Genomic DNA, 72,089 nt, shown 5'->3' on the forward strand with positions numbered 1-72,089 from the left:
TTTTAGATTTCTAATTTCCTCTTCTTTTCTTTGGTCTGACTGTATCCTTTCCTGTTCTCTGTCTTCTAAGTCCGATATTCTCTCTTCTGCTTCACCCATTCTGTTTGTAAGGCTCTCTATTGTGTTTTTCATTTGATCTATTGAATTCTTCACTTCATTATGATTTCTCGTCACTATCACAGTTTCCTGTTGTACTAGTTGTTTCGTTTCATTTTGATTCCTTCTTAACATTTCATTTTCACGAGAGAGATTTTCTATGGGTGTTATGACTGTGTGAGGAACGCCATAGATCTGCAGTAAGAACATGGTTGATAAAAGGGTCATTGTCCACATTAGTCATGACCTTGTGGCCCCAGTGAAGCTTAATCCCATGGATCTACATGAATGTATTCTGGAAAGTAAATAAACACCAGGTAATCTCATTTACTAATAAATACCAGTCTCTTCTGTAAAATTGCAAACAAAAGCCCCTGAGAAATAATTATTTCAGTCGAGAAACCTGTAGGAATTTCTACTTAAGTAAAGAGGGAGTAAATGTAGCCTAGGATCAGGTTTAAAAATTTGTTCTATAAAGAGAAGCAATATTTATATATGAATAAATGTAGGCAGGGGAAACTATCTATACACATATATACACGTCTGATTTTAGGAGAAGATGCTTCTTTTTTAAATGATCAAACACTATTTTTATTTGCAAATCTGAAATTTACTGGAAAATGAAACTTTATTGAAAAAATTAATATTTTGGCCTGATCTCATTTTATTAGGCCACATGGAAAATATACAAGTGAAAGCCAAAAACAGGAAGTAAAAGTACATTTCTCTATGTTCAGAAAATGAAAATCATTTCTGTATGATATAAATGCCATGCACAGCCAGAATGCCTTCAGAGAACCTAGAGTCCAAGGTTCACCCAGACCCCAGCCCAGCCAGGACAGCAGCAGCCTCATTTCCCCATGGCCCAGCTACTCCCTCTGCTGACGGCCCTGGTGCTGTGCAGCTATGGCCCTGTTGGATCTCTGGGCTGTGACCTGCCTCACAACTCTGTCCCGCTGAGCAGGACGACCTTGGTGCTTCTGGACCAGATGAGGAGGGTCTCCCCTGTCTTGTGTCTCAAGGACAGAAGAGACTTCCAGTTCCCGCGGGAGGTGGTGAACGGCAGCCAGTTCCAGAAGAACCAGACCGTGTCTGTCCTGCACGAGATGCTGCAGCAGATCTTCAACCTGCTCCACACAGCGCGCTCCTCTGCTGCCTGGAACAACACCCTCCTGGAGGAACTGCACACTGCCCTTCATCAGCAGCTGCAAGGCCTGGAGACCTGCTTGGTACAGGCCATGGGAGAGGAAGACTCTGTCCTGACGGCTGACAGCCCAACGCTGATGCTGAAGAGGTACTTCCAGAGAATCCGTCTCTACCTGGACGAGAAGAAACACAGTGGCTGTGCCTGGGAACTCGTCAGAATGGAGATCAGGAGAGCCTTCTCGTCAACAGCAGACTTGCAGGAAAGCTTAAGAAGCAAGGATGGAGACCTGGCGTCATCCTGAGGTGGTTCTCGTTGACTGATTGCCCCATCACACTTGTACATGTGTATTTGGTCATTTCTAAAGGCTCTTCGTTCTGCTTTAGTCACATCAGGGAACTTGTTGAATTAATTCAGCAAATTACTTTCTTCATATATTAAGGAAGTATATGTGAAACGCATTCCGCTCCGGGGTATTGATTCCTAGGGGATGACAGCTCTGATATTATTTATTTACTGAATGTATTTATTTATTTATTTACTTATTTATTTATTATTGTATCCTATTTTTATAAGACATACTTTTCACATAGCAGATGTTCACTTTTACATTGTATTAAGATTGGAAATCAGGCTCACATTTCCATTTCAAGAAATATTGTATTTATTATCTATTAAATTTTTTAAAGTTATGTACATTTATCATAATAAAGTCTACTTCTTTACTATTTTTTGCTGTTTAAATGCCTTATTTTTACCTATAGACCTTTTATTAAGATGTGCATTAAATAAAAGTTTTTTTTTTTCTACCCTATATTCAGACACTGGCTTTCTGAACCAAGTTGAAGAATGGACAGTAATACTATTTACTTTATTATTCCACTCACATGACATGTGTAAAGAGAAAAATAACAGTATCAGATTTTGGAATTGCTTTGAAAAAATACACAGTCCCTGCTGCCTTGAAACATCATCATATATATAAGAAAAGAAACAAACACTGTACTAATTTCCCTTAATTGAAACAGTATAAAAAGGAGTAAAGCACAGAGATGTTTTCATACTGGAAGCTTTGGTACAGCTGATACTACAAAGGACAAAAGGGGGTAGATCTCTTTTTTAAAGGTACCTGGGAGAATTAAGTACAGAAGTTATGTGGGCTGTTGGGTACATGGTCCTAGAATGAACAACAAATGCCATGGGTGAAGGGAATAATTTGAGATTCCTTATTGCACGTCTAATAACGAGGACATTGGGATGGATTTTGTGAGTTACAAATGGAGAAGACCCTCAATATATAAAGGGAGAACAGGGAAGCAAAATGTGCAAAGGTTACTGAAATGAGTGGCCAGTGAAGAAAGAAGGGCAAATAGGTAAGAACAGTGTTCAAAAGACAGAATCGCGTTCAGGGGAAGTCAGAGTGAATTGTCCCCATAAACCTAAAAACATCTGTCTGTAGTGGCTTTTTTTTTTTTTTTTTTTTTTGACAGGCAGAGTGGACAGTGAGAGAGAGAGACAGAGAGAAAGGTCTTCCTTTTGCCGTTGGTTCACCCTCCAATGGCCGCCGCGGCCAGCGCGCTGCGGCCGGCGCACCGCGCTGATCTGGTGGCAGGAGCCAGGAGCCAGGTGCTTTTCCTGGTCTCCCATGGGGTGCAGGGCCCAAGCACCTGGGCCATCCTCCACTGCACTCCCTGGCCACAGCAGAGGGCTGGCCTGGAAGAGGGGCAACTGGGACAGAATCCGGCGCCCCGACCGGGACTAGAACCCGGTGTGCCGGCGCCGCTAGGCGGAGGATTAGCCTAGTGAGCCGCGGCGCCGGCCTTGTCTGTAGTGGCTTTAACAGATCTGGTTTAATGGAGTTACGGTACAGGAAAACTTATGAGGATAGACTGAAGAGGAAACACAAGCAAGAGAACTAGAACCATGAGCTCATAAAATTATTTGGGGAAGCTTGTTAGTTGAGTGGTAGAATTTAATAATACAGGACCTAGAGGAGACTGTGGGTTCATGTTGTTCCTGATTTCACTGAATATTTTCTGGGAATTATTTCTAGACAATGGATGTTTTGGCACAAGATTTAGAAACATTTAAATATTTGATGTAAGCAATTGATTTGTTAAAAATGTTCAGTGTTTGGATAAATATTACTTTGTAGTAAGCACAATGGTAATTCATTTGGTCACTAATGTCAATTAACTTCTCAGCCAAATTTTGAAAAATTTCTCTAGTTTATGTTGATCATTTACCTGGTGATTTTTAAATTTCTAGTCTTTGACATGTATATTTTCTGAAAACTCTAGGCATATACTCCTGATGGATACTTGTTTTCAACCTCACCTATATAGAAAGGGCTGGGGCTAGGTGGTTTCTTTTCATTAATACAAAATGTCTAGCGCAGAATAGCCATGCCTCTCAGTAATCTTATTTCTCTTTTTATTTGACATATCTTTGACTCTTGTATGAATCTGTTTTTACATTCACCTCTGTATCCCATAAAAATCATAGAATCTATGAGATGATCTAAATAACTTTCTGTTAGGAAATCATCCTAGAATCTTTTATTAAATTTTGTTTTTTTCTTTTCATCGCTATTCTTTACCATAAATCGAATTACTGCTGATTATCATCAAAGTAGTTTTCTTTGTTAATATGATAGTACAGTTTCCTTGTTGCTAAACTTTTTTTCCTTACTGTTGACAGTGTAAAATTTGCATTTCAAAGGCTGCAAATTCCATTTCCATTTCTCATTTGCAATATGATTTGCTATATTATTTATTAATCATCTTCATATTGCACTACAATGGACTTTTGTTTTTGTTTCATGACACTCATACACACTTATCTGTATATTCCTTATTGGCTAATTATAATGTATATTAAAGAACTCAAACAATATATTTCACTTTGTGTTTCTATGGGGGTGCAAACTGTTGAAATCTTTACTTAATGTATACTAAACTGATCCTCTGTAAAAAAAAAAAAAAAAAAAAAAAAAAAAAAAAAAAAAAAGAAAAAGAAATTATCAACTCCCAACTTGACTCTCACTGGGATTAAACATGACAATAGGTCTTCTCTGATTTCATCATCATTTAAAAAACATCATCTATTATTTTTCACTTTATGTTTCTGTGTGAGAGCAAACTGTTGAAATCCTTACTTAATGTATACTAAGCTGATCTTCTGTATATTAAGATAATCAAAAATGAATCTTGATGTGAATGGAAGGGGAGAGGGAGTGGGAAAGGGGAGGGTAGTGGGTGGGAGGGACGGTATGTGGGGGAAGCCATTGTAATGCATAAATCGTACTTTGGAAATTTATATTCATTAAATAAAAGTTAAAAAAAAGAATAAGACACATAATAAAAATAAACAAGAACCGGATAAAAATCTTTCTGCTAACAACTAGAACAAAGAACACATTATTAATGCAAAGTAATAAATTTTAACTATAAATTTGTGTTGTACAAGATGTGCAACTGTAGTCACCATTATAAGAAAGAACTGGGATAGAGAGCTTCTGGAGTCTGTGAATTTAAATTTTAAAAGAATGAACAGAAGCAGGCATTTAGCCCAGCTGTTAAGATGCCAGCTGGGATGCCCACATCCCACATTGGAGTACCTGGGTTTGATGTTAGGGAGTACAGTCCCAGGTTTCTGATTCCAGTTTCCTGCTGACACAAATCCCGTGAGATAGCAGTGATGAGTTAAGACCCAGGACAGATGATCTCTCTCTCTCTCTCTCTCTCTCTCTCTCTTCATCTCCATTTCCAGCTCCAGCTCCAGCTCCAGCTCCAGCTCCATCTCAAATTAATTATTTTTTAAACATTAACAGAAATCATAATATGAAACATAGGATGCATCCTTGGCTCCAATATAGGATTTTGCATTAATCATTCTATCTGTTTGTATATATGATCCTAGGTAACACACCAACTCACCTGACCTCTGTAATGTTTGGTTCCCCAAGTGTAAACTACTGTTGAAAAGTTATAGGGCTGTTATGTTAAACCAAAGTACATGTTTTATAAAATCTTGTAATGTACCTTCAAATGAATGAACTATCTTTATTCAAGAGGCAGAGAGGCAGACACACAGACAGAGTGACCGAGAAAGCCCAACACTGTTGCTGAAGAGGTACTTCCAGAGAATCCGCTCTACCTGGAGGAGAAGAAACACAATGACTGTGCCTGGGAGATTGTTAGAACAGAAATCATGAGAGCCTTCTCTTCAACAGGAGACTTGCAAGAGTGATTAAGAAGCAAGGAAGGAGACCTGGATTCATCAGCAGTTGATTCTCATTGACTGTCTGCCACATCCCACTTGCAAATGTGTCTTTCAATATTTCCACAGTCTCTTATTTCGTTTTTAGTTGTTGAATTTTTGAGTTAATTCTATAAATATTTTATCAGTATTTTAAGGAAATCCGTGTTTAAAATATTCAGTCTTTAAGAGATGACAGCCCTGAACTTATTTGTGTCTGTTTATTTATCTATTTATTGTTGCATGTTGTCATGTTTATATTATTTGAATATTTCAGAGCAGATATTCACTTTCAATTATGTTAAAATTTATTAAACATTTATATTTTATTAAATTGTAAGTTGCTTTATTTAATACATTGATATGAATGAAAATTTCTGAAATTTTTTCTTCAAGAGACAAATTTCAAACCCTGGTATTTTAAACCAACAGATTATTTATTTTCTTATTCATTCATTGCATTTGTATGATATCTATAAGTTGATGATGAAAGTGACAGTATGTGGATTTGCCATCCGTAAATGCAGGTGAATGAAGCAAACACAGTTTTGGCTGAATTGAAATGGTCAGACTTAATGGGAAAGAAGCAAAAGATATTATAGAATTTACTTACATGAAATGTTACAGAAGGAAAATTGAAAATGCTAAATTATTCCATACATTTTAGATCCAAATAGTGTTGGGGGGGTCAAAAACTAGTAGATATATAGGAGGGCTTTCTAGCACACCATAGCAAGCATTCCCAGAGACAGAGTGTGGGGCTGGAAGGAAGACAGTCTGATCTCTCTGTGGCTACATTTTTGGGAGTTGCCTAAAGTGATGCAGAGGGATACTGTCCAGGTCTTCACACGGTTGAAACGTTTTTCAATAAGGAGTTACACAAACAACTATTGTTGAATGAGGGAATGCCCCTGTCACAGTGATGTAACTAAAAGGAAAGAAAAAGCAGGATCCATCATACCCGGGGAACTACTAGAAGATTTTCAAGGGAAGGCCACCACCTACTGGCAAAGACAGACAGTGCCAAGTTTGGCAAGAAGGTCCATTCTGTTGTTGCAGAAGGCTGTCTCCTTCCACTGGCGTGTTCTACACAGGAAAAAAAAAAAAAGCGCTTTCCTGGAAGGAACTGAGATAACTATGGAAATAATTTTTTTTATCTTTTTGTTTCTTTGAGAAGAGAAGTAACCCAGTTTCACAGACATGTCTGCAATGGACAGCAGGATGAGGGGAGAAAGGGTCTCTTGCCTCTAGCCTTCCAGAGCCTTCTGAGCAATCACTGACTTTAGGACCTGTGGGGCACATGGAGGCAGGAGAATATGCACACTTGATGTGAAACTTCATGGGAAACCAGGAAAACCTTCCTGTTTGAGGGCATGCTAACTCTTCCTAAAGAGTACGTTGCATCCCTAGCCATCAGGGAAACGCAATTCAAAACCACAATGAGATATCACCTCACCCCTGTAAGAATGGCTAAAATCCAAAACACAGAGAGTGGCAGATGCTGACAAGGATGTGGACAAAGAGGAACACTTTCACATTGTTGGTGGGAATATGAATTAGTGCCCCCACTGTGGAAAACAGTGTGGCAAGTTCTTTACAAACTAGAAATAGACTTGCCAAACGATCCACCAATCCCACTACTAGGTATATACCCAAAAGACTTGAACACAGTGTGTCAAAGAGATACGTGCACCACACCATATTCATAGCAGCACTGTTCACAATAGCCAAAATTTGGAACCAACCAAGGTGTCCATTATTAGATGAATGGATAAAGAAATGTTGCATATATACACAATGGAATATTATTCAACTATAAAACAATGAAATTCTACCATTTGCAGCAAAGACATCATGTTGAGTGAAATAAGCCAGATCCAGAAAGACAAGTACCACATGTTCTCCTTTATACATGGAAGTTTAATTTTTAAACACAAAAAAGAATGAAAGAAATGTATACATATACAAGTATGTGTATATCAGTATTGGTGCAAATATAACAATTAAAGTGTAAAATTGAATTTTTGTTTTCTTCAACAATATAATAAAGCAGATATATTAATTTTAAGAAGCTCAGGTATTACCTTGCACTCCAAGGGCCTGGATGGGTCTGGGGAGCTGGGCTGGTGCCCTAGAGCCATCAGTGCAGCATGCTCCCTGGCTTCAGCCTGAATGACAGCAAGTGGAGCTCCTGATAATCTTAACAGGCTTCCTTAGAATTTCAATTAACAAGATAAAAAATAGGTTTTTGTGTGTCTTTCCTATGTTTTTTTTTTAACTTTTCTTTAATGAATATAAATTTCCAAAGTACTGAATATGGATTACAATGGCTTCCTTCCCATAACGTCCCTCCCACCTGCAACCCTCCCCTTTCCAACTCCCTCTCCCCTTCCATTCACATCAAGATTCATTTTTGATTCTCTTTATATACGGAAGATCAGTTTAGCATACATTAAGTAAAGATTTCAACAGTTTGCTCCCACACAGAAACATAAAGTGAAAAATACTGTTTGAGTACTACTTATAGCATTAAATCTCAATGTACAGCACACTAAGAGCAAAGATCCTACATGAGGAGTAAGTGCACAGTGACTCCTGTTGTTGACTTAACAAATTGACACTCTTGTTTATGGCCTCAGTAATCACCCTAGGCTCTTGTCATGAGCTGCCAAGGCTATGGAAGCCCCCTGAGTTCACTGACTCTGATCATATTTAGACAAGGCCATGGTCAAAGTGGAAGTTCTCTCCTCCCTTCAGAGATGTACCTCCTTCTTTGATGACCCGTTCTTTCCACTGGGATCTCACTCGTGGAGATCTTTCATTTAGTTATTTTTTTTTTCTCCCAGAGTGTCTTGGCTTTCCATGCCTGAAATACTCTCATGGGCATTTCAGCCGGATCCGCATGCCTTAAGGGCTGATTATGAGGCCAGAGTGCTGTTAGGACATTTGCCATTCTATGGGTCTGCTGTGTATCTCACTTCCCATGTTGGATCATTCTCTCCCTTTTTGATTCTATCAGCTAGTATTTGCAGACACTAGTCTTGTTTATGTGATCCCTTTGGTTCTTAGTCCTATCATTATGATCAATTGTGAACAGAAATTGATCACTGGGACTAGTGAGATGGCATTGGTACATGCCACCTTGATGGGATTGAATTGGAATCCCCTGGTATGTTTCTAACTCTACTGTTTGAGTTAAGTCAGCTTGAGCATGTCCCGAATTGCACATCTCTTCCCTCTCTTATTCCCACTCTTATATTTAACAGTGATCACTTTTCAGTTAAGTTTCAGCACTTAAGAAGAATTGTGTATTGGTTACAGTATTCAGCCAAAAGTATTAAGTAGAACAAACAAAAAAAAATACTAAGAGGGATAACATATTAAGCTGCTCATCAACAGTCAGGGTGAGGGATGATCAAGTCACTGTTTCTCATAGTGTTCATTTCACTTTAACAGGTTTCCTTTTTGGTGCTCAGTTAGTTGTCACCTATCAAGGAGAACAAGTGGTATTTGTTCCTTTGGGATTGGCTTATTTCACTCAGCATGATGTTTTCCAAATTCCTCCATCTTGTTGCAAATGACTGGGTTTCGTTCTTTTTGACTGCTGTATAGTATTCTATAGAGTACATGTCCCATAATTTCTTTATCCAGTCTACTGTTGATGGGCATTTGGGTTGGTTCCAGGTCTCAGTTATTGTGAATTGAGCTGCAATAAACATTAATGTGCAGACTGCTTGTTTGTTTGTCAATTTAATTTCCTTTGGGTAAATTCCAAGGAGTGGGATGGCTGGGTTGAATGGTAGGGTTATATTCAGGTTTCTGAGGAATCTCCAGACTGACTTCCACAGTGGCTTAACCAGTTTGCATTCCCACCAACAGTGGGTTAGTGTCCCTTTTTCCCCACATCCTCTCCAGCATCTGTTGTTGGTAGATTTCTGAATGTGAGCCATTCTAACTGGGGTGAGGTGGAACCTCATTGTGGTTTTGATTTTCATTTCCCTGGTTGCTAGTGATCTTGAACATTTTTTCATGTGTCTGTTGGCCATTTGGATTTCCTCTTTTGAAAAATGTCTATTGAGGTCCTTGGCCCATCTCTTAAGTGGGTAGTTTGTTTTGATGCTGTGGAGTTTCTTGATTTCTTTGTAGATTCTGGTTATCAACCCTTTATCAGTTGCATAGTTTGCAAATATATTTTCCCATTCTGTCGGTTGTCTCCTCACTTTCCTGACTGTTTCTTTTGCAGTACAGAAACTTCTCAATTTGATGCAATCCCAAATGTTAATTTTGGCTTTGACTGCCTGTGCTTCTGGAGTGTTTTCCAAGAAGTCATTGCCAGTACCTATATCTTGCAGGGTTTTTCTAATGCTCTCTAATAATTTGATGGTGTCAGGTCATAGATTTAGGTCTTTAATCCATGTTGAGTGGATTTTTGTGTAAGGTGAAAGGTAGGGGTCTTGCTTTATGATTCTGCATGTGGAAATCCAATTTTCCCAGCACCATTTATTGAATAGACTGTCCATACTCCAGGGATTGGTTTTGGATCCTTAATCAAATGTGAGTTGGCTGTAGATGTTTGGATTGATTTCTGGTGTTTCAATTCTGTTCCATTGGTCTATCCATCTGTTTCTGTACCAGTACCATGCTGTTTTGATTACAGCTGCCCTGTAGTATGTCCTGAAATCTGGTATTGTGATGCCTCCAGCTTTGTTTTTGTTGTACAAGATTGCTTTAGCTATTCGAGGTCTCCTGTGTCTCCATATAAATTTCAGCATCATTTTTTCCAGATCTGAGAAGAAGGTCTTCAGTATCTTGATTGGTATTGCATTGAATCTATAAATTGCTTTTGGGAGAATGGACATTTTGATGATATTGATTCTTCCAATCCATGAGCATGGAAGATTTTTCCATTTCTTGGTATCCTCTTCTATTTCTTTCTTTAAGGTTTTGTAATTTTCATCGTAGAGATCTTTAACGTCCTTGGTTAAGTTTATTCCAAGGTATTTGATTGTTTTTGTAGCTATTGTGAATGGGATTGATCTTAGAAGTTCTTCCTCAGCCATGGCATTGTCTGTGTATACAAAGGCTGTTGATTTTTGTGCATTGATTTTATACCCTGCTACTTTGCCAAACTCTTCTATGAGTTCCAATAGTCTCTTAGTAGAGTTCTTTGGGTCCCCTAAATACAGAATCATGTCATCTGCAAAGAGGGATAGTTTGAGTTCTTCCTTCCCAATTTGTATCCCTTTAATTTCTTTTTCTTGCCTAATAGCTCTGGCTAGAACTTCCAGAACTATATTGAATAGCAGTGGTCAGAGTGGGCATCCCTGTCTGGTACCAGATCTCAGTGGACATGCTTCCAACTTTTCCCCATTCAATTGGATGTTGGCTGTGGGTTTTTCATAGATTGCTTTGATTGTATTGAGGAATGTTCCTTCCAAACCCAGTTTTCTTAGAGTTTTCATCATGAACGGGTGTTGTATTTCATCAAATGCTTTCTCTGCGTCTATTGAGATAATCATATGGTTTTTCTCCTGCAGTCTGTTACTGTGGTGTATCACATTGATTGTCTTGCGCACATTAAACCATCCCTGCATACCAGGGATAAATCCCACTTGGTCTGGGTGGATGATCTTTCTGATGTGTTGTTGCATTCTATTGGCGAGAATTTTATTGAGGATTTTTGCATCTATGTTCATCAGGGAGATTGGTCTGTAATTCTCTTTCAGTGCTGCATCTTTTTCCGGCTTAGGAATTAAGGTGATGCTGGCTTCATAGAAAGAATTTGGGAGGACTCCCTCTTTTCCAATTGTTCTGAATAGTTTGAGAAGAATTGGAGTCAGTTCTTCTTTAAATGTCTGGTAGAATTCAGCAGTGAATCCATCTGGTCCTGGGCTTTTCTTTGTTGGGAGGGCCTTTATTACTGTTTCAATTTCTGTCTCGGTTATGGGTCTGTTTAGGTTTTCGATGTCTTCCTGGTTCAATTTAGGTAGGTTGCATGTGTCCAGGAATCTATCCATTTCTGATAGGTTTCCCTGTTTGCTGGCATACAAGTCCTTGTAGTAATTTCTGATGATTCTTTTTATTTCTGTGGTGTCTGTTGTTACGTTTCCTTTTTCATCTCTGATTTTATTGATTTGGGTCTTTTCTCTTCTTTTTTTAGTTAGTTGGGCCAATGGCGTCTCAATTTTATGCAGTTTTTCAAAAAACCAGCTCCTCGTTTGGCTGATTTTTTGTAATGTTTTTCTTGATTCAATCCTGTTCATTTCTTTTCTGATTTTAATTATTTCTCTTCTCCTACTAGATTTGGGTCTGGTTTGCTGTAGGTTTTCTAGATCCTTGAGGTGAATCGAAAGCTCATCTATTTGGTGCCTTTCCAATTTCTTGATGTAGGCACCTATTGATATAAACTTTCCTCTTAACACTGCTTTTGCTGCTTCCCAGAAGTTTTGGTATGTTGTGCTGTTATCCTCATTTTCTTCCAGAAAATTTTTGACTTCTCTTTTAATTTCTTCTATGACCCATTGTTCATTCAGGAGCATATTGTTCAATCTCCATGTGTTTGCGTATGCTCTAGGGATTCCTGAGTTGCTAATTTCCAACCTCATTCCTTTATGGTCTGAGAAGCTGCATGGTATGATTCTAATTCTTTTGAATTTGCTGAGATGTGCTTTATGGCCTAGTATGTGGTCAATCCTAGAGAAGGTTCCATGTACTGCTGAGAAGAATGTAAAATCTTTAGCTGTAGGATTGAAAGTTCTGTAGATATCTGTTAGATCCATTTGGGCTATAGTGTCGTTTAAATCTACTGTATCCTTGTTGATCTTCTGTCCTGTTGATCTGTCTATTTCTGAGAGTGGAGTATTGAAGTCCCCCAGTACTATTGTATTGGGGTCTAAGTCTCCCTTTAAGTCCCTTAACAAATCTTTTAAATAAACTGGTGCCCTGTAGTTAGGTGCATATACATTGATAATTGTTATATCTTCCTGTTGAATTGATCCCTTAATCATTATATAGCGTCCCTCTTTGTCTCTCTTAACAGTTTTTGTGGTAAAGTTTATGTTGTCCGATATTAAGATGGCTACGCCCGCTCTTTTTTCATTTCTGTTGGCATGGTATATCTTTTTCCAGCCTTTCACTTTCAGTCTGTATGGATCTTTGTTGGAAAGATGTGTTTCTTGTAAGCAGCAAATAGATGGGTTTTGTTCCTTAACCCAATCAGCCAATCGGTGTCTTTTAACTGGACAGTTCAGGCCATTCACGTTCAATGTGACTAATGATAAGTGGTAAGTTTGCCCTGCCATTTGCCAAAGATAAGTTCTAATATATGCTTTGAATTCCCTGTGATCTTTTGCTGTGAGGTTTCCTTCCTTTACCTTCTTTCATATTGATGACCGTGTTTCTGTGTTTCTGTGTGTAACACATCTTTAAGTATCTTTTGCATGGCTGGACGAGTGGTGACAAATTCTTTCAATTTCTGTTTGCTATGGAAAGTCTTTATTTCACCTTCATTCACAAATGATAGCTTTGCAGGATATAATATTCTGGGTTGGCAGTTTTTCTCTCTTAGTAGCTGGGCTATATCTCGCCATTCCCTCCTAGCTTGTAGGGTTTCTGATGAGAAGTCAGCTGAGAGTGTGATTGGAGATCCTCCGAGAGTAATCTGACGTTTCTCTCTTGCACATTTTAGGATCTTTTCTTTATGTTTCACTGTGGAGAGTTTAATTACAAGGTGTCGTGGTGAGGATCTCTTTTGGTCGTGTTTATTAGGGGTTCTGTGAGCTTCCTGTACTAGGATGTCTGTGTCCTTCTCCAAACCTGGGAAATTTTCTGCTAATATCTCACTAAAAAGGCCTTCTAATCCTTTCTCCCTCACCATGCCTTCAGAAACTCCTAGAACCGGAATGTGGGTTTTTTTTTAACTTTTATTTAATGAATATAAATTTCCAAAGTACGATTTATGCATTACAATGGCTTCCCCCACATACCGTCCCTCCCACCCACTACCCTCCCCTTTCCCACTCCCTCTCCCCTTCCATTCACATCAAGATTCATTTTCGATTATCTTAATATACAGAAGATCAGCTTAGTATACATTAAGTAAGGATTTCAACAGTTTGCTCCCACACAGAAACATAAAGTGAAAAATAATAGATGATTTTTTTAAATGATGATGAAATCAGATCAGACCTATTGTCATGTTTAATCCCAGTGAGAGTCAAGTTGGGAGTTGATAATTTCTTTCTTTCTTTCTTTCTTTTTTTTTTTTTTTTACAGAGGATCAGTTTAGTATACATTAAGTAAAGATTTCAACAGTTTGCACCCCCATAGAAACACAAAGTGAAATATATTGTTTGGGTACTCGTTATAGCATTAAATCTCCATGCACAGCACATTAAGGACAGAGATCCTACATGAGGAGTAAGTGCACAGTGACTCCTGTTGTTGACTTTACCAATTGACACTCCTGTCTATGGCATCAGTAGTCTCCCTATGCTCCAGTCATGAGTTTCCAAGGCTATGGAAGCCCTCTGAGTTCTCCGATTCTTATCTTGTTTAGACAAGGTCATAGTCAAAGTGGAGGTTCTCTCCTCCCTTCAGAGAAAGGTACCTCCTTCTTTGAAGACCTGTTCTTTCCACTGGGATCTCACTCGCAGAGATCTTTTGCCAGAGTGTCTTGGCTTTCCATGCCTGAAATACTCTCATAGGCTTTTCAGCCAGATCGGAATGCCTTTAGGGCTGATTCTGAGGCCAGAGTGCTGTTTAGGACATCTGCCATTCTATGAGTCTGCTGAGTATCTCACTTCCCATGTTGGATCACTCTCCCCTTTATTTATTCCATCGGTTAGTGTTAGCAGGTACTGGACTTGTTTATGTGCTCCCTTTGACTCTTAGTCCTTTCATTATGATCAATTGTGAACTGAAATTGATCACTTGGACTAGTGAGATGGCATTGGTACATGCCACCTTGATGGGATTGAATTGGAATCCCCGGTATGTTTTTAACTCTACCATTTTGGGCAAGTCAGCTTGAGCATGTCCCAAATTATACATCTCTTCCCTCTCTTATTCCCACTCTTATGTTTAACAGGGATCACATTTCAGTTAATTTTTAACACTTAAGAATAACTGTGTATTAATTACAGAATTAAACCAGTCATATTAAGTAGAACAGACAAAAAAACTACTAAGAGGGATAATGTATTAAGTTGTTCATTAACAGTCAGGGGGAATGTGGGTTTTTTTAATAGTTATCTTGAAGATTCCTGACAATATGTTTTAGATTCCTAATTTCCTCTTCTTTTCTTTGGTCTGACTGTATCCTTTCCTGTTCTCTGTCTTCTAAGTCCGATATTCTCTCTTCTGCTTCACCCATTCTGTTTGTAAGGCTCTCTATTGTGTTTTTCATTTGATCTATTGAATTCTTCACTTCATTATGATTTCTCGTCACTACCACAGTTTCCTGTTGTACTAGTTGTTTCGTTTCATTTTGATTCCTTCTTAACATTTCATTTTCACGAGAGAGATTTTCTATGGGTGTTATGACTGTGTGAGGAACGCCATAGATCTGTAGTAAGAACATGGTTGATAAAAGGGTCATTGTTCACATTAGTCATGACCTTGTGGCCCCAGTGAAGCTTAATCCCATGGATCTACATGAATGTATTCTGGAAAGTAAATAAACACCAGGTAATCTCATTTACTAATAAATACCAGTCTCTTCTGTAAAATTGCAAACAAAAGCCCCTGAGAAATAATTATTTCAGTCGAGAAACCTGTAGGAATTTCTACTTAAGTAAAGAGGGAGTAAATGTAGCCTAGGATCAGGTTTAAAAATTTGTTCTATAAAGAGAAGCAATATTTATATATGAATAAATGTAGGCAGGGGAAACTATCTATACACATATATACACGTCTGATTTTAGGAGAAGATGCTTCTTTTTTAAATGATCAAACACTATTTTTATTTGCAAATCTGAAATTTACTGGAAAATGAAACTTTATTGAAAAAATTAATATTTTGGCCTGATCTCATTTTATTAGGCCACATGGAAAATATACAAGTGAAAGCCAAAAACAGGAAGTAAAAGTACATTTCTCTATGTTCAGAAAATGAAAATCATTTCTGTATGATATAAATGCCATGCACAGCCAGAATGCCTTCAGAGAACCTAGAGTCCAAGGTTCACCCAGACCCCAGCCCAGCCAGGACAGCAGCAGCCTCATTTCCCCATGGCCCAGCTACTCCCTCTGCTGACGGCCCTGGTGCTGTGCAGCTATGGCCCTGTTGGATCTCTGGGCTGTGACCTGCCTCACAACTCTGTCCCGCTGAGCAGGACGACCTTGGTGCTTCTGGACCAGATGAGGAGGGTCTCCCCTGTCTTGTGTCTCAAGGACAGAAGAGACTTCCAGTTCCCGCGGGAGGTGGTGAACGGCAGCCAGTTCCAGAAGAACCAGACCGTGTCTGTCCTGCACGAGATGCTGCAGCAGATCTTCAACCTGCTCCACACAGCGCGCTCCTCTGCTGCCTGGAACAACACCCTCCTGGAGGAACTGCACACTGCCCTTCATCAGCAGCTGCAAGGCCTGGAGACCTGCTTGGTACAGGCCATGGGAGAGGAAGACTCTGTCCTGACGGCTGACAGCCCAACGCTGATGCTGAAGAGGTACTTCCAGAGAATCCGTCTCTACCTGGACGAGAAGAAACACAGTGGCTGTGCCTGGGAACTCGTCAGAATGGAGATCAGGAGAGCCTTCTCGTCAACAGCAGACTTGCAGGAAAGCTTAAGAAGCAAGGATGGAGACCTGGCGTCATCCTGAGATGGTTCTCGTTGACTGATCGCCCCATCACACTTGTACATGTGTATTTGGTCATTTCTAAAGGCTCTTCTTTCTGCTTTAGTCACATCAGGGAACTTGATGAGTTAATTCAGCAACTACTTTGTTCATATATTAAGGAAGTATATGTGAAACGCATTCCGCTCCAGGGTATTGATTCTTAGGGGATGACAGCTCTGATATTATTTATTTACTGAATGTATTTATTTATTTATTGACTTATTTATTTATTATTGTATCCTATTTTTATAAGACATACTTTTCACATAGCAGGTGTTCACTTTTACATTGTATTAAGATTGGAAATCAGGCTCACATTTCCATTTCAAGAAATATTGCGCTTATTATCTATTAAATTTTTAAAATATGTACATTTATCATAATAAAGTCTACTTCTTTACTATTTTTTGCTGTTTAAATGCCTTATTTTTACCTATAGACCTTTTATTAAGATGTGCGTTAAATAAAAGTGTTTTTTTCTACCCTATATTGAGACACTGGCTTTCTGAACCAAGTTGAAGAATGGACAGTAATACTATTTACTTTATTATTCCACTCACATGACATGTGTAAAGAGAAAAATAACAGTATCAGATTTTGGAATTGCTTTGAAAAAATACACAGTCCCTGCTGCCTTGAAACAACATCATATATATGAGAAAAGAAACATAAACACTGTACTAATTTGCCTTAATTGAAACAGTATAAAAAGGAGTAAAGCACAGAGATGTTTTCATACTGGAAGCTTTGGTACAGCTGATACTACAAAGGACAAAAGGGGGTAGATCTCTTTTTTAAAGGTACCTGGGAGAATTAAGTACAGAAGTTATGTTGGCTGTTGGGTACATGGTCCTAGAATGAACAACAAATGCCATGGGTGAAGGAAATAATTTGAGATTCCTTATTGCACGTCTAATAACGAGGACATTGGGATGGATTTTGTGAGTTACAAATGGAGAAGACCCTCAATATATAAAGGGAGAACAGGGAAGCAAAATGTGCAAAGGTTACTGAAATGAGTGGCCAGTGAAGAAAGAAGGGCAAATAGGTAAGAACAGTGTTCAAAAGACAGAATCGCGTTCAGGGGAAGTCAGAGTGAATTGTCCCCATACACCTAAAATCATCTGTCTGTAGTGGCTTTAACAGATCTGGTTTAATGGAGTTACGGTACAGGAAAACATATGAGGATAGATCGAAGAGGAAACACAAGCAAGAGAACTAGAACCGTGAGCACATAAAATTATTTGGGGAAGCTTGTTAGTTGAGTGGCAGAATTTAATAATACAGGACCTAGAGGAGACTGTGGGTTCATGTTGTTCCTGATTTCACTGAATATTTTCTGGGAATTATTTCTAGACAATGGATGTTTTGGCACAAGATTTAGAAACAGTTTAAATATTTGATGTAAGCAATTGATTTGTTAAAAATGTTCAGTGTTTGGATAAATATTACTTTGTAGTAAGCACAATGGTAATTCATTTGGTCACTAATGTCAATTAACTTCTCAGCCAAATTTTGAAAAATTTCTCTAGTTTATGTTGATCATTTACCTGGTGATTTCTAAATTTCTAGACTTTGACATGTACATTTTCTGAAAACTGTAGGCATATACTCCTGATGGATACTTGTTTTCAACCTCACCTCTATAGAAAGGGCTGGGGCTAGGTGGTTTCTTTTTATTAATACAAAATGTCTAGAGCAGAATAGCCATGCCTCTCAGTAATCTTATTTCTCTTTTTATTTGATGTATCTTTAACTCTTGTGTGAATCTGTTTTTACATTCACCTCTGTATCCCATAAAAATCATAGAATCTATGAGATGATCTAAATACCTGTCTGTTAGGAAATCTTCCTATAATCTGTTATTAAATTTTGTTTTTTTTTTTCTTTTCATCACTATTCTTTACCATAAATCAAATTACTGCTGATTATCATCAAAGTACTTTTCTTTGTTAATATGATAGTACAGTTTCCTTTTTGCTAAACTTTTTTTCCTTACTGTTGACAGTGTAATCTTTGCATTTCTAAGGCTACAAATTCCATTTCCATTTCTCATTTGCAATATGATTTGTTATATTATTTATTAATCATCTTCATATTGCACTACAATGGACTTTTGTTTTTGTTTCAAGACACTCATACACACTTATCTGTATATTCCTTAGTGGCTAATTATAATGTATATTAAAGAATAAGACACATAATAAAAATAAACAAAATCCAGATAAAAAATCTTTCTACTAACAACTAGAACAAAGAACACATTATTAATGAAAAGTAATAAATTTTAACTATAAATTTGTGTTGTACAAGATGTGCAACTGTAGTCACCATTATAAGAAAGAACTGGGATAGGGAGCTTCTGGAGTCCGTGAATTTAAATTTTAAAAGAATGAACAGAAGCAGGCATTTAGCCCAGCTGTTAAGATGCCAGCTGGGATGCCCACATCCCACATTGGAGTACCTGGGTTTGATGTTAGGGAGTACAGTCTCAGGTTTCTGATTCCAGTTTCCTGCTGACACAAATCCCGTGAGATAGCAGTGATGAGTTAAGACCCAGGAGAGATCATCTCTCTCTCTCTCTCTCTCTCTCTCTCTCTCTCTCTTCATCTCCATTTCCAGCTCCAGCTCCAGCTCCAGCTCCAGCTCCATCTCAAATTAATTATTTTTTAAACATTAACAGAAATCATAATATGAAACATAGGATGCATCCTTGGCTCCAATATAGGATTTTGCATTAATCATTCTATCTGTTTGTATATATGATCCTAGGTAACACACCAACTCACCTGACCTCTGTAATGTTTGGTTCCCCAAGTGTAAACTACTGTTGAAAAGTTATAGGGCTGTTATATTAAACCAAAGTACATGTTTTATAAAATCTTGTAATGTACCTTCAAATGAATGAACTATCTTTATTCAAGAGGCAGAGAGGCAGACACACAGACAGAGTGACCGAGAAAGCCCAACACTGATGCTGAAGAGGTACTTCCAGAGAATCCGCTCTACCTGGAGGAGAAGAAACACAATGACTGTGCCTGGGAGATTGTTAGAACAGAAATCATGAGAGCCTTCTCTTCAACAGGAGACTTGCAAGAGTGATTAAGAAGCAAGGAAGGAGACCTGGATTCATCAGCAGTTGATTCTCATTGACTGTCTGCCACATCCCACTTGCAAATGTGTCTTTCAATATTTCCACAGTCTCTTATTTCGTTTTTAGTTGTTGAATTTTTGAGTTAATTCTATAAATATTTTATCAGTATTTTAAGGAAATCCGTGTTTAAAATATTCAGTCTTTAAGAGATGACAGCCCTGAACTTATTTGTGTCTGTTTATTTATCTATTTATTGTTGCATGTTGTCATGTTTATATTATTTGAATATTTCAGAGCAGATATTCACTTTCAATTATGTTAAAATTTATTAAACATTTATATTTTATTAAATTGTAAGTTGCTTTATTTAATACATTGATATGAATGAAAATTTCTGAAATTTTTTCTTCAAGAGACAAATTTCAAACCCTGGTATTTTAAACCAACAGATTATTTATTTTCTTATTCATTCATTGCATTTGTATGATATCTATAAGTTGATGATGAAAGTGACAGTATGTGGATTTGCCATCCGTAAATGCAGGTGAATGAAGCAAACACAGTTTTGGCTGAACTGAAATGGTCAGACTTAATGGGAAAGAAGCAAAAGATATTATAGAATTTACTTACATGAAATGTTACAGAAGGAAAATTGAAAATGCTAAATTATTCCATACATTTTAGATCCAAATAGTGTTGGGGGGGTCAAAAGCTAGTAGATATATAGGAGGGCTTTCTAGCACACCATAGCAAGCATTCCCAGAGACAGAGTGTGGGGCTGGAAGGAAGACAGTCTGATCTCTCTGTGGCTACATTTTTGGGAGTTGCCTAAAGTGATGCAGAGGGATACTGTCCAGGTCTTCACACGGTTGAAACGTTTTTCAATAAGGAGTTACACAAACAACTATTGTTGAATGAGGGAATGCCCCTGTCACAGTGATGTAACTAAAAGGAAAGACAAAGCAGGACCCATCGTACTCGGGGAACTACTAGAAGATTTTCAAGGGAAGGCCACCACCTACTGGCAAAGACAGACAGTGCCAAGTTTGGCAAGAAGGTCCATTCTGTTGTTGCAGAAGGCTGTCTCCTTCCGCTGGTGTGTTCCACACAGGAAAAAAAAAAAAAAGCGCTTTCCTGGAAGGAACTGAGATAACTATGGAAATAATTTTTTTTTTTTATCTTTTTGTTTCTTTGAGAAGAGAAGTAACCCAGTTTCACAGACATGTCTGCAATGGACAGCAGGATGAGGGGAGAAAGGGTCTCTTGCCTCTAGCCTTCCAGAGCCTTCTGAGCAATCACTGACTTTAGGACCTGTGGGGCACATGGAGGCAGGAGAATATGCACACTTGATGTGAAACTTCATGGGAAACCAGGAAAACCTTCCTGTTTGAGGGCATGCTAACTCTTCCTAAAGAGTACGTTGCATCCCTAGCCATCAGGGAAACGCAATTCAAAACCACAATGAGATATCACCTCACCCCTGTAAGAATGGCTAAAATCCAAAACACAGAGAGTGGCAGATGCTGACAAGGATGTGGACAAAGAGGAACACTTTCACATTGTTGGTGGGAATATGAATTAGTGCCCCCACTGTGGAAAACAGTGTGGCAAGTTCTTTACAAACTAGAAATAGACTTGCCAAACGATCCACCAATCCCACTACTAGGTATATACCCAAAAGACTTGAACACAGTGTGTCAAAGAGATACCTGCACCACACCATATTCATAGCAGCACTGTTCACAATAGCCAAAATTTGGAACCAACCAAGGTGTCCATTATTAGATGAATAGATACATATACAAGTATGTGTATATCAGTATTGGTGCAAATATAACAATTAAAGTGTAAAATTAAATTTTGTTTTCTTCAACAATATAATAAAGCAGATATATTAATTTTAAGAAGCTCAGGTATTACCTTGCACTCCAAGGGCCTGGATGGGTCTGGGGAGCTGGGCTGGTGCCCTAGAGCCATCAGTGCAGCATGCTCCCTGGCTTCAGCCTGAATGACAGCAAGTGGAGCTCCTGATAATCTTAACAGGCTTCTTTGGAATTTCAATTAACAAGATAAGAAATAGGTTTTTGTGTGTCTTTCCTATGTTTTTTTAAAAAGCCATCATTGCCAGCTTCATGATTAATTGTCATCACTGCTATTTTAGGAGCTTGTTAGTCACTACCCACAGAAGTGGCCAATGTTTTGCATTTGTTATTTATATGGGTTTATTTTCTGTGTCTTGTGGAGCTTCTCTCTGGGTTCTAAGTTTTAAAACTGAATATAACCCAAATATTGTTATAGATGAGATGGAATTACATTTTTCTTTTTTGTCTTGTTATTTTTTGTCTATATAAACAGAACAGATGTCATGTACTTCAAATATATAATTTTAAGTCCATAATGATACTTCCAGCCCTCCCCCCCTCCTCCTTCCTTCCTTTCTTTTCCTTTCTTTCAATTTTCACAATAACATACTTTCAATTTGCTGTATAGTCACAGGCTTAGATCATCCACTAAATAAAGAATTAAACAAGTAGTAAGTAAAAGGACCATTGTTGTCCATGAGTGTAGACTATGGCCATAAACAATTATCAAATTTGAAGATGCTAATTTTACTCATACACATTACACTTTTTGTACTCTTTGTATTAGCTACTAGACATCGAAGAAAACATATTTCTCCTTTTGAGTCTGACTTATTTTTCTAAGCATAATGGTCTCAAGTTGCATCCATTGCATTGCAAAAGACAAGATTGTATTGTTTTGTATGATGAGTAGTATTCCATCATGGTTATACACCACATTTTCTTTATTCAGTCATCAGATGATAGACATCTGAGTTGCTGTAAGCATGGGGGTATGGATAACTCTTTCAAATGCAAATTTCATTTCCTTGGTTTATCTCCAGGAGTGAGATAGCTGGGTCATATGATGGACAAATTTTCCGATTCTTGAGGAGTCTCCATACTATTTTCCATTTCGGTTGCACTTGTTTACATTTCCACCAACAGTATACTTTTTTGTTTACATCCTCATTAGCTGTGGTGGAATGAGAAGGCCATGCCAAGATGGCTGCTGGCAAGTGAGCATCAGTTACTCAGGAATGGCTTTGAAACCCATATGGCAAACAGAGTCTGCCTGGCAACAGACTGTGATTGGATGGTTTTGGAAACTGCCTGGCAACAGGTTGTGACTGGTTGGGGCACAGACCGCCCCTTGACCAGATTGGCTGGTCTTGGCTATATAACTTGTTGTACTAACTGAAATAAATGAGCCTGTGGGCTGCTTGCCTCAAGCCCGCTTTCACCCGGCTCCCATGGTCTGTGTGGTGACTCCGTGCCTCTTGCCCCCACCATGCTCCTCCTCTCAGAAACGAATCCACTGCAACATTGTTGAGAAATCAACTGCAACAATCAGCATTTGTTATTTTTTGATTTTTGGATGATGGCAGTTCTAACTGGGGTGAGGTGAAGCCTCATTATTGTTTTGATGTGCATTTCCCTGATGGTTAGTGATCCTGAGCATTTTTTGTATGTCTGTTGACCATTTGCATTCCATACTTTGAGAAATGTCCATATTCTTTGCCCATTTCTTAACTGGAATGTTTGTTTTGTTGTTGAATTTTGTGAGCTCCTTGTGTATTTTAGATATTAATCCTTTATCAGATGAATAATCTGCAAATATTTCCTCCCATTCTATCAGTTGCCTCTTCATTTTGTTGAGTGTTTCCCTGGCTGTGCAGAAGATTAAAAGCTTGATGTATCCCATTTGTCTATTTTTGTTTTTATTGCTTGTGCTTCTGGGGTTTAATTCAAGAAGTCTTTGCATATGCCAATGTCTATCAGTATTTCCCCTGTGTTTTCCAACATAATTTAATGGCATCAGGTCTTAGATTTAGATCCCTGATCAACTGTGAGTTGATTTTTTAATAAGGTGTAAGGTAGGGGTCTTATTTCATACTTCTGCATGTAGATTTCCAATTTTCCCCATGCCAATTGTTAAGGAGAATGTCTTTTCTTCAGAGAGCTATTGTTAATGCATTTGTCAGAGATTAGCTGATTGTAGATACGTGGATTAATTTCTGGGGTTTCTAATCTGTTTCATGGGTCCACGTGTCCATTTTTGTGCCAGTACCAAGCTGTTTTTATTATAACTGCTCTGCAATATGTCTTGAAACCTGGTATTGTGATGCCTTTGGGTTTGTTTTTCAATTGTTTAAGATTTCAAAGCATGATCCAGACTACAATATAGCTTTTAAGTGCTGTGTTGTCATTCCCCCTGCTCAAAATAAGGTTGTTTCTTCACTATACCTGCCTACTATATTTCTGTAGCAGTCAGAGATGCTTGGCCTCATACAAAAGAAAAAAGAAAACACATGTTTAAGTATTCTTTAGCTATTCAGTGTCTCTTGTGTTTCTATATGAATTTTAGAGTCATTTTCTCTAGATGTGAGAAGAATGTCCTTGCTATTTTGATTGGGTCTTCAATGAATCTGTAAATTGTTTTGAGTAGTATGGACATTTTGATACTATTAATTCTTCCAATCCATTAACATGGAAGCTTTTTCCATTTTTTGCTGTCTTCTTTCTTTCTTTCCTTAATGTCTTGTAATTTCATGTCCTTGGTTAAATTTATCCAAGGTATTTAGTTATTTTGTAGGTATTGTGAATGAAGCTGATCTTACAAGTTCTTTCTCAGCCAGGGCAGTTTCTGTGTGTGGAATCTCGGGAGAGCTTTCTTTGATAGTCACAGTGAGAAACTATCGGGATTCATGGGGAAAAGAAGTGTAGGGTTAGCCCCAATAGCTGCATTTCCTGGAGTTCTTAAGGCTCACGCTCATCTACACTAGGCCTCCAGCAGTTCTCCATTCAGTAAGTGTTCCCACCAATATTAGCTCCACCTGCAGGATCCTGCTTCTGTACTTGTGCTCCAGGTAAGCTGGGAGTCTCTGTATCCTCCTTCCTCTCTGATCATTAGAGTAGTCTTGACCTATGGCCTCAGTTCTCTGAAGATACAGATTGAGTTGTGGATTTTGGGATTGTTCAGTATTTTGTTGCGAGGACAGGAGGGATGATGACCCCCAAGCTGGTGACATGGTGAATTGGAAACCCAAACTCCCTCCAAATGTGTAAATGTGTATATAACATCAAAATAGAAGTCTTTTAAGGGCAGATGCTTCTAGAGATAATCATTTTTACATCAAAACTTCAATAGAAAGAAAATAATTTAACTCAATCCATTCTATGACTAAAGAAGAAATAAGCGTTTTCATTTATAAATATTTCCATTTATAATGCATCTTCTTAAAGGTTTGTTTTATTTATTTGAAAGTAAAACTTATAAAGAGAGAGGGAAGGAGAGACAGAGAACCTTCCACACACTGGTTCACTCCCAAAATGGCCCCAAAGGCGGGGCTGAGCCAAGCCAAAGCCAGGAGCTTCATATTGGTCTCCCACGTGGGTGCAGGGGCCCAAAAACTTGGCCTCTTCTCCTTTCCTTTCTCAGATACACTAGCAGGAAACTGGTTCTGCAGTGGAACAGCCAGAATGAAAATCAGTGCCCATGTGGGATGCTGGCATCACAGGTGGTAGCTTATCCCTCTCTGCCACTATGCTGGCCCCAAAATAAAAGTTTTTTAAATGACCAACCACAAAGGAGTGCAAATGAATGAATTAAAGAAAAATCTTTTCCAGGTCTCCATCCTTACTTCCTATACTTTCATTGAAGTCTGCTGTTGAAAAGAAGGTTCTCATGATTTCCATTCTGACACAGTCACTGTATTCTCTTTCTGATAGAGACAGGTTCCCTGGAAGCACCTTTTCAACATCAGTGTTGGGTGCTGAGTCATCAAAACAGATTCTTTCTCTCCCATCACCTGTACCTCGCAGGTCTCCAGGTCTTGCAGATGCTGATGAAGTGCAGTGTGCAGTTCTTCCAGGAAGATCATTTTTTAAATTTATAATTTTCTTTGCCTATTGTTGCTGCTGGTATATTTTTTTATTTTATCTTGAGGTTAGTACTCAATTAAGACGATAAAAATGGAAAGGTAAATAACTTCCCAAAATTTCCAATATGTAATTTTTTTCCTTTTTCCAATGAACTTTCTTTTTTTTAAAGATTTATTTATTTGAAAGTCAAAATTACACACACAGAGAGAGAGAGAGAGAGAGAGAGAGATCTTCCATCTGATGGTTCACTCCCCCAGTCGGCTGCAATGGCCGGAGCTGCACCGATCCGAAGCCAGGAGCCAGGAGCTTCTTCTGGGTCTCCCAAGTGGATGCAGGGGCTCAGGAACTTGGGCCATCTTCTATTGCTTTCCCAGGCCATAGCAGAGAGCTGGATAAGAAGTGGAGCAGCCGGGTCTCGAACCGGCATCAAGATGGGATAACCACGCTTCAGGCCAGGGCGTTAACCCACTGAGCCACAACGCTGGCCCCTCCAATCAACTTTCTTGAAAGTTGTCATTGCACCGGGATAAGTTGAGCCAAAAGGAGAATAAATGCAAATATGAAACTTCTAAAAGTGAAAAAAGGAAAGTGACTCACTGAGTTAAAAAAAAATACAATGGGAATTCTCCTCACATACTCACACTCTGTTCATTCCAGTATGGCTTCTGCTTATTAATTATTCCTTCACTAATGTCTTTGACTGCGTCTACATTCCCAGTTTAGTGCACATTTTTAATCCACAGAGCAGTTCACTGACACTCAATATACTAATAGTGATAAATAATAATGATTATAAATATCATTAAATTATAATTTTAAATACTTTGATATGTCATGCCTTAATAAATAAAATAGTAAACATGTTAATATGACTCTCTAGTATATTAGTCCTTGAAATCTATCTGAACACAAATATATTTGAGAAGTAAAAATTGTGCAGAGAAGAGAATAATCTACATTATTTCTCAAGTCCCACCCTCTCTCTCTCCTCCACTCAAGCAGACAAACCAGTTAACAGTATTTTCTATATATGTTGTCTCTAACTTTATCTTTTCTCTTTCACCTAGATGCACCTTCCAACAGAGGTTTTGCTGATTAATTCTACCAAATCATCTATCACTAAGGTCATCAATGACTTTTATTTTCCCATTGTTGTGGGCAATTGCAATCCACATTTTCTATTGATACATTGATTATTCTAGAGTTTTAATTGTAAATATGCTCCTATCAGCATTTCTCTTGTTCTAATCTGTGGTTTTTCCAACTCAATATCCTATGGGACTCTTCTCCCTTTAAAGTTAAAGTTCACACCAATCATTTTATCTTTTTTTTTTTTTTTTTTTTTTTTTTGACAGGCAGAGTTAGACAGTGAGGGAGAGAGACAGAGAGAAAGGTCTTCCTTCCATTGGTTCACCAGCAAAATGGCCAACTCCAAAGCCAGGAGCCAGGTGCTTCCTCCTGTCTCCCACGCGGGTGCAGGGGCCCAAGCACGTGGGCCATCCTCCACAGCCTTCCCGGGCCACAGCAGAGAGTTGGACTGGAAAAGGAGCAACTGGGACTAGAACACGGTGCCCATATGGGATGCTGGTGCCGCAGGTGGAGGATTAACCAAGGGAGCCACAAGCACCTGCTGCCAACACCAACCAATTTTAAGCCTTTTTCTTCTTCTCTAGTATCTTCCCATGTGGCCACTTCTGTTAGCAGGCTTTCAGTTGCTGGCATTGCTTGTAAATTGCAAGCTCATATATTCATTGCCAGTGCATATGTGCACTTAGCTGTCCCAGTCAGCTGTGCACACTATCTGCTGCTTCTGCTTCCATTTCCTGATCTGCCTCTTCCCAAGATCTGCTGGGACCATTTCAATTGTTTTTCTCTTCTTATCATTATAGTATTTAACTGAGCAGATATTTTAAGTATGATAATTCCTTTTAGGTTGCTTTCTTACCAACATCAAAGACTCAAGAAAGCAGCAATTCTATTTGTTCTCTTCAGTTCTGTGTTGTGAAGGCAACATACAACCTAGTTAGGAGAAAGCATATTTATATTTCTATCTTTAATATGATAGTCCCGTGTAAATGAATTGTGCCATTGAGTCTTTAATCAGATTGCACAATAAATCTCATATTTTCTTTTATAGGATAGACAAATAGAGCAAGTTTGCTATAGGAAAAATTCAATGTACAAAGTGAAATGATGAATTGATTAATATAAAGAGTAATTTTATTACATTAACCACAGTACAAAAGTGAACATGATTATCATACAGATAAAAACTATTTAAACCTTAAATATAGTTAAATATATAAATATATAAATATACAAATACATAAATATTTAAATAGATATATTGAATGTTCATCTGTAAAAAATAATGCCCCAAAAGTTAACGAGATGTTGTTTAATAGCCTTGGAAACATCTAACAAAGTGATTGAATTAATACGGTCATTTTAGGAGAAAGGAGTCTTTTAATGGCAGAATTTGCTCAGGTGTGATATGTGTTTTTGTCAACAGGAATCATTTCCGTGTTGGCCCTGGTCTCATTCCTTGCTCCAAATTCTTTCTTGCCAGATTCTTGATAAAGAGACGGCTCTCCTGGCTTCTGCTCTGACAACCTCCCAGGCACAAGGGCTGTATTGCTTCTCTGCCAGATAGACAACAATTCCTTGGAAGTATTTCCTCACAGCCCATGCGGAGTCCTCATGCTTCAGAGGCATTTCCTCTGCCCCCGCTCCCTGCATCATGCAGACCTCCAGGTCACTCTGCTGCTCGAAGAGTCCAGTGCAGAGTCTGTCCAGGAGGGCCTTGTCCCAGGCAGCAGACGCCTCCTTGGTGCTGAACAGGTTGAGGAGCTGCTGGGTCATCTCGTGGAGCACAGAGATGGCCTGTGTCCTCTGGGCCTGGTGTCCACCCAACTCCTCCAGGGGACACTCAAAGTCATGTCTGTCCTGCGAGCAGGAGAGAGGGGAGACTCTCCTCATTTGTCCCAGGAGCATGAAGGACCTCCCGTCACTGAGGCTGTGGGTCTGAGGCAGATTACAGCCCAGAGAGCAGAGGGACTTGGAGCTGAGCACCAGCAGGGCCAGCAGCGAAGAGAAGGGCAAGGCCATGGGGGATCTTGCAGATGCTGCTGGCCTGGCTGAGGTGGGTGATCAGAGCCTCGGCCTCTAGGTTCTCTGAAGACCTTGCTCTGCTCAAGTGCCTTAAGTAGAGGACGCGCTACTTTCCTTTTTCTGAATGCCTTCTCTTCACTTTCTACTTCTCTTTTTGCTTTCCTTTGTGCACTCTACAGGATTCAAAAGCAGTTTTCCTCACCATTTTCCCATTAGTGCCTCATCTTTCCTGCTTTAATGCCTTTTTAGAATTTTTTTGTAATAGACCATCATTATAATTTTAAAAATATATACTGTGCATCTCTCTACATACACTATATATATGTTTATCTAAATATAAAGCATTCAAATTTCAATCTTTTTGGTTGCTGCAGAGTTAATAATGGCAAAAAATCAATTCAAAGTTACCTTTAAAAGTTGTTGACATTTTCTTATCTTTTGTACTAATTGGTGAAGCAACTTTTAATTCATTTTATTTATTTATATAAATTATCACGTACCAAATTATTTCACAAATCTGAAATTCCCAAATACTTAATAGTACTCATAAGACTAGCTGTTGTGGAGGTGAAAAATTAAATTATGTGCTTCACATTGATATTTGGTGTACTGAACTTTTAATTTTTCTTCATGTGAGAAAATAATTTTTAACATCATTAGATGCTAGACATTCCTCCACCTTTTTTCTTTATTTTTTGTTTCCCATACTTGACAAAATTGTTAGTGTGTAGGAAAACTTCAGTGGAATTGAATAGTAAGATATAAGCTGTTTGCATTTTATTCTCAAATCCCACCTCACACTCTGAAGTACCGAAGCTTAAACTTCAGTAACATCCGCAAAGCCGTCACTGACAAAATTAACCGAAGGTGCTTCCCAAAAATGACTTGAGCTCAAGCAAATGATGGAAACAAAATGCACTAGCCAGCCATCTATTCATCATAGGTTTATGGAGATATTCTTGGGTATGTTTTGGCTATCTCCCATGAGCTCACTATCAATCCTTTTCATATAATACATAAAGAAAGCAAATGAGGGACTGGTGTTGTGATGCAGTAGGGGTAGCTGCTGCCTGTGACACTAGCATCTCATAGGGGAGCATGTTTGTGTCCCAGCTGCTCCACTTCCCATCCTATTCCCTGCTAACAGCTTGGGAAAGTCAACGGAGGATGGCCCTCGTGTTTGGGCCCCTGACATCCCTATAGGAGACTTGGATGAAGCTGCTGGTTCTTGACTTTGGCTTGACTCAACTCCGGCCATTTGGGGTGTCAACCAGCAGATGGAATATCTCTCTGTCTCTTCCTCTTTGTGTAACTCTTTCAAATATTAATTTATTTATTTGACTTTCAAATAAACAAATAAATCTTAAAAAAAAAGAAATCCAATGAGAAAAATGAATACTAAGAAAAAGTTTTGTTGGATATGGTTGAGCTTTGGAGGGTCACAAACCATCATATCTAAGATTTCTCCACAGCCTAAGAATTCGTTTTTATTTCACTTTAACAGGTTTCCTTTTTGGTGCTCAGTTAGATGTCACCTACCAAAAAGGAAACCTGTTAAAGGAAATGAACACTATGAGAAACGGTGACTTGATCAGCCCTCGCCGTGACTGTTGGTGAACAACTTGATATGTTATCCCTCTTAGTATTTTTTTTTGTTTGTTCTACTTAATACTTTTGGTTGAATACTGTAATCAATACACAATTCTTCTTAAGTGCTGAAACTTAACTGAAAAGTGATCGCTGTTAAATATATGAGTGGGAATAAGAGAGGGAAGAGATGTGCAATTCAGGACATGCTCAAGCTGACTTAACTCAAACAGTAGAGTTAGAAACATACCAGGGGATTCCAATTCAATCCCATCAAGGTGGCATGTACCAATGCCATCTCACTAGTCCCAGTGATCAATTTCTGTTCACAATTGATCATAACGATAGGACTAAGAAGCAAAGAGATCACATAAACAAGAATAGTGTCTGCAAATACTAGCTGATAGAATAAAAAAGGGAGAGAATGATCTAACATGGGAAGTGAGATACACAGCAGACTCATAGAATGGTAGATGTCCTAAACAGCACTCTGGCCTCAGAATCAGCACTTAAGCCATGTGGATCCGGCTGAAAAGCCCATGAGAGTATTTCAGGCATGGAAAGCCAAGACACTCTGGGGAAAAAAAAAAAAAAAAAAACACCTAAATGAAAGATCTCTACGAGTGAGATCCCAGTGGAAAGAATGGGTCATCAAAGAGGAGGTACCTTTCTCTGAAGGGAGAAGAGAACTTCCACTTTGACCATGGCCCTGTCTAAATATGATCAGAGTCAGTAGGATCTCTGTCCTTAGTGTGCTGTACATTGAGATTTATTGCTATAACTAGTACTCAAACAGTATTTTTCACTTTATGTTTCTGTGTGGGAGCAAACTGTTGAAATCTTTACTTAATGTATGCTAAATTGATCTTCTGTATATAAAGAGAATCGAAAATGAATCTTGATGTGAATGGAAGGGGAGAGGGAGTGGGAAAGCGGAAGGTTGCTGGTTGGAGGGACATTATGGGGGGAAGCCATTGTAATCCATAAGCCGTACTTTGGAAATTTATATTCATTAAATAAAAGTTAAAAAAAAAGAATTCGTTTTTAAACACTAAGGGCCATATCGTGCCTAATGAGACTATGTGATTCAGAAAATAATCTTTATATAGTTGCATTAAAGCTCAAATATTCCAAAGAACTCCAACAGGTCCCAAATGAAGTTGATTCCTATGCAATGAAGGCATCCCATCTTTGCCACAGATTCATAACTGGAGGAATGTTGCATATGTGAAGCATTAACTTTTAGCCCTGATATTAGTATCTGTGGTTAATTTTATTTTTAATTTCTTTGTCATTTTTAAAAGAAATCTTGTTTATTCAAAAGGAAGAAATGAACAGACTATTAGGGAGGAAGTGAGGGGGGCAAAGAGATGAAGACCTCCCAATTTGTGTTTCAGTTCCCAAATGTCCACAACAGCCACATCTAGGAGAGCATGCAGCCGGTAGATGGGAAGTACATCTAGGTCTCGTCCATGGATGGCAGGGATCCAAGCACTTGAGTTTGCTTCTCAAGTTTGCCTGTTGATTCTCAGGGTGTACATTAGCAAGAAGCTGAAATTAGGAAGAGGACTAAAATTCAACCCAAGTGCCCTGATATGGGGTGTAGACACCTCAGGCAAGCCCTTACCTCCTGTGCCAAACACCCACTGCTGTCTTCACTTTTTTTATTTTGCATAGGAACTTGGGTTGTCCCTGTCCTCAGGATTCCTACTCCTTAAACAATGGAATCATATTTGGGAAAACACTCCCTTATTGACTGGACTCTGTCTTATTCTCTTTGTTGTCATCAGTACCAGGCTACATATAATCACTCAAGAAATAATTTTTACTGAAGTTTTTTTTTTCAGATTTTCTTTTGCTATTGGAAGCCATTCATAAATGATCCAGCTATGTTGCTTCATCATGGCCATTGTTGCTAGAACTGTAATAGACAATTTTTAGCATTTCCACTTTACTCACTGTCACTAATCTCTAGAGTTTATTGTTCAAACAAATGAAATTCTAGTTCCTTTAAGATACACGTGGTTCTGGGGATTCTAATTTCAAGAGCAACACAATATGTTGCCTTTGTCTAGTACTATATTAAACTCACAATATGACTCATATCTTACTTGCTCTCTACTTTGCCATAACAGAACATAATCGGCCTGGTGTCATATGTAGAATAATATCTAAGTGAAATTTCTCCCTGAGTCACACAGTTCACAGGCATCAGAAAACCTAATACACTATTGTTTTTAGGGTAATAGTTCTCTATCTCCTGAATTATCAATATTGCCCTTTGCAAGTAGGAGCCAAGCTGTTAGGATATATGTTTGAACTATAAAGGATTATAACATCGATTTTCTGTCGCATAGAAGCTGAGATTTCACATCATTTGATGATCTTCAGATGACATGAGTGTAAAATCAGTTTGTCAGTATAAGTGTAGGTATAGAAAAAAATGTTTTTAAGGAACTAAATAAATTTTATTATTAATTATTTTTATAATTCAATTGAATTCTTATGCATCAAAAAAATGCTGAAAGTTCTGAAATGAGCATAAGAGTACTACTAATATATGATCCTTTACCTGACACGAATGTGCAAAAATTTAGTATGTTACTAAATTTAGTATGTTACATCCTCCACTGCCTTCCCGGGCCATAGCAGAGGGCTGGCCTGGAAGAGGGGCAACCAGGACAGAACCCAGCACCCCGACCGGGACTAGAACCCGGTGTGCCGGCGCCACAGGCAGAGGATTAGCCTAGTGAGCCACAGCACCGGCCCCAGCTACTCTGTTTCTAACCGAGCTCCCAGCTAATGTTTCTGGGAATCAGGTGATGACACTCATGTACGTGAGTTCTTACACCCCTTTTGGGAGACGTGGATGCAGTTCCTGGAATTTCTTCAGAGCAGATACCAACAAATGTTTCCCTAGATGCATAAAAATAAATGTAGTAGTAAAAGAAACATGAATAAGGAAGACAATATGACTCCCCAAAAGGAATACAATAGCATCTCAATATTAGATGGTGAAGATGAAGAGATTGAAGAAACGTCTGAAAAAGAATTCAGAAGAATGACTATAAGGTTACTTAAAGACAGAGAAGTAATTAAAAGAGTTAAATAAATCTGTAAAGGACATGAATGAGAAATTTGGCCATGAGACAGAGATAGTAAAGAAAAATCAAACTGAAATATTAGAAACAAAGAATCCAAAGGGCTAGCGCTGTGGCTTAGCAGGCTAAGCTGCTGCCTGCAGTGCCAGCATTCCCTATGGGCGCTGGCTCAAGTTCCAGCTGTTCCATTTCCAATCCAGCTCCCTGCTAATGTATCTGGGAAAGCAGTGGAGGATGGTCCAAGTCCTTGGGCCCCTGCATCATATGGGAGTCCTGGAAGAAGCTCCTTGCTCCTGGCTCTGGACTAGCTCAGCTCCAGCCACTGAGGCCATTTGGGGAGTGAGGCAGAGGATGGAAGACCTCTGTCTCTCCCTCTCTAACTCTGTCATTCAAATAATCAATCAATAAATATTTTTTGAAAATAATTCAATAGGTCCAATAACAAGTACAGTGGAAAGCCCTAAAAACAGACTTGGTGAGACGGAAAAAAATATCTGAGTTAGAAGACAAATCCATGGAATATCTGTCAGACAAAAAAATAAAATTATAAAAACTAAAAACAATATTTGAGATCTACAGGATACTAGAAAATGACCAAATAAAAATATCTTAGACGTTCCTGAATGAATGGAAAAGCAAAGTGGTTTATAAAGCTTGTTTAGTGAAGTAATAGCAGAAAATTGCCCTAAGTTGGTTAAATATATGGACATCCAAGTATAGGAAGAGCTAGAACTTCAAAAAGACATGATCAGAAAATATCTTCACTGCACATATTATATTCAAACTTTCAGAAGCAAAATATAAAGAAAAGTTCCTCTCCAGCACCGCAGCTCACTTGGCTAATGCCCCACCTGCAGGGCCGGCACACCGGGTTCTGGTCCCGGTTGCTCCTCTTCCAGTCCAGCTCTCTGCTGTGGCTCTGGAAAGCAGTGGAGGATGGCCCAAGTGCTTGGGCCTTGTACCCGCATGGGAGACCAGGAGGAAGCACCTGGCTCCTGGCTTCGGATCGGCACAATGCGCCGGCTGCAGTGCCAGCCGTAGCGCACCCACCGTAGCGGCCATTTGGGGGTGAACCAATAGAAGGAAGACCTGTCTCTCTGGCTCTCTCTCTTTCATTAACTCTTACTGTCAAAAAAGAAAAAAAGAAAAAAAAAGGTCCTAAAATGTTCATGTCAGAAACACCAGATTAATTCTAGGGAATTCCAACTAGATTGACTGTATACTTCTCATCAGAAATCAAGGCTAGTAGAGAATACAGATATAATTTAACATGCAAAACAAAAAAAAATTCTGTGAACTCAGAATACTATATCCAGTAGAGCTCTTATTTATAAAAAGGGTGAAATAAAATGCTTCCAAAACAAACAGAAATTGAAAGAATTTGTCAACACTTGGCCAGCTCTACAAATGACACTGAAGAATGAGCTACACAGAAATTTATAGAAAATAATCAGTAAAATGATTCAATGTAAAGGCAGAAAAATTCCTAGTAAAAGTGCAAAGCAGATCCAAACCAAAGAGTAGAAACATTTATGAGAAAATGGCAGGACCAAGTTGTTAAATATCAATAATAACCTTGAATGTAAATGAACTAAAGGACCCTCCAGTTAAAAGATACAGACTGGTTGAATGGATTAAAAAAAAGCAAACAAGACCTATCTATATGCTGCCTCCAAGAAACATACCTCACCAAAAAACATACACACGGACTGAAATTGAAATGTTGGAAAAAATACTCCATGCAAACTGAAATAAAAGATGAGCAAGAGTAGCCATACTAATATTGGACAAAATAGACTTAAAGACAAAAACTGGTAAAAGAGACAAAGAAGGGTACTAGCAATGATTCTGCCTTTGGCAGAAGCAGCCACTTTCCTGCCTTTGTGCCCATTAGCAATGGCCACCAATCGTTCCCACTTTGCAGTTCTGAATTTTGCTAGTTTACACTTTGTCCTTGAGTCACCATAGGTCACTTCCTTTATTTCACTTCCATGACAATCAGAGTTGCATTTTTTTTTCTTTTCACCTATGAACAACTGCCAAGTTTTGCTTTCTAGGAAGTTGAAAAGTGAAACGAACCAACAAATATCTGAGTTGTAAAAAGAATGCAAAAAAGAGAAAAAAAATGCAGCAACTGCTGCAGCCTCCTGTATTGACTCAAGACACGGTAGAATGTGATGCAGCAGCAAGGCCAGCCTTGCCCAGTAAAGCACCATGTGAAAAAGAAGTCACAAAATCTTATAGTGAAAAAGATACAAACCAATAAAGGAAAGCATTTGATTTCTCTTTGACTTACTTAAGTTTGACTCACTGCCCTGAATTCTGAGGCTGAAACACAGATAGGAGCCCAAAGGGGCCCAATAGACTCACACTACCTGGAGGAAAAACTGAAGGCCCCTGGTTTTCGGGATATGAACTTCTTATGAGAGGCAACATCAAGACCAACAAGAAGGAGCCAGCGCTGTGGCGCAGTGGATTAAAGCCCTGGCCTGAAGTGCTGGCATCCCATATGGGCACCGGTTCTGGTTCCGGCTACTCCTCTTCCGATCCAGCTCTCTGCTATGGCCTGGGAAAGCAGTAGAAGATGGCCCAAGTACCTGGGCCCCTGCACCTGCATGGGAGACCTGGAAGAAGCTCTTGGCTCCTGGCTTCGGATCAGCACAGCCCCGGCCATTGCGACCATCTGGGGAGTGAACCAGCAGATGGAAGACCTCTCTTTCTGTCTCTACTTCTCTCTGTACCTCTGTATTTCAAATAAAAAAAATAAAGTCTTCTTTTAAAAAAAAAAAAAAACAAGAATATCAAGGGGCAATAGTTAAGAAGCTTTGAGGGTAACAGGTGCTCAGTGGTTTGAGTAAAAGCACTGAATAACAAAAGCCGCACAGGGAAAATAAAAATTATTAGACACTGCAGGTAAAATCAGCATAGTTGGAAAAGCCTTCCGACTACTCAGGCAATACAAACGTTAGCTATCAGCATCTGAGGGCTGCGACATGTGGTCAGGAGAGGAAGGGTACACCACTGGGAGCCATGGTCCTTCACACAAATTGCAAGGGGCAAGAGCGAGAATTGGAGGATTTATTATTTTGGCAACAAAGAAAGAAGGCCTTCCTTCAGCAGAGGTGTGGCACTGACACTTTGTCATTTTAGATGAAACCGTGTTGGTTGATGTCATAACAACCTCATGAGAGAGGTGATGCTGGGGAAATAACAATGCCTCAGATTTATGAACTCCATTACCTTATGCACCTAAAACACACAACACACACACACACACACACACGCACAAACGAATTCCTCCTAGGTATATTGTCCCAGCCTGAGGGGCACCGCAGATCTGCAGTAAAAAAAAAAAAATATATACTGGAAAAGGGTCGTGTCTACATTCATCCGGACCATGGGGTCCCACTGAAATTTAAGCACATGGAGGTTCTCGAAGGAAAAGAAACAATGGAGAAACTTAGCCACTAATAATCACCAGCATCTTCTGTGTAGTAAACAGCACAACCACAGTCTTTGTTCTAAAAGGTTAATTTACCAAAGATAGCTGGGAAATCACTAACCAAATACAGAAACCTATAGGGCCAAGGTATCCAGACTTCTGGGCAGAGTATGGAGGGCAAAAATGGAACCTTGAAAAAATGGCTAGACATTTGTTCTTAGAAAACAAAGGGGCAACATGTGAGAAGAGTGTGTGTTTGTGTGCACAATTATCCATCCACCCATCTGTCTTTCTATCTATGCATGTTTGACTTTAGGACAAAGATGTTTCTCATTTAATCCATATTTGTCTATTGGAGTTGAACGTCAGAAGTTTCTGGGGAAAACTCAACTTTTGTTTCAAAATCAGTAGTTTAGATTAAGAATACCGAAATGAAAGCAAAAAAGGGAAGTAAAAGCAGAAAGTCCATTCTGTATGATATAAATGCCATGCACAGCCAGAATGCCTTCAGAGAACCTAGAGTCCAAGGTTCACCCAGACCCCAGCCCAGCCAGGACAGCAGCAGCCTCATTTCCCCATGGCCCAGCTACTCCCTCTGCTGACGGCCCTGGTGCTGTGCAGCTATGGCCCTGTTGGATCTCTGGGCTGTGACCTGCCTCACAACTCTGTCCCGCTGAGCAGGACGACCTTGGTGCTTCTGGACCAGATGAGGAGGGTCTCCCCTGTCTTGTGTCTCAAGGACAGAAGAGACTTCCAGTTCCCGCGGGAGGTGGTGAACGGCAGCCAGTTCCAGAAGAACCAGACCGTGTCTGTCCTGCACGAGATGCTGCAGCAGATCTTCAACCTGCTCCACACAGCGCGCTCCTCTGCTGCCTGGAACAACACCCTCCTGGAGGAACTGCACACTGCACTTCATCAGCAGCTGCAAGGCCTGGAGACCTGCTTGGTACAGGCCATGGGAGAGGAAGACTCTGTCCTGACGGCTGACAGCCCAACGCTGATGCTGAAGAGGTACTTCCAGAGAATCCGTCTCTACCTGGACGAGAAGAAACACAGTGGCTGTGCCTGGGAACTCGTCAGAATGGAGATCAGGAGAGCCTTCTCGTCAACAGCAGACTTGCAGGAAAGCTTAAGAAGCAAGGATGGAGACCTGGCGTCATCCTGAGATGGTTCTCGTTGACTGATCGCCCCATCACACTTGTACATGTGTCTTTGGTCATTTCTAATGGCTCTTATTCAATTCACAGAATTTATTGGATTAATTTAAGAGATACTTTGTCAGTATATTAAAGAAGTGTATGTTTAACATACAGCTCCAGGGGTATCAATCCCGAAGAGATGACATCCCTGATATTCATTATTGTATATATACTTATTTATTTTTGTATCTTATAATATTTATACTTTTCACATAACAGATGTTCACATTTAACATTGTATTAAAACTAGAAAACATGCTCACCTGTCATTTTAATAAATGTTATATTTTATATTTTATTAAATTCTTAAATGAAACTTGAATATCCTCTTTCTAAAAATTCAATTCAACTGCTGGTTTTCAAAATAAATTGATGAACGGGTGGTAATATTTACATTATTTATTAATATTTATACTTTTAAGAATATATATTTATCATTCTATTCACAGTATTTGTATAAAGTGAGATAAAGGTGACAGATTTTTGGAATTTCAATTAAGAAATACAAGCACAGTGAGCCGGCACTGTTGCACAGCAGGTTAAGCCACTGTCTTCAGCACTGGCATCCCATATGAGCACTGCTTTGAGTTGCGGCTGCTTCACTTCTGATTCAGCTCTCAGCTAATGTGCAGCAGAGAATAACCCAAGTCTCTGAGACCCTGCATCCATGTGGGAGATCCAGATGAAGCTCCTGGCTGCTGGCTTGGGCTTCGCCCAGCTCTGGTCATTGAGGCCGTTTGGGGAGTGAACAAGCAGATGGAAGACTTCTCTCCTCTCTCTCTCTCTGTCTCTCTCTCTGTCTCTCCCTCTCTTGCCGCAACTCTGACCTTCAAATAAAATAAATCTTAAAAAAAAAAAAGTTCCTGCTGTGTTACGAGTGTTATTTTTATGCCAAAAGCAGCATAAGCACTGTATTAATTTCCCTTGTATGAAATAGTACAAAGAAAAATAAAGCACAATGGTGTGATCACACCAGAAGTTTAAAGCACTGCTTATGCTGAGAAGGAAAACAATAGTAGACCTCCTTCCTACAAAGTCTCAGAAAACAAATTGCAGAAATCTTGTTGGTCATTGGGTACTGGGGTCTAGGATGAACATCAAAAGCCATGGGTGAAGGTAACAACTGAGATTCTTCATTGTATGCCTGGTACTAAGGTGATGTGGTCACTCACAGATGGAGCAGAGAGTGAAGGGGACTTAATGCCATGCTACAGACCTTCATGCTTAAAGGCAGGATGGGGAAGGAGCATGCAAGGCACTGAGCTGGAGTGGCCAGTGAAGACAGAACAAAAAGGGAGGAACAGTGTCCACAAGACAGAGAGGCTTCCAGGGAAGATCAGATTGAACTATCCCATGAACATATCTGTTATTGAAAATACCTGTCATTGGTGGCTTTAGCAGAATTCGGTTTAAAGGAATTAATGGGACAAAAAACAGATGAAGATATATTTTTAATAATACTTGTACACTTTTATGGTGCACAGTGCAAGTTTTTTTCAAAGATTTATTCATTTATTTGAAAGTAAGAGTTACATAGAGAGAGAAGGAGAGGCAGAGAGAGAGAGAGAGAGAGAGAGAGAGGTCTCCCATCCACTGGTTCACTCCCAAACTGGCTGCAATGGCTGGAGCTGCACCAATTCAAAGGCAGGATCCAGGAGCTTCTTCCAGGTTTCCCATGAGGGTGCAGGGGCCCAAGGACCTGGGCCGTCTTCTACTGCTTTCCCAGGCCATAGCAGTGAGCTGGATCGGAAGTGGAGCAGCTGGGACTCAGATCAGAGCCCTTATGGGATGCTGGTACTGCAGGCAGAGGCTTTACCAGCTACACCACAGTGCCAGTCCCTATACTCACATATTTTCATTCCTCATAGGTAACTGGTACAGAGCAGAAATTCTGAGATATAAGGTATTTATTACACTAAACAATTTTCTAAAATTATAACTTTTGATATTTCTACCAGTGTGAGCACCTCAGTTTCTCCAAATTCTTAATAGCAGTTACTATCCATGCTTTTAATTCATGGATTCCAGTTAGTTTAATGTCATATTTCATTGTGGTTTAAATTTGCATTTTTCCTAATTACCAATGATTTTAAGGACATTTTTATGTGTTATTCATTTATGGGTTGTTTATGTCATTTTTAAAATGATTGATTGATTGACTGGCGCCATGGCTCACTTGGTTAATCCTCCGCCTGCGGTGCTGGCATCCCATATGGGTGCTGGGTTCTAGTTCTGGTTGCTTCTCTTCCAGTCCAGCTCTCTGCTGTGGCCCGGGAGGGCAGTGGAGAATGGCCCATGTGCTTGGGCTCCTGCACTCACACGGGAGACCAGGAGGAAGCACCTGGCTCCTGGCTTTGGATCAGCGCAGTGCTGGACATAGCAGCCATTTGGGGAGTGAACCAACGGAAGGAAGACCTTTCTCTCTCTCTCTTTCTCTCTCTTTCTGTCTATTACTCTACCTGTCAAATAAATAAAAATAAAATAAAATAAAATGATTGATTGATCAATTTGAGAAAGAGAGAGACAGACAGAGATTCTCCATCTGCTGTTTTACTACCTAAATGCCTGCAACCACTAGGGCTGACCTCCAAAGTGTCTGATTTTTTTCATCTGTATAAATTAAGGTTCACTTTTTGTGCTGTAAAAATCTATGACTACAGCAAATGCATAATATCATATATATATATATATGATTGAACATTGACCAAAAGGAAGAAGGAATAGATTTATTAATTTCATACAAAGAAGAGTTCACAACAAAAAGGGCTTTCAGGGGTGAATACGATAATTACAGAATAATAAGGGTCATTTCTTCCAGAATATGTAAGAATTCTAATATGTAGGAACCTAACAGCATCGAGGTTTGTGAAACAAAGATTTACAGAATTGCAAAAAGAAACAAAGTTCCCATTATAGTTGGAGACTTCCACATCCCACTTCATTAATTTATAGGTCCATCAGGCAGAAAATCAGTAAGGGTACAGTTGAACTGAATAGAACCACGCATTAAGTGAATTTAATCGGCATTTTTAGAATACCTCTTGAACAACAGCCTATCTAAAAAGCTGAGCAACTTGAGATCCTAAGACCATAAAGGAATAGAGCAACACACTAATTTACCGAGGATCTGCCCAGCAAAGCATCATCATTTAAATGATATGAGAGCAAAAAACCTCATAATATGGAGTATTAAGATTTCCAATAAAGAAAGAGTTCAAGAAAGTTTGAGACCAATAAAAATTTGGGCAAAACAACATAAAGAGGTGATTTAGAAAAAGCAAAAATACTTCTGAGTGTAAAATCTACCTGTACAAAATAATCAGTCTTCCTAATGATCATGTTTGAGAGGGAGAGTAAGAAGGGGGAAGGGACGGACAGTAGGGTAGGGAGAGAGAAGCAGAACACTCCCATCCATAGTTTCAATCCTCCAAAGCCCTTTAGGGCTTAGCCAAGGTTAAAGCCAGGAACTGGACTCAGTCCAGGTCTTTCATGTGAGTGGAAGGAATCCAATTATCTGAGCTATTACTGCTGCCTCCCAGAGTCTGCATCAGCAGGAAGATGTAGCCAGGAGCCAGAGTAGGATATTGAACCTATGTACTCCAAAATAGGATACAGGCATCTTAACCACTGTCTTAATCACGAGGTTAAACAGCCCTGATCATGGTATTTCCAAGTAAATAAAATTTGGCAAACAACAACAAAATGATTGATGGGTTAAGGGTACACACACAAATTTGGTGAAAGCATAAAATTTTCAAATATTATTGCTACCTCTGTGAAAAATTCTAAACTATTAGATCCAGCACATATGGCAGGGGTGTCTACCTAACAGAAATACTCTGTTCATCCAGCTGCCCAAATGAATGCTGAAATTTATTCACTATAGCATTATTTATAACAAAGATAACTGAAGTCAACTTAATGTGCTTGTACAGGTGGATGGTTAAGAAAACTGGTTTAATATTGGTTTACGAATATTAATGATTACATAAACTATGACCTCAGATGAATCTAAGCTGAACCCAAAAGCAAGAAATCTTATGCCTAGACTTTCAGGACATTATTGAAATATTATGTGTATTACACAAGTATGCATGTTATGTTATGACAGCTTCTATAACAAACAATTCCCATGATGGACCACATTTGAGGAGGGGTTGGGCTCTATAAAGTCAATCAAAGTATGAGGCCAAGGCAACTTCGGCTGGCTGACAAGGTCACAGCACAAAGTCTGTCTCAGGAAGGCATGAGAAGGACAGCTGCAGTCCTCTTGGTGGTTTTAGGTTTGTTGGGAATTGCACTCTGCATAAGAAAGCCGGAGCTTCCTGGTGGCCCTGCTAATGATTGCTGTATTTCTAATTTTAGGGAAGAGTGCTTAGTCTCATAATTCCCCAAATGTCCATTGCTTTACAGAATTTTAATCAAGCAGAATGCTACTGTAGGAGAAGGGGTTAATGCTTTACTCAAGGTTGAGCCATTTGTGGAAAAGAATTAAAAGGCAACAGGCTCCCAAGTGTATACTTCCCATTTTAAAAAAATAAATATTACTAAAGCTTTAATTCAATATGTGCTACAAATACTACAATGGTTAGTAGATCAAAACTGTGGAATAGATCTAAGTGAACCTTTAGATAAGTACAATAAAGAGATTAAAGAGTTACAGAAAGAACTGCAAAAGAGGGAATACATTTAAAAAAGGGCCTGCTTTGAACATTATGGCTTCTAGTAAAGATTAGATTAGGAAGTAATATTCTAGCTTGTATAACCAATTTCTGCATAGCACGGCAGCACTCCAGGCCTTGGCTTGTGTGAGCAGCCTGTTAATCTCGTGCCTGTCTACGATTGTAAACCATGCTCTGAATATGCCCTTGAAAAAAAAAAAATGTAACTAGATGTAGACATAGAATCTAGAGGCAACATAAAATATAAGGTCAATGGCTCTAAGAAAATGGACAACAGACTTGTTATTGTAAGAAGAAAGAATCATTATGTGACTTATGATATAAAAATAAAGTCTGGTGCTCGAGAGCCAGAGCCTTGCCTTCAGCCTTGCGGTGAGTGTCTCTCATTTCTTCCTGAGCCAACACCTCTCACACCTTTGGGAACACCTGGACTGGCTGGAGCTGGACTCCAGCAAGGCTCCTTCCATCTACTAAGCCTTCTTCAACATGCTGACTTCAAATTTGCCAAAGGTTAGATATAAAATAAAGGAGCTACCCATGGTAAGTGTATATGTGCCATTCAAAAGAGTGCAATACATCATTTTGCCTGAATTGTACTACTAAAAATACAATCATTTGGCTCTAACTATCTACAAAGGAAGTAAAGATTAGCTATATGCCCAGGAGGGAAATGAAATGGGTTTGTTGATTAATTCCAGATTGAATTAGTTTAGACGAAGAATTGGAAGTTATCCAATGACTTGGCATTTAACATTCAGGCATTACAGTCAGTCCCTTTCTCAGTATTTGCTCCAATATTTCCAATTATCCCTTTGGTATAGCTTTGACTCTGCTGTGGAGAGCCCTTCAGGATAGCTGGTATTTTTTTCCCTTTTCTCTTTCATGCAGGTAAACTCTATTTTTGTTTTTGGGGAGGGAGTGGACACCAAAAATATTATCTGGTAACTGCATCAAGTTCAAAGTCCAGAAACTTTGCTGGTGAGGATCCCTCTCTCCACAGTGGCTGCATGTGGTTCTGTGCAGTCTGAAAACAGGACAATCATAACAAAGGGTTCCATTCACAGCAGGCATAAATGGGGAACACACGTTACTGCACTACTGGACAAGCAGTGTGAAGAGAAGAGAATTTTCCTAGATTAGTCACATATTTTGATCTCTGGAAGAAACTCTTTTTCAATTTTTTTTTCTTTTTGATGCCTCTCTCTGTTCTTCAGGAAGTTTATCCATTACCTATTATAATTCTTGGTCAAATCTGAAGTTAGTTTCCAGGAACAAGTTCTCTTTTGGACCTGAAAAATCTAACATTTTATCCACAACTGAATAAAACATGGCTACACCATAAATTTTGGTGCACAATTAGGGACTACAAAAATAAAATGTATTGGAAATGCATCTCTAAATGAAATCACTGAATTTTCCCAATTATTTCATGAATCTATGAATGATCAATTTTTACTGCTGGATGAGACAGTTCAACATCAATGATATTTGAATTTTATATTTTTATATGTTGAAAAATTGAAAAACTGTTTCCATAAGCCAGTGGATGAATATTAAAAGCATCACCATTCATCATTCAACTAGGTCCAAGTTATAGGTGAAAAGTCACACAGTAATATGTGAATAGAATTATTATGTGATTGAGTCTTTTGACCGCATCTTTTAACTGGGTTAATTTAATAAAGTTTTTATACTCTGGGTCATTGGCCCAAGGTGATACTTAAGAAGAATAAAAGGAAAGATTTCTCCCTTGAAGTATGAGAAGGACTTTTCTGAAAAGGACTACTTGATCTTTAGTTATATATTAGAATATCATTGGATATCCATGTATTGGATATATCAATAAGAGCACAAATGAAAGTTAAAGATCAGAAAAGCCATTCATGTAGTCCCTTCATAGCCATTGGAATCTATTTCTGAACATTTGTGTTCTGTGGATCTAGGGGATGAAAAATTTCCTGACCTCTCCATGAATAGGGAAAGGGCACACAAAAGTGTTCAACTCTTTACATAAGGCAGGGATTCATAGTCTCCAGGGGCATCAACCAGTGTGATGCACACTGACAAGAGGGATGAAATTATATCATTATGGTCTAGGAACTCCCCATTTTACCCATATCAATTTACAAATTTTGCTGTTTTATTCAAACTCTGTTCTGAGAAGAGTATAATTGAAAATGCTTAAATGAATGATGACTTCCATACTGAAAATTTGTACACATAATTGACATCATATTTGTGCAAAGGGACTGATTTAAACCAAAAAAAGATTTATATTCACTTACATACTTACATTTAGGTGTCTGAAAATATTGGCTTTTTTTTTTTTTTTGCCTTTCATTCCAATCAAGTAGTCAAAACAAGAGATGAGAGCAAGTAATTGAAAAACGCAAGTAAATCATTTGCTAATCTGAAGCAAACTGAATAAATTGCAGTATTTAAGCAGGGTGGGAATCTTCAGGAAAAGAAATAATTGTTTACAGACAAGAAATTGCACTCCAATGTTGTATGATGTGGCTGGCAGTTTTGGTTGTTGATTTTGGTGAACTACTTCCAGTATTGAATTATCTAGTACCCAGGGTGGTGATAGTGTCAAGTTGTAGAGATGTTGAGTGACAGACTGGATGCAGCAAACACAAAGGGGAGGGATATTTAGCTTTGCATAAGTAAGCACATCGACGTATGAGAGTTTGAGAACTTTGTTGATAATGCCGACCTACTTCTCCTCGTACTGGTGTGAGCATCTACTCTGCTGCTGAGACAGCTTGCATGTTGGAAACCCTGGGGAACAGGCTGGAGCTAGCACTCCTTGTGCCCCAAGGAATCTAGATCAACTAGAAGAGTTTGCTTGGTTTGATGCTGGATTATTCTTCCTGTACCTGCTATCACTCACCAAGTTATGGTTCACCAAGAAGTGGAAGGACAACTAGGAGGCAAAAATAATTTTTCCCACTGATCCATTTACTATTATTTTGATTTTATTGTTTTATGACATTTAGCACATTTTGACAGATAGCAATGGTATCCTGTTATCCTTCCCAAATGTGAAGAATTTTAATTTAATCAACTTATTTAGTATTTGAAAATTCTATTTTAAATTGTATTGGGTATTCTAATTAGGCAGGAATATTTATTATCCACATATGCTTTTGCTTTTACGTAAATGTTTCTTCATATCCTTCCACGTATAGTTATTTATGTTTTAGTTTTTTGTAGCTAATAATGACCAATATTTATAGAGATTATAACTACATTTTAGATACTCTACCATTTAATGTACATTAATTCCAGAAGAACCTCATGACTTGTGTATTAATATCATCCATTCTTGTTATATACAGTATATAAGCAAATGAGGCATTGAACATTCAAGTAACAAAATTTCCCTGCAGTATCTGAAGAGGTATTCACTTTGTAGCAAAGATCATTCACCCAGACCAAGTAGGATTTATCCCCGGTATGCAGGGATGTTTCAATATTCACAAATCAATAATTGTGATACATCACATTAACAAACTGAAGAGTGAAAAACATACAATCATTTTAATAGATGCAGAGAAAGCATTTGATAAAATACAACACCCTTTCATGATGAAAACCTTAAGCAAAAGGGGGCTAGAAGGAGCATTCCATAACACAATCAAGGCAATATATGACAAATTCATGGCCAGCATACTACTGAATGGGGAAAAACTGGAAGCATTCCCACTGAGATCTGGAACCAGACAAGGATGCTCACTTTCACCATTGCTACATAATATAGTCCTGGAAGTTTTGGCCAGAGCCACTAGGAAGAAAAATAAATCAAATGGATGCAAATTGGAAAAGAGGAAATCAAACTATCCTGATTTGCAGATGACATGATCCTCTATATAGAGGATCCAAAAGATTCCAAAACACTAAAGAAGTAGAAGGCGGCATTAAATATAGAAAAATCTACCATGTTCATGGATTGGAAGAATCAACATAAAAATGTCCATACTACCAAAAGCAATTTACAGATTCAATGCAATCCCAATCAAAATATCAACAATATTCTTCACAGATCTAGAGAAAACTATGCTGAAATGCCTATGGAAACACAAGAGATCCCAAATAGCTAAAGCAATCTTAACAACAAACAGAAAGCTGGAGTCATCACAATACTCAATTTCAAGACATATTTCAGGGTAGTTATAATCAAAACAGTCTGGTACTGACACAAAAACAGACTTGCGGACCAATAGAACAGAACAGAAACTCCAGAAATCAATCCATGCATGTATAGCCAATTTATCTTTGATAAAGGAGTTAAAATCAACCCATGGAGCAAGGACAGTCTCTTTAACAAATTGTGCTGGAAAACTGTATGAAACAAGACCCCCTACCTTACACTTTGCACAAAAATCCACTCAAAATGGATCAAAGACCTAAATCTATGGCCAATGCCACTGAATCATTAGAGAACATGGGGGAGAGTCTACTGGCATAGAGTTTTCTACTGGAAACTCTATTGGCATAGGCAAAGACTTCTTGGAAAAGACTCCAAAAGTGCAGGCAATCAAAGCCAAAATTGACAAATGGGATTATATCAAGCTGAGAAGCTTCTGCATGGTAAGACAAACACTCAACAAAGTAAAGAGACAACTGACAGAATGGGAGAAAATATTTGCAAACTATACAACTGATAAAGGGTTAACTTCCAGAATCTATAAAGAGCTCAATAAATTCAACAACAAAATGAACAATCCAGCGAAGAAATGGGCGAAAGTCTTAAACAGGCATTTTTCAAGAGGGAAAATTCAAATGGCCTCACAGAATCACTAGCCATGGGGAAACACAAATCAAAACACAACAAGGTGTCTCCTCACTCCAGTTAGAATGGCTCACATACAGAAATCATCAAATGACAAATGCTGGGGAGGATATGGGGAGAAAGGTACCCTGATCCACTGCTGGTGGGAATGTGAACTTGTGCAACCACTGTGGAAGACAGTATGGAGATACCTCAGAAATCTGAATGTAGACCTACCATTTGATCCAGCCATCCCACTTTTGGGAATTTATCCAAATCAAAAGAAATCAGTATATGAAAGAGTTATCTGTATCCCCATGTTTATTGCAGCAGAAGTCGCAATAGCAAAGATATGGAACCAATCCAGATGTCCATCAATGGTTGACTGAATAAAGAAATTATGATATATTCTATACAATATGGAGTACTACTCAGCAGTAAAAAAAAATGAAATTCTGTCTTTTTAACAAGATAGTCGCAACTGGAACCCATTATACTTTGTGAAATAAGCCATCTCAAAAAGACAGATATCATATATTTTCCCTGATCTGATATAACAGAATACCTGAAATGTAATGCATTGGTCTGAAACAGACATCTTGAGATCTGATGATTGTTTATAGCTTTTATCTCTTCCATAGAAGAACAGTATTTTGTCTAGTTTTGTTCTGTTTTGTTTTCTTTTTCTTCATACTATTTGTTGAGCTCCATTACTTAAAGTAGGGCTGACTATATGATCATTAAGTATACTGAAAATAGATCATGGTAAAGTTTAAGAGTGGGAATCTGAGAGGGAGGGGGAGAAGGGTTTGGTGGGAAGGAAATCCAACTATGTTCCTTAATCTGTATATATGAAATATGTGAAATTTGTATAACTTAAATAAAATAAAAAAGGAAGTAAAGAAGGGAGGATACAGATCCTTTGTTTTAGAAATTGTCACAAAGTGGAAATCAGCAGGTGCCTTCTCTTCTGTAACAAATCTTTAAAATTAAGGAAAAAAGAAAGAAAAAGAAAGAAAACTAGAGTCTTCCAAAACAATGACAAAATGGTTCTCATGAAATCTAATTGTAGTCTTGTATTTTAAAAGTTGTTACATCGACTGAATCAACAATGATGACCTTAAAAGCAGAGAAACATGAATGATGGTCAATGACCAGCCTGATAGATTTTAAACTTGTTCATGTATTTATTTTGGGTATGATATTTATGTTTATTGGTCAAAATATTCTCTCTCTATATATATAGTCATTTTATTTTTATAAAAATAGATGCAATTTCTATTTTTGTGTGCTGGTGTTCTTACCTATGTCCAGGGCAAGAGATCTTTATCCTTGAACTAAAATGAAGTGACCTCCCCAAGCTGGTTTTAATTAATAAAAAATATGGGATAGTTCTTGACAATAAGTTTGTGATTACTACTAGAGAACTGTGTACATATGTACACAGAGGAGATGACAGAATATGGAACAAACTTGAAACCTGGTATATGTATGAATGGGTTATGAATTACAAATTTTATCATTTTAGTTAACATTCACAATGAATTAAAGAAAATTTCTTATTGACCACTAAATTATGAGTTGAATAATATTTTAATTTATAAATATTAAGCTGTGGCCGGCGCCGTGGCTCAATAGGCTAATCTTTTGCCTGTGGTGCCGGCACACCGGGTTCTAGTCCCAGTTGGGGCATTGGATTCTTTCCTGGTTGCTCCTCTTCCAGTCCAGCTCTCTGCTGTGGCCCGGGAAGGCAGTGGAAGATGGCCCAAGCGCTTGGGCCCTGCACCCACATGTGAGACCAGGAGAAGCACCTGGCTCCGGGCTTCAGATCAGCGCAGTGCGCTGGCTCCAGCGGCCATTGAGGGGTGAACCAACGGAAAAGGAAGACCTTTCTCTCTGTCTCTCTCTCTCACTGTCCATTCTGCCTGTCCAAAAAAAATATTAAACTGTAACTGCTTAGTAAGTTAAAGTGAATAAGTAATTAGTCATTAAGGGGCCCCTAGCCTCCTTACCTATTCCCTCAAAGCAGTTGACCGAACTTTAGCTGAAATAAATAATAAATCACTTTTATGATACCAGGTTTTGTGACAGACCAAAAAAGAATTTGACTAGGAGGCCGGTGCCGTGGCTCACTTGGTTAATCCTCCACCTGCGGCACCGGCATCCCATATGGGCACCAGTTCTAGTCCTGTTTGCTATTCTTCCACTCCAGCTCTCTGCTGTGTCCCGGGAAGGCAGTGGAGGATGACCCAAGTGCTTGGGCTCCTGCACCCATGTGAGAGACTGGGAGGAAATACCTGGCTTCTGGCTACGGATCGGCACAACTCCAGCCGTGGCTGCCATTAGGGGAGTGAACCAATGGATGGAAGACCTTTCTCTCTGTCTCTCTCTCACTGTCTATAACTTTATCTGTCAAATAAATAAATTAAAAAAAAGAATTGGACTAGATAAGAACCAGGAGAGGTGATTGTGCTTTAAAAAAATAAAAATATAAAAACAGATATTAAGTAATAGACCTGGGTACTCTCATCCATTACATATCAATCCTGTTCTGATGTTGCCTGTTACCTAAATTTGTCTATTTTGTTATATCAATAAAGAAAGATGGAAATATGTGTGGAATATTTGCAGTATAGGAGGCACCATGAAATAGCTCATGTGTTATAGCTACATGTTTCCCAAGTCGGTAAAATGCTCTACATAGGACAGAATCCTGCAGGAAGAATGAGCTGGAGAACTAGGCAGCATGGAGTCAGTGCCACTCCACTGTTTAGTGGTAAACAGATAACCTAAGTAGGAATATGTATGAGCACAGGGAGAATTTGGGTTAATTGGTCCATGAGCCATTCATAAATGGGAATACATGTGTGTGTGGGTGGGGGGGGGTCTTCATACTTGTTTTTGTGTATGCTTAAGAAAGGTAAAAGCTATTGGGCTACATGAGCAAAAATCCTAGTACTGACATGTAAAAATACACAAAGAGTACTTAGGGTATTAAGCATCTGTGAGCTTTACTTGTGTCTGATTATGTTGTACTCTTTCTGGCTTTGAGAAATTTAACTCTCTTACAGCATGAACACAAAGCTCTCTGCTCAGAAAATGGCATGAAGTCATTACTGAACTCTACTATGGGGGCATGAATGCTTAAAACAGAGTTGGAATATGTAGTTTTGAAAACTTTAGAATGACATAATGGAGTAAACAATGTCAATAAGAAATCTCATAAAGGACCAAAATATGTCTACTCTGGGTATTTGACAATGTACACATTTCAAGATTTTCATACTGTTCTACTTAGTTTTAATTACTTTGTTTTGGGGCCGGCGTTGTGGTGCAGTTGGTTAAAGCCCTGGCCTGAAGCACCGGCATCCTATATGGGCGTCTGTTCTAGTCCTGGCTGCTCCTCTTCCCATCCAGCTCCCTGCTATAGCCTGGGAAAGCAGTAGAAGATGGCCCAAGTCCTTGGGCCCCTGCACCCACATGGGAAACCTGGAAGAAGCTCCTGGCTCCTGGCTTCGAATCGGCGCAGCTCTGGCTTTTGCTGCCATCTGGGGAGTGAACCAGCAAATGGAAGACCTCTCTCTCTGTCTCTACATCTCTCTGTAACTCTCTCTTTCAAAAAAAAATATTTTTTTTAAAGATTTACTTTATTTATTTGAAAGACAGAATTACAGAGAGAGGTATAAACACAGAGAGAGGTCTTCTATCTGCTGGTTCACTCCCCAGATGGCCGCAACGGCCAGAGCTGTGCCAATCCAAAGCCAGGAGCCATGTGGGTGCAGTGCCCCAAGGCCTTGAGCCATCTTCCACTGCTTTCCCAGGCCATAGAAGAGAGCTGGATAGGAAGAGGAGCAGCCAGGTTTCAAACCTGTGCCCATATGGGATGCTGGCATTTCAGGCCAGGGCTTTAACCCGCTGTGCCACAGCGCTGGCCCCAAAATATTTTGTTTTTAAGAGAAAATTTTCATTAAGATTTTACCTTGAAGCCATTTTACTTGTCTGCATCTAAATAGGGGATTCCAATTTGTACCAGTAGAGGGTGGAAAAACATTACTCTCTAGAATGCATTGGCTTAGGGTAACTAGATATTCATGAATCTTAGTGCATTCATTAGCTAATATTAGAGTATGTTCTGTTCATCCTTAATGAACATAACTGGGGCTTTTGTTTTTAGCAAACACTCAGCAAAGATGCATCTAAGGACAAAGCTGTTATTAAAATTAGGATGGAAAAATCTCAATTTCTTTAAAAAACAATTATATTGGAAGGTCTAATAGGGTTATATTGGATAGTAAATAACCATTTAGAACTACTATCAGGCTAATATCATCATTTAAACTTACATTTTAAAGTCTATTTTTGCATTATTTACTTATTCTAGATTCTCATAAATATATTTGCTGTTTAAATTTTTTTAAAGAATTATTTTATTTATTTGAAAGAGTTACAGAGAGAGGTAGAGACAGAGAGAGGTCTTCCATTCCGTTGGTTCACTCCCCAAATGACTGCAATGGCCAGAGCTGAGCTGATCCTAAGCTAGGAGCCAGGAGCTTCTTCCACGTCTCCCACACTGGTACAGGGGCCCAAGGACTTGGGCCATCTTCCACTGCCTTCCCAGGCCATAGTAGAGTGTTGGATGGGAAGAAGAGCAGCCGGGACTCAAACTGCCACCCATATGGGATGCCAGCACTTCAGGCCAGGGCATTAACCCACTGCGTCACAACGCTGGCCCCTTGCTGTTTAAATCTTAGAAGATTTTTGTGCAAATTGTTTCTACGCTAGTTACTCAAACTGATAAAGCAATCAGTATCATTGGTTTTTTATACAAACACTGTGAAATTCAAACAATTTATATTCATAGTATTTAACATGAGATAAACTGACTTTTACCCAAATGAAAAGAAATAAGCATATGAAAGAGCTTTCTGTACCCTCATGTCCATTGCAGCTCAATTCAAATTAGTTGAGATATTGAATCAACGCAGATGTCCATCAACTGGTGACTGGATGAAGAAATTATGGCATATATACACTATGGAGTACTACTCAGCTATTAAAAATAAGAAATCCTGTCTTTTTCAACAAAATGAACACAACTGAAAAGCATTATACTTAGTGAAATGGACAAATCCCCAAAAGACAGACACCACATGTTTTCCCTGATCTGAGGTAATTAATAAAGTACCCAAAATAAAATGTATTAGAGTGAAATGAACATGTTGAAAATTGATTGTTTACAGCCCTGTCTCATCTGCTGAGGAAGAGTGTTTTCTTCTTCATACTATATGTTGAACTCTTTGTTAATGTAGGATTAACCTTATGAGTATTAAGTAAGCTGAAAACAGATATTTGTAAAAATTAAGAGTAGTAATAGGAGAGGAAGGAGGAAAAAGTGTTGGAGCATGGGTGGGAGGGAGCATAGGATGGGAAATATTACTATGTTCCTGAATCTGTATATATTAAATACATAAAACTTGTATAACTTAAATAAAATTTAAAAAGGAAAGTTAAAAAATAAATTGACTTTTCAAATATTTTGATAATATATTTGTAAAGAAAAATTCAATCATTTCTAAGACTAAAGAGAAATAATCAGATATGAGTGAATAAGATCAAGTGTGTTTTTTTCAAATAAGAAAAATTATAAATAAGAATATTCTTTTTAAAAATTAAGTTGAAAGGCAATATTGCCTGTTTCCCTCTGTAATAATTAATATTGTGATGAAATAAGAACAAATTTAAAAGATTATGACTAAAATAAAAATCCAAATTTATAATGTGCAGATGATATGATTTTTTTAGTTCAAAGCAGGCTCTCTTGTGCCCTCTTAATGAACATCACATGATTTCTTTTACATTTTTATTTATTTAAAGGTCCATGTTACAGAGGTAGAGAGGGAGAGAAAAGGAGAGAGAGAGAGGTTTTCCATCCACTGGTTCACTTCTCAATTGATTGCATTGGCCAGAGCTGGACCAATCCGAAGCCAGGAGCTTCCTTAGGTCTCCCATCTGGGTACAGGAGTCCAAGCATTTGGGCTATCTTACACTGCTTTACCAGGCACATTAGCAGGAAGTTGGATTGGAAGTGGAGCAGCTCAGACTCCAAGTGGCACCCTTATGGGATGCCAGCATCACAGGCAGAGACCTAACCTGCCATGCCACAGTGCCGACCCCATTTATCTAGCCACTCCTGTGCCCTCTTACCACTACATATTGGTTTTGTCAGATTCTGAGCATCTTATAAATTTTTAAAAAGTTAACTAATTTTTCATATCTAACTCTTTCATTCAATGTTATGTCTGTGACATCATCCATTTTATTTATTCATAGTTATTATTTTTATTGCTATGCACTACAGTGAATCATTCAAAAATACATGTATTGGGGGTCCAAGACAGCAGAATAGTGACAGGACAGTCCAACTAACATGCAGCAAAATTAATATTTAAAAAGGGGAGAAAGTATACTCATAAGGTAAAGCCATGGAAAATCCCCAGCAGGAAACCCAGCAAAGCAATAAAGATGGTCCAAGTCTGTGCCAAAAGAGCAAATACACAACAACAACAACAACAAAATAACAAATACTTGGACCCAGGGAGGAGGACGCCAGCCCCAGCAGACCAGGTGAGAAGGGAATCCACAGGCCCATGGTGTTGCAGATAACAGCAGGAAGGAGAGCTTGGTGAACTGCTTTTGAAGTTCAATATGAGCCCCCTGGAACAGCAGAGGTGGGAAGAGGAAAAATAAATAAATAAATGGGGAAGAGGTGGCACACCTCTCTCCCCTGCCCCCTCCCCCACTTACAAGCAGAGACATGTCATTTTTTGTTTCTGCATGCAGGCAGGTGGCTACTGCCCCCACCTCCTGTGCACATGCCCAGCAATAGCGAGAGTCACCTCATCCCCCAACCCAAACAGCGAGGGCTTCCTTCCCCTTCCATGCAAGCTGTACTGTGCCAATTGCCCAGCAATGGGAGAGTTGGGGAAGCACTGCCTATGGGATTCTCCTACCCACCCACAACCATAGAGAAATGAATGGGGCTGCAGTGGGCAGGGGCTCTGCGCACCCATGATCCATAGACCTAACCAGAGAAAACAAACCTACCTGGGAGCTGAGTCTGAGAGAACAGTAACTGCATAACAGGAGAGAAAGGGTGGCTAGGCCCTGGCAACTACAGAGTGCTTCTCCACAACCCCCAAGCTCATGGTTTACCTATAGTATTTCATAACAGAGGGAACCATGCTCACAGGAAAGACTCCATAGATCAAATGTGCAGAACTATATAATGATTAAGAGATCAATTCAATAGGAAGATGGGACTACTATAAACATGTATGTATTCATTACAGGGCAATTGACTATTTAAAACAAATGGATTTAAAGGGAGACATAGACTCCAATACAATAGTAATGAGGGACTTCATTATCCCACTTAACAATAGACAGATTAACGAGACAGAAAATCTGTGAGGAAACAACGGAGTAAATTGACACTATAGACCAAATGGACCTAACAGATATCTAAAGAACTTTCCATCCTACAGCTGCAGAATATACCTTCTTCTCACCAGTGCATGAAACTTTCTCTAGGATTGATCACATGCTAGGCCATAAAGCAAGTGTCAGCAAATTCAAAACAATCAAAATCATACCATGTATCATCTCTGATGACAATGGAATGAAGTTGGAAATCAACAGCTTAGGAATCCCCCAGAACATTTGCAAACACATGGAGACTGAACCACATGCTCCTGAATGAACAGTGGGTCATAGAAGAAATCAAAAGTGAAATAAAAAATTTTCTGTAAACAAATGAAGACAACAATAGAACATATCAAAACTTATGGAATACAACAAAAGCAGTGTTAAGAGGAAAGTTTATAACAATTGGAGCCTACATCAAGAAATTGGCAAACAAAAAAGCAGTCTGCACCCTAATGTTTATTGCAGCTCAATTCACAATAGCTAAGACCTGGAACCAACCTAAATGTCCATCAACGGTAGACTGGATAAAGAAATTATGGGATATGTACTCTAGAATACTATACCGCAGTAAGAAACAATGAAATCCAGTCATTTGCAACAAAATGGAGGAATCTGGAACACATCATGCTGAGTGAAATAAGCCAGTCCCAAAGGGACAAATACCATATGTTCTCCCTGATCGGTGACAACTGACTGAACACCAAAAAGGAAACCTGTTGAAGTGAAATGGACACTATGGGAAACGGTGACTTGATCAGCATAGCCCTGACTGTTAATGAACAACTTAATACATTATCCCTCTTAGTAGTTTTTTTGTCTGTTCTACTTAATATGACTGGTTTAATTCTGTAATTAATACACAGTTATTCTTAAGTGTTGAAATTTAACTGAAATGTGATCCCTGTTAAACATAAGAGTAGGAATAAGAGAGGGAAGACATGTACAATTTGGGACATGCTCAAGCTGACTTGCCCCAAATGGTAGAGTTAGAAACATACCAGGGGACTCCAATTTAATCCCATCAAGGTGGCATGTACCAATGCCATCTCACCAGTCCAAGTGATCAATTTCTGTTCACAATTGATCATAATGAAAGGACTAAGAGTCAAAGGAAGCACATAAACAAGTCTAGTACCTACTAATACTAACTGATAGCATAAATAAAGGGGAGAGTGATCCAACATGGGAAGCGAGATACTCAGCAGACTCATAGAATGGCAGATGTCCTAAACAGCACTCTGGCCTCAGAATCAGCCCTAAAGGCATTCGGATCTGGCTGAAAAGCCCATGAGAGTATTTCAGGCATGGAAAGCCAAGACACTCTGGCAAAAACAAAAAACAAAAAACAACAACAACAACAAAAAAAACCCTAAATGAAAGATCTCTGTGAGTGAGATCCCAGTAGAAAGAACAGGTCTTCAAAGAAGGAGGTACCTTTCTCTGAAGGGAGGAGAGAACCTCCACTTTGAATATGACCTTGTCTAAACAAGATAAGAGTCAGTGAACTCAAAAGGCTTCCATAGCCTTGGAAACTCATGACTGGTGCATAGGGAGATTACTGATGCCATAAACAGGAGTGTCAATTTGTAAAGTCAACAACAGGAGTCACTGTGCACTTACTCCTCATGTAGGATCTCTGTCCTTAATGTGCTGTACATTGAAACTTAATGCTATAATGAGTACTCAAACAGTATATTTCGCTTTGTGTTTCTATGGGGGTGCAAACTGTTGAAATCTTTACTTAATGTATACTAAACTGATCCTCTGTAAAAAAAAAAAAAAAAAAAAAAAAAAAGAAATTATCAATTCCCAACTTGACTCTCACTGGGATTAAACATGACAATAGGTCTGATCTGATTTCATCATCATTTTAAAAATCATCTATTATTTTTCACTTTATGTTTGTGTGGGAGCAAACTGTTGAAATCTTTACTTAATGTATGCTAAACTGATCTTCTGTATATAAAGAGAATCGAAAATGAATCTTGATGTGAATGGAAGGGGAGAGGGAGTGGGAAAGGGGAGGGATGCGGGTGGGAGAGACGATATGGGGGGGAAGCCATTGTAATCCATAAGCCATACTTTGGAAATTTATATTCATTAAATAAAAGTTAAAAAAAATAAAAAAAGAAAGCCAGAATTGGATTAAAAAAAAAGAAAGAAAAATAAATGAAAGTGATACAAATTGTGAGGGAGGAAACCAAACTATCCCTATTTGCAGGTGACATAATCCTATATAGAGAGAGGTTCCTAAAAACTCCACTGAGAGATTATTGGAACTCATAGAAGAGTTTGGAAATGTAGCAGGATATAAAATTAACACACAAAAATCAATATTCTTTGTATACACAGACAATGCCTCAATTGAGAAAGAGCATCTAAGATCAATCCCATTCACAATAGCTACTGAAAAAGATTAAATGCTTTGGAATAAATTTAACCAAAGATGTCAAAAGATCTCTATGATGAGAATTATTAAAGAAAGAAATAGAAGAAGACACAAAAAATGGAAAAATCTTACATGTTCATGGATTGGAAGAATCAATATCATCAAAATGTTCAAACTGCCAAATGCAATTTACAGATTTAATGCCAATACCAATCAAAATACCGGATATACTGTTCTCATATATAGAAAAAATGATGCTGAAATTCATATAGAAACCCAAGAGACATTGAATAGCCAAAGAAATCTTGTACAACAAAAACAAAGCCAGAGGCATCAGAATACCAAATTTCAAGACCTGCTACATTAGGCAGCTATAATCCAACAGCCTGGTACTGGTACAAAAACAGATGAATAGACTAATGGAACACCAAAAATCAATCTGAACATCTACAACCAACTTATTTTTGACAAAAAAGTTAAAATCAATCCCTGGAGCAATGACAGTCTCTTCAACAAATGGTGCTAGGACAACTAGATCGCCACATACAGAAACATGAAGCGAGACCCCTACCTTACATCTTTCCCTAACATCCACTCAACACGGACTGAAGACCTTAATCTATGACATGATACCATGAAATTATTAAAGAACATTGGGGAAACCCTACAAGACATCGGCATAGACAAAGAGTTCTTGGAAAATACCCCAGAGGAAAGGCAATAAAAACCAAAATCAACAAATGGGATTACATCAAATTGAAAAACTTCTGTACCACAAAAGAAACAGTAAAGTGAAGAGGCAACTTACAGAATGGGAGAAAATATTTGCAAATATACAATTGATAAAGGAATAATAACCAGAATATTTAAAGAGATCAAGAAACTCAACAACAAAAAAAACAAACAATCCAATTAAGAAATGGGCAAAGAATCTAAAAGACATTTTTCAAAAGTGAAATCCAAATGGCCAACAGACACATGAAAAAATGTTCAGAATCTCTAGCTGTCACAGAAATGCAGATCAAAGCCACAATGAGGTTTCACCTCACCCCAGTTAGAATGGCTTTAATACAGAAATCAACAAACAACTAATGCAGACAATGATGTGGAGAAAAGGGTAACCTAATTGACTGTTGGTGGGAATGTAAATTGGTAAAGCCACTATGGAAGGCAGTATGGAGGTACCTCAAAAATCTGAATATAGGCCTACCATATGACCCAGGCATCCCACTCCTGAGAATCTATGCAGAGGAAATGAAATTAGCAAATGAAAGAGCTATCTGTACCTCCATGGTTATTGTAGTTCAATTCACAATATCAAATACATGGAATCAACCCAAATGTTTATCAACTGAAGACTAGATAAAGAAATTATAGGACATTTACACCTTGGAATACCACACAGCAAAAAGAAAAAGAAAAGAAAAAAAGAAAAGAAAAAGAAAAAGAAATCCAGTCATTTGGAACAAAATGGATGTAACTGGAAAACATCATACTTAGTGAAATAAGCCATTCCCAGGGACAAATTCTATATGTTCTTCCTGACCTGTGATAACTAATAGAGCACCTAAAAGGTAACCTGTAGAAATGAAATTGACACTTTGAGAAGTAATGAGTTTGAACTGCTGTTCTCTTGACTGTTGAGGAACAGCTTTTTCTTTTTCTTTTCTTTTCCTTTATCATATTTTTCTTATCTTCTTTCTTTCATTCTAATCATTGAACTCTTTACTTAATATAGAGTTAACCATATATGTATAAAATTGATTGAAAATAGATCTTGGTAAAAAGTAAGAGTGAGAATAAGAAAGGGAAGAGGAAAAGGGGTGGGAGGGCAAGCATGATGGGAAGAATTACCAAGATCCTAAAGTTTTAATTGTGAAATGTATGAAGTTTGTAAGTGCAAAGAAATATAGTTCTGCATACATTCCTACAGATTTACTTCTAAGGGTACAATTTAAGGGCTGATTCTGAGGTCAGAGTTCTACTTAAAGTAATTGTCATTCTATGAGTCTGCTCTATGGACTGCTTCCCACATTGGAGCATTCACTCCTTTTTAATTCTGTTATTATTACCAAACACTTAGTCCTATTTATATGATTACTTTAACACTTGATCCTAACTATATGGTCACTTCAGTACTTAACCCTATCAATAACACCTATAACACCTAAGCTATCTATAACACCTAAGCTGCTATTTTTACCAGCCATCTTAAGGTAATTTGGGGTCCCATGGCAAGTTTTTAAACTGTAAGCCAAATAACCTTTGAGATGCAATAACTTCAAACAGCCCTTGTCTAGACTGTTGAGGAACAGTTTTTTGTTTGTTGTTGTTATTTCCTTCCTTCCTTCCTCCCTTCCTTCCTTCCTTCCTTCCTTCCTTCCTTCCTTTTCCTTCCTTCCTTCCATTTCCTTCCTTCCTTCCTTCCTTCCTTCCTTCCTTCCTTCCTTCCTTCCTTCCTTCCTTCTTTCCTTCCTTCCTTCCTTCCTTCCTTCCTTCCTTTTTCTTCTTCTTTCTCATAGTAAGCATTGAACTCTGTATGTAAAGTTAAATGAAAATAGATCTTAGCGAAAAACAGGACAGGGAACCAGAGAGGGATGAGGAGGAGGGGTGGAAAAGTGGGTGGGAGGGCAGGTCTGGTGGGAAAAATTAGTATGCTTCTAATGTTTTATTTATGAAATGCATGTAAATAAATAAATAAATAAATAAATAAAATACATGTGTCAATTCTGTTGATGTGCCTTTGCTTTGTTTCTCTGGAGTATTTGGGCATCACTGGTCACTCACACTGTTTTTGGTTAGGGGTTGATATTCTCTTCTGGGTGACCACAAAACACCCTTATGAGGAGCAGATCCCTGAGAAGGCTGATAATTAAAACAGGAATAAGTTGTTTCACAGTTGCTTTATATATTCTCCTAGGGCAATTGTTTCTACCATGACTTCACTTTAGAATTACCTAGAAAATCTTTAAAATACTGATGCTCAAAACTCTGTTCAATTATTATAAAATAAATAAAGATTATTCACTGAAGTCTCTTGGATAAGTGAAAAAATGAGAAATTTCAAACATTAAGAATAATTTTTGACAGGACAAGTGAGAAATTACAAAGCCAGCAAACTTCATTTTGAGACTAGTGTAGCAGGCAGCTAAAAGCAGAAGTGGAGCCAGGACTTAAACATAGGAATCCCAAGCTGTGTTTTAACTACTATGCCAAACACCCACCTCCAAAGCCTTTCTTAAATTGGCCAAAGATCATAACCAGTATCAAATAAATGTCAGTTATCAAATGAAGGGGAGAAGAAAAAGAAAGTTCATCCTAGAGAGCAAAAACAGCATCCATGGAAATCCCCTACCTTTCACAGTGTCTGGCAGTAGGATAAAAAAATTACTGTTTCCCATTCAAACTTACTTTAAATGGAAGCTTTGTTGTTGTGATCATCCTGTCTTCAGATTACACAGCATCACATCCAGCAGCATGAAAAGAACTCCAGGAGACCTAAAGATTTTTAACTTTGAGCTGGATGAAATTATTATAAAATACATTGGTTTGGCTCCTTTCAAAAGGACATACAGCAAGACTGCTTCTCTTGCAGTGAGTTGGAGCCACATGACTCAATTTTATTAATAAAATGTGGGCAGAAGTCATATATATCCTCCTTTAGCTTGAATAAATTTCCTATATGTGACCCTCCTTTCTAACTTTTACATCTGTGGCAAACTTGGACATCAAATATCAAAGAAAATGGACAGGTTCTTGTGTGTACCCATCTCACTCATAGCCCACAGGGACTGACATAGCAATTCCTTATGGAAGCTGCATATTATCCTTTGTCTGCTAGAGGTGTTATCTCAAGCAGGGCCCTGAATATCCAAGAGCAAGACCCCAGTGTTGGACTCATCTGGAATTCCCATAGCCCTCCCATCTCCAAAGTTTCACTAAGAGGAGTTAGTGAGGATATTGCTATTCCACATCTTACCTTTGTTCTCTCTCTTCCTACTGTTTTTCTCCCCTTTGCTATGTATACTCAAGTTCTTCCCTAGGGAAAAGAAATTGGGAAATAAATTTAAGAACTACTAGAGAAAAATCATATTTCAAAGCACATAAAACACATTGATATATTTCAAATATATTACCTCCAGTTAAAATACAAATATGCATATGTTGATTGAATCTTTGCACTTAAAACCAAAATTATGGGTTTTCCACAAGACCATGAGAGATGATTTTATCAAATGCTATGTAATATTTATTTACTCTTCCCAAGCCACATGAAATAAATGAATATATTTAAATATATGCAAGTAAGCTACAGAATCAAATAGGTTCATAATCTTCTGGGTCTCCTAGCCTGGTTAGCCTATAACATCACAATGTGCTTGGACTTTCCACAGGACGATCCAAAACATCTTTTTGGTAGACCTCTGATTTAGGTTCATAATCTCTGCAGGCAGGAGACCTTTGCTCACTCCTTCCAGAAACTTTTTCTCAATGTCTTTCTTCCATAAGGTGAATTCCAGGAGCTTCTCCTTCATGTTAATTTCATCCAAGAGTGTCACTTCTGATTGGAATACCAAGGCTTGAAATGATTTTGGCTTAACGTATGCAGCAATTGCTGGATCAGCTAAAGGTAAACTTGAAGCAAAATACTGAGTTAAAGAGTCCAATTTAGAGGAAATATTTTATCTAATGTGAAAATAAGGAAATATCATGATGTGCATAGGCACTGCTCCAAAATCTAAAACAATGCTAGAGAAAAAAGTCAGTATATGCTTTATAGATCCATAAACTACTATGAAAAACAGGATAGTAAAGAATATCTAAGCTTCGAAGAATAACTTTACTTATTTATAGTGCACTAACAATGCTTTTATTCATTAAATGAGTAACATTAAAATTTTCGTATTTATGTAGTAATAGAAAAATATAATTGTATCTAAAATTTTGAGTTATATCGATATCTTTTCATAGAGTTCTGTGAAATGGTTCCTCCACATGGTCACCTGGTGATACAAAGGCATGGATCATTCCAGTACTGTACTAACTGCGGTAAAGACTGAGCTAAGATAAATTCTCTTTGCTTCAAAAAATTGACATAGTGGGGCCAGTGCTGTGATATAGTAGGCTAAGCATCTGCCTGCAGTGCTGGCATCCCATATGGACACTGCTTTGTGTCCTGGCGGCTCCTCTTCTGATTCAGCTTTTTCTTATGGCCTGGGAAAGCAGAAGATGGCTCCAGTGCTTGGGCCCCTGTACTTGTATGGGAGATCCGGAAGAAGCTCGTGGCATCAGATTGGCCCAGCTTCTGCCATTTTGGCTATTTGGAGAGTGAACCAGGAGATGGAAGAACTTTCTCTGTCTCACCTTCTCTGTCTGTAACTCTACCTCTCAAATAAATAAATCTTTTAAGACGTGACATAGGAAGAATAGAAAAAGAGATATCTAGCTTGCATGAATTAAGAGGCAGTTTAAAGATCTCATTTCTACCCATCTAATCCTCTCAGGAATAATAAGAACATCAGTCTTCATTAAAGTAATCATTATTTTATAACTTTCTTTTTCACTCAGCATACTGAGAAAAAATTGGATATGAGTGGATAGTTGAATTTAACAGCTGCATGGTATTCTATAAAATGAAGAACTAATTTATAATATGAAGACCCAGTGAGAAATTTCTCCATCCAAGTCTCCTTCCAAATAACACAATATCCTCTGTGCTGACAGGCTAAAGACCTGCTGACTACTATGGGATCAACAAACGCAGGAGGATTGAGCAGAGGAAAAGCTGAGCAGTGCAGCCACACAGAGGGATTAGCCAGTCTCAGGGGGCCTCTGAAGTTGGGATGATCCTTCAGAGCTAGAGAAAGAGGTCTGAGCCTTTGAATTGCCACATGATCATTCCTTAGATATAGGCAGACCCAAGAAGAGGAAGAAAACTTAGCTAAGTGACTTACTGCAGCTAAAGGCAGTTCCACAGATGGTCCCCCAATCTCTTCAATTACCATTTATCCATCTCAGTAGAAAAGACTCCTGGCTGTTTGCCAACTTTCACCTTGCCATCCCTTGTATCTCAGAGACTGGTTTTCTTTGTGCCCACAGCACCTTTTTGGTCCAATCAACTACTGCTATATTTGTGGTTTTGACTTCACTTAACTACAAGGTATGAGGGTCAGAAACTTAAAGGAAAAACATTTTCAGTTTAGAATATTTTATTTAAAAGGCAACTATTGTCATGAGGTGCACCTGAGGTTTCATAGTTTCTCCTCATAAATCCTTTGAGAAGGAAATGACTGATTGGTTGAGAAAAGGCAGTGATAGGAAACAAAAATTGTCCTCATCAACTCTCTCCTCTCTAGGGTGCTCAGTTCTCTCCAGAAGACACCGAAAATATGAAAATAGTAAGCGCAAGGAAACTATACCTTTATCTGTTTTACCAAGAAACTAGAGCTGTGGCTTACCATGTAAAGTCACAAGACCAGCAGCATCAGCAGCATCTGTGAATTATTAGAAATGCAAATTCTCAGGCCCCACCACAGACCTATTAGATCACAAATATTGTGGGTAGGTCCCTGCAATCTGTGTTTACAAAATCTACAAGTGATTCTGATGTATGTTGGAGGCAGGGCTTAATTTACAGTAGGTGATCAGCATTCTCAGACAAATCTCTACAAGGTTTCTACAAGGTATCATATTTGTTCTTTTTCTGAATTTCAAAAGTAAATAATTTTACTTTTTCCTTGTTCTAAAATAGGGGAAATATTTAATCCAAAAAAAAGTATGAGAATGGAAATGCCATTCCTCAGAAAATACTATTGTGAACATTTTATTGTATTTCTTTTCGAACATTTTTCATGCATATTTTGTAGAAAATATGAAGTTATGTTTGTTACTTTTTAAAAATATTTTTGTATATATTTATTCAAAAGGGAGAGAGAGAGAGAGAAATCTTTTGTCTGCCATTTCATTCTACAATTGGCTGCAAAAGCACGGCTGGGCCACAGAAGCTAGGGATACATCTGGTCACATTAGTGGCAGGATTCTGAGTTCTTGGGCCATCTTCAAATTGCCTGAACTCCAGATGTATTAGCAGAAAGTTGGATTGGAAGGGAAGCATCGAATACTCAAAATGGCACTTGGATATGGAATGCTGGGAGTGTAAGCTGCAGTTTACCCTGCTGTGCCACAACCCTAGTCCCATGCTTTCTATTTTGGAACCTGTTTTTTTACTTAGTAATCTGTTCAGCTCAATACATGTGGATGAACAAGGATAACTCAGGGGACCCAGCCTATGAGTACAATTGAACTTACCTGTATGCAAAACCCATCCACATGCTTCCAAACTATTTCTCCAAGTTTAAAACTCTGGTTTTAAAGATTTGAAAGGACATATGCATTTAAAAGAAAGCAATTCTTTTTTAAAAAATTTATTTATTTGAAAGGCAGAGTGACAGAGACAGAGAAAGAGAGAAATCTTCCATCTAGGAATTCACTCCTCAAATGGCCACAAAGCAAGGAGCCAGGAACTCCATCTGGTCCTTCCAATTGGTTGGCAGGGGACTGAGGACTTGGATGATCTTCAACTGCTTTCTCAAGCACCTTAGCAGGGAGCTGGATGAAAAGCAGAGCAGCTGGGTCTCAAACACACACCTGTGGCTGCTTAACCTGCTGCACCATAACACTGGCCCCAAAGCAAGCAATTCTTATTTTTGTGCATTGAAATAGTTACACAAACAGGGTATCAACTTAATGAAGCTAAATGGCTGAGAAAGAATTAGCTTGTAAAGCATTAGCTTGTAAAGCATTGGTTTTGGCTTCTAAATATGAGTGTTAGTTGCTGTAAGTTTCCACTTGACATCTCCTCCATTCTGTTCTCAGTTCTTAAGAAAGAAACATGTAGAAGAGGAGAAATGTTCTTTCTTCAGTTCAAGAATGCAGAGAACATTGTAAAGGTGAGTAAAGAAAGCCAGGGGCAAATTATTACATCAGAGATATAATTGTTTTGCAATTATATTGCACAATGCTGTTCAGGTTAGCAATTTCTAGAACATCAAGAACACAGTGCAGGTTTTTGAGTCAGGTCAAATCGGGATGGAATTTGTGCTCTGGCATTTGCTAGCTCTGTGGTTTGCTGTTAGTTTGAGCATGTTACTTCAACTTCAAAGTCGTGTTCTCACCTGAGAAAAGAGGATAATAATAGAAAGTACCTTGTAAGGTTATTTGAGACTTGAATAATGAATAAAGGGTTTGGTTCTGAAAACTTCCTTGTTTTCAAGAAAAGAAGAAACAACCAGATTCTATAGATCATGAGAAGCAAAGTGACCTGTATTGGCTACTCAAGTGTGGTAAATATTTGTCCTTTCTCCAATTTGTTACCTCTGAGTGAACTTGAAGGTAAACAAGTCAAACCCTGGGCTTTAATGTAAAGTCCTGACTGCTGGCCTTACTTCCTGGCCCCTTCCATTTGTTGCTGGTGGTTTTGCTCTCTTTTGGGATCCTACTTCTCCCTTGCAAATCAAATTTAGGATGAAGAAGGGTGAAAGAACAGGCAGGAGGGAGGGTAGGCTGGGAAGTATCATTATGATCCTGAATCTGTATATATAAAATACATGAAATTTGTATACCTTAAATAAAATTTCAAAAAAGTCTGGAAGTATCAGCTAATCATTAGCACGATCACATACTCTAATTAAACTGAATTGGAATGTTGTAATGTGTTGGTTTTTTTGCTCAGAAAGCTTTAACATTCAGTAATAACTTATTTCAAATTATGCAATGAATCTGAGAAAGAACGTGACACAAAGTAGTAGAACTAGCATTGGAGCTTGGGGCCAAGGATGTGTTGTTTACACTGGGCCAGAAAGGGAAAGTCATCAAGTCTCTCTCAGCATCAGTCACTCCCCCTGCTTTTGTTCAATGATAATTTCTGAGAGCTCCTGGCAACTCCAGCATCTTCCAGGACGATCATCTCTGTGCCTTGGATAGGCTTCTCTTCAGCCCTTCTCCTTCCAGCCGTCTCAACAAAGGGCAAAATGGCACGGTCTTGTTTCATAGAACCTTGAGCTAACACTCCCCTTCCTCAGAAAGGCTCTCTCATGCATGTTTCTGATAATTCTAACTCATTAGACACATATTAATTCATTTCTATTTGTAAAACTCACAATTCAAAATTAAAATATAAAAAGACTCCCCAAAAACTCTCCCACCCTGTCCTCCCTCAGTCTACCCTCCTTCCCTCCAATATAATCATTGTAATCTCTTTCTCATATCTTTATTTATTCATGCACAGAGAGTACACATATTAACTTTATTTCATGGATTTATCCCAAATATAGCATTTTATTTCCACTGTTCTGATATTGCCTATTTTTTTCATCTTTTTAGTACAGAAAGACCCCTATTACTCTTCTTTTTTATTTTTTATTTTTATTTTTTTATTTAATGAGCATAAATTTCCAAAGTACAGCTTATGGACCACAATAGCCTCCTCCCCCCCGTATCTTCCCTCCCACCCACAACGCTCCCCTCTCCTACTCCCTCTACCTTTCCCCTTCACATCATGATTAATTTTCAATTATCTTTATATACAGAAGATCAATTTAGCATATGTTAAGTAAAGATTTCCACATTTTGCTCCCACACAGAAACACAAAGTGTAAAATACTATTTGAGTACTAGTTATAGCATTAATTAAACACCTAAGAGTAATTCTACCCTATTACTCTTCTTTACCTGAATTGTGCTCCTTTTGAGAAGTGGGGAATGTACAGCCCATAAAATAATTTGGTCTGGCCCTGCAATGGCAACCACAGGTGGGACTTGAAATTCAATAAATCTATAGCAGGCTTTTTAATTTTTTAAGAGATTGATCAGTTGACTTTTTTTTAAAGATTTATTTATTTAAAAGGCAGAGTTATAGAGACACAGAGGCAGAAAGAGGTCTTCCATCCTCTGGTTCACTCCCCAAATGGCCACGATGGCCAGAGCTGAGGGGATCCAAAGCCAGGAGCCAGGAGCTTCTTCCACGTCTCCTACATGGGCATAGGGGCTCAAGCACTTGGGCCAACTTTCACAGTTTTCCCAGGCCATAGCATAGAGCTGGATCAGAAATGGAGTAACTGGGACTCCAAACTGGGACTCCAACCAGTGCCCAGATGGGATGCCAGAACTGCAGGCAGCAGCTTTACCTGCTATATTACAGTGCTGGCCCCAGCAGGTTAGCTTTTAAATAGATAATTTTGTGAGGCCCATGAATGATTTTATAAATACCGAAATGTCCCTTGACACAAGAAAGCTTCCCTACCCTGCTACATTAACTGTCTCCAACAAGAAGATTCAAGTGGTTTCCTGTCTCCTGACACTATAAGTAATGCCACATTGAGTAATATAGTAGATAAGTCATTTCACATAGATGTGCAAGTATTTTTATAGATTGCATTCTCAAGCTTAGAATTGATGAATCAAAGGCTATAATGCACATGTCATTTTGGTGGATACCACAAAATTAGCTCCATAGTGACTGTCTCAGTTTCCAGAGTACTGATAAATTATAATAATCATCTCTCCCCAAGGTCTTCATAGCAATGTTTTGTTTTTAATTTTTAAATTTATTTATTTGTGCATGTGTGTGTGGGGAGGAATAGAGAGAGAAAGAGAGACTGATTCTGTCTGCTGGTTCGAAAGTGTTTCCTTTTATTTCATAAAACTTTGGACTTTTACCTGATTACAAATGGCACATTCTTAATTTTAATTTATATTTGTGTTTTTATGAGTGAGGTTGAATATCTTTTATGTATATTTTTCTGCAAAATTTTCATGTTATCTGGCAACATTTCTATTGTGCCCCTTGTAACATAAATATTTAGTATGTAATACTATTTTTCAAATGGTGCAATGCAAATTACTTGAGTATTTTTCATTGCCTCTACTAATTGCTGGCAAAAAAAGAAATTATTGGAATGGATGTTCTATAATAAAGTGTTATTACATTGTAGGCCTATTTAATTATATCTACCTACCAACTTTTATGAAAATACACTCTTTTGAAAAATCAGTAATGAGATATTAATTAATTTATTTTTACTAATAAACAACTTTTAAAGGGTAGAAAATATAAAATTGCATTACAAAATCAAGACAATATGAAGTCTTAAAACATAGGTAAATATATGCATTTTTGTATACAGAAACACAAATTTATATACACAAAACACCAAGGCAGTACTATCATTTTATGATAAAGAGAAATAATTACGTCTAGAGAAGTCCCTTGCTCCTCCACGTACCCCATGCTTTTCAGGACTGTAGTCAGCTCTTGCTGCACACTGTTCAAGGATCTAGCTCTTTTTGTTCAGCATTTCTGTGAGTCTGAACACAAAGAAGAGACATCGGTTGATTTCCACCTGGACAATGATCCAGGCACAGATACTGTAGTCCTGGGCTTCCAGGTAGTCACGGATCCTCAGGAAATATGTTTTAATCTGTAACCTAAGGATCTCACTACCCAAGGCTCCACTTTCCTGCTTCGCTTCCAGTTCCATGAATCCTTCTAGGTACTGCAGCTCTTGATGAAGTTCAATCAGGAATTTCTCCAAGTCATTTTTCTCCCCACCACCCAGGGAAATATTTTCTCTGAAGAGGCTGAAGATCTGCTGAAGTGTCTCATGGATTACAGCCAGTACTTGTGCCTTTTGGTACTGATGAGGATTCACAGACTTCAGGGGAAGCCGGAAATCATTCCTGTGTGGTAGACATTGCTGGATTCTCAACTTTTGTAAATTATTCCAGGGTTTTAAACTCCTTGTGTTCATTCTTCTTTGTTGGAAGGGAACCCGTTTCAGTTTTAGGGAGAAGATAGTAGATGAGGCCAGCAGCACCAACACAATTTCAAAGAAGTACTTGTAAGTCATGATGAAGTTCAAATGCACTGTTTATCTCTTTGAAGATTTAGTAATGTTCACTCTCGTGTTTGCTTTTCATGTGTCTCAGGTTATACTGGAAGGCGTTTTCTTTTGTTGGTTTTGTTTTTTAATGTTGTCCTTTCTGCAAGTTTATGCATTGGTTGTTCAGGTTTCCTTTTTATGGTGTTCATGGAACACTTCCTCCATTTTCCTCATTGTGTTGGTTGTTTGAGGAAGTAACCAAAAGAATTTGTTTCAGTGCATGCTTTCTTTGAGAAAATTACAGATTAGTCATCAAAATGGTCTTCCATAAATATCATTATTTATTATATACCAGGTTTCACTTAACACATTGTACTTTCTAAGTATTTAGTTAAGCTTACTAAAACTCTTTTATTGAGAAGAACTGTTTCATTTTAAAACAGTAGTCTTTCATGGAATAATAGAAACGCTCATCAGGCACTCGGGGAAAAAATCAAAATCCACACAGATTACTGACTTTAAAATCTTAAGTAGAACTGTACATTTTCACAAATACTTGAACAATTAATCTTAAAATATGTATCAACAATCTTTAATTGTTTTATGCTTACCCAATCAACTTAATATGGAAGATTCTAGCCTATAGACGTAGTGTGAAAGAGAAAAAAAATAGTGAAAGAACATAGTCATGATAGTATTGCAGTAGCAGAATATTTGAAACAATCTATAGGTTCAACACAGGAGAATGACTACACTTTTGTTGGTACATATGACAGTACTTCAAAAAGTTCATGGAAAGTGGAATTAAAAGATAAATTTATTTTGGTGCAATAAATTTTAAATCAATGCATACTTTTTCATAATACACATTTCTACAAATTTTTGAAGACCTCTCATGTATACAATTGCAAAAGATTTTTGCTCTATTAAACTCCCCATGTAGGATCTCTGTCCTTAATGTGTTGTGCTATGCGAATTAACAGTAAAACTACTACTCAAATGGTACTTTATATTTTGTGTATCTGCGTGGGTGCAAACTGTTGAAATCTTTACTTAGTATATACCAATTTGATCTTCTGTATATAAAGATAATTAAAAATGAATCTTGATGAAGAATGGGATGGGAAAAGGAGTGGGAGATGGGATGGTTGCGGATGGGAGGGAGGTTATGAGGGGAAAAGCCACTATAATCCATAAGCTGTACTTTGGAAATTTATATTTATTAAATAAAAGTTTTTTAATGGCCGGCACCGCGGCTCAATAGGCTAATTCTCCGCCTGAGGTGCCAGCACCCCAGATTCTAGTCCCGGTTGGGGCGCCAGATTCTATCCTGGTTGCCCCTCTTCCAGTCCAGCTCTCTGCTGTGGCCCAGGAGTGCAGTGGAGGATGGCCCAAGTGCTTGGGCCCTGCACCCGCATGGGAGACCAGGAGAAGCACCTGGCTCCTGGCTTTGGATCGGCTCGGTGCACCGCAATGCAGCAGCCATTGCGGGGTGAACCAATGGAAAAAGGAGAATCTTTCTCTCTGTCTCTTCTGTCTCTCTCTCTCACTGTCCACTCTGCCTGTCAAAAAAAAAAAAAAAAAAGTTTTTTTTAAAAAAAGAGCCGAGGATTGCAAAAAAATATTTTTGCACCAAAATTAATCTATATTTTATTTTTCACAAATTTTTCAAGTTCCTTCATATAAATTGGTAGATTGCTGTAATGAAATATTATATAGTGGGCCCAGCACTGTGGTGTAGCAGGTAAAACTGCTGCCTGCAGTGCTGGCACCCCATATGGGCGCCAGTTCCATTCCTGGCTACTCCACTTCCCATCCATCTCTCTGCTATATCCTGGGAAGGCAGTGGAGGATGTCCCAAGTCCTTGGGCCTCTTTACCACATCGGAGACCTGGAGGAAATCCTGGCTCCTGGCTATGGATCAGCACAGCTCCAGCCATTGCGGCCGTCTGGGGAGTGAACCAACGGATGGAAGACCTCTCTTTCTCGCTGCCTCTCCTTCTCTCTATGTGTAACTCTGACTTTCAAATAAATAAATAGATCTTTTTTTTAAAAAAAAAAGTCGACATCATACCTAGTGCTAATAGTGCTAACTGTGCAAAGGTAGGTTATATCGTGTTAAACCTTGTGCTCATGACTAAAAGCTAAGCATTCATGTTTTATAAAGTTCACACTAGACGTTATTCTGTAAAGCAATACTCTTTGAAAAGTTACAAAACTTTTCACTTGTTAAAAATAATTCCATTAGAGTTACTGGCTGCTTAATATCTACACATGGTATTCATCTACTTGAGACCATGGTGTCTGGCTGACAAATGTCTGAATACTTCATTCACATTTTTGAGCCACTTAGAGCAACCAGTACTTTATCAAAGGATCCAGTGTCCAAAAGGCTCTATTCTTTCCAGATGGCTGCAAGAGAAGCTAAATGATTAAGAAAGAAATAGAGAAAAGAAAAAATCTGTTATATTTTATCATTCAAATTACAGAATTTGAATATTGAAGTCCTAGAGAACTGGATTGGATTCCTGTCTCTACCAATTACTCGTTGTATGACTTTGAGCAAATTATTTACTAAATCTCTTTGCCTCAGCTTTAAATCTCTAAAACCAAACTCATAAAACACTTTTGAGGAGTAGCAAATAAATCATTCTACATAAAAAGCAATATGATGCTTGAAATATGATAAATGACTAATGCATACTAGTTCACATCCAGTTGATACATTGTTCTTAGGAATTCATAGTTATAGTAAAACATTTTTACAAATAGAATCTGAAGACATAAATTAAATATTGGACATTTTTATCTTCTTATGGATCTTCTAATAATAAATGAGATGCTTTTCTTCCGGAAGGATATGATCTCCTTATATCTGAATAATCTTTATTGTAGAAGCAACTCCAAAAATGTTTTTGAATTTCTCTCTTTCTTTCCCATAAAGTAATTCAGGACATTGAAATCGTATCTTAATTTCTCTGCAGGTAGTTGTTGGAGAGAATCCCTAAATGTTGAAAACATACACTTTGTAAACATGTATTGTCTTATTATATACCAGCTCAGCA

The 72,089-nt window shown here is 38.4% G+C and overlaps 5 protein-coding genes and 1 non-coding gene across 6 annotated transcripts; 4 read left to right on the top strand and 2 right to left on the bottom strand.

The window, feature by feature from the left end:
- Positions 1-956: 956 nt before the first annotated feature.
- Positions 957-1,544, top strand: LOC100353640 (interferon omega-1-like). The gene has a single exon (XM_002708057.5). The coding sequence runs from the start codon at positions 957-959 to the stop codon at positions 1,542-1,544; it is 588 nt and encodes a 195-aa protein (XP_002708103.1).
- A 14,186-nt stretch (positions 1,545-15,730) lies between these two features.
- LOC138846709 (interferon omega-1-like) lies at positions 15,731-16,349 on the top strand. The gene has a single exon (XM_070063250.1). The coding sequence runs from the start codon at positions 15,731-15,733 to the stop codon at positions 16,316-16,318; it is 588 nt and encodes a 195-aa protein (XP_069919351.1). The 3' UTR covers positions 16,319-16,349.
- Positions 16,350-23,653: 7,304 nt separating this feature from the next.
- On the top strand, positions 23,654-23,785 carry LOC138842955 (small nucleolar RNA SNORA63). The gene has a single exon (XR_011385720.1). It is a non-coding gene; the product is annotated as a small nucleolar RNA SNORA63 (small nucleolar RNA).
- A 4,091-nt stretch (positions 23,786-27,876) lies between these two features.
- On the bottom strand, positions 27,877-28,483 carry LOC100353390 (interferon alpha-14-like). Its single transcript, XM_002708056.3, has one exon. The coding sequence runs from the start codon at positions 28,481-28,483 to the stop codon at positions 27,914-27,916; it is 570 nt and encodes a 189-aa protein (XP_002708102.2). The 3' UTR covers positions 27,877-27,913.
- An 8,673-nt stretch (positions 28,484-37,156) lies between these two features.
- On the top strand, positions 37,157-37,781 carry LOC100353137 (interferon omega-1-like). Its single transcript, XM_002708055.5, has one exon. It carries the CDS (start codon positions 37,194-37,196, stop codon positions 37,779-37,781), a length of 588 nt encoding a protein of 195 aa, XP_002708101.2. The 5' UTR covers positions 37,157-37,193.
- A 30,596-nt stretch (positions 37,782-68,377) lies between these two features.
- Positions 68,378-69,828, bottom strand: IFNE (interferon epsilon). Its single transcript, XM_070063277.1, has one exon. It carries the CDS (start codon positions 69,049-69,051, stop codon positions 68,479-68,481), a length of 573 nt encoding a protein of 190 aa, XP_069919378.1. The 5' UTR covers positions 69,052-69,828; the 3' UTR covers positions 68,378-68,478.
- Between the last annotated feature and the right edge of the window lie 2,261 nt (positions 69,829-72,089).

Source organism: Oryctolagus cuniculus, chromosome 1, assembly GCF_964237555.1.
Source record: "Oryctolagus cuniculus chromosome 1, mOryCun1.1, whole genome shotgun sequence".
Lineage (NCBI taxonomy): Eukaryota > Metazoa > Chordata > Mammalia > Lagomorpha > Leporidae > Oryctolagus > Oryctolagus cuniculus.

What these genes read in the sequence shown, in the direction of transcription:
- LOC100353640 (XM_002708057.5), top strand. Translation starts at nt 957, where the DNA reads ATGGCCCAGCTACTCCCTCTGCTGACGGCCCTGGTGCTGTGCAGCTAT.
- LOC100353390 (XM_002708056.3), bottom strand. Translation starts at nt 28,483, where the DNA reads ATGGCCTTGCCCTTCTCTTCGCTGCTGGCCCTGCTGGTGCTCAGCTCC.
- LOC138846709 (XM_070063250.1), top strand. Translation starts at nt 15,731, where the DNA reads ATGGCCCAGCTACTCCCTCTGCTGACGGCCCTGGTGCTGTGCAGCTAT.
- LOC100353137 (XM_002708055.5), top strand. Translation starts at nt 37,194, where the DNA reads ATGGCCCAGCTACTCCCTCTGCTGACGGCCCTGGTGCTGTGCAGCTAT.
- IFNE (XM_070063277.1), bottom strand. Translation starts at nt 69,051, where the DNA reads ATGACTTACAAGTACTTCTTTGAAATTGTGTTGGTGCTGCTGGCCTCA.